Below are 72,089 nucleotides of genomic sequence, written 5' to 3' on the forward strand. Positions count from 1 at the left end.
TTAAGATATGATCATACATGTGGCCTCTAAAGTGTAAACTAGCTATTCTTTTGATTTGACTCCGTGACCTAGTTTTTGACCCGACAGAACCCAGATTTGAACTTGACCTAAAGATCATCATGTTTAACATTCTGAAGTTTCATGAAGATACAGTCATAAATGTGGCCTCTGGACTGTTAAAAGGCTTTTCCTTTGATTTAACCTAGTGACTAAGATTAATATTTTGATAATATTATGGTCATACATGTGGTCTCTAAAGTGTTAACTAGCTATTCTTTTGATTTGACTCCGGGACCTAGGTTTTCACCCGACATAACCCAGATTTGTACTTGACCTAAAGATCATCATGTTTAACATTCTGAAGTTTCATGAAGATACAGTCATAAATGTGGCCTCTGGACTGTTAAAAGGCTTTTCCTTTGATTTAACCTAGTGACTAAGATTAATATTTTGATAATATTATGGTCATACATGTGGTCTCTAAAGTGTTAACTAGCTATTCTTTTGATTTGACTCCGGGACCTAGTTTTTCACCCGACATAACCCAGATTTGAACTTGACCTAAAGATCATCATGTTTAACATTCTGAAGTTTCATGAAGATACAGTCATAAATGTGGCCTCTGGACTGTTAAAAGGCTTTTCTTTTATTTAACCTAGTGACCAAGATTAATATTTTGACCACGTTTCATTAAGTTATGGTCATAAATGTGGCCTATACAGTGTAAACTAGCTTTTCCTTTGATTTGACCAGGTGACTCTACATGATCCAGATTCAAACTGGATCTTAAAATTATCAATATTAGCATTCTGACCAAGTTTCATGAAGATATAGTCATAAATGTGGCCTCTACAGTGTTAAAAAGCTTTTTCTTTGATTTGACCTGGTGACCTAGTTTTTAACCCCAGATAACCCAATACCAAACTCGTCCAAGATTTTATTAAGGGTAACATTGTGACCAAGTTTCATTAAGATTGGGCCCAAAGTGTGACCTCTAGAGTGGCAACAAGCTTTTCCTTTGATTTGACCTGGTGACCTAGTTTTTAACCCCAGATGACCCAATATCGAACTCGTCCAAGATTTTATTGAGGGTATTGTTCTGACCAAGTTTTATTAAGATTGGGCCAAAAATGTGACCTCTAGTGTGTTAACAGTCAAATTGTTGACGACGGATAACGGACGGACGGACGACGACAGACGACGGGCACAGGGTGATCACAAAAGCTCACAGATGAGCTAAAATACATTTAATAAATTCAAAGTGAATGATATAAAATATATTTTACAGTACTTAGGGTGCCTCAGGCACTGACAGCATTGCGATAATATATTAAATAATGTAGTTTCAGGCGCATAAATAGCATTTATATTGAAACCAAGTTTTCCTTAGTTTTTAGCTTCCGCCTCGCTATGCACCGTGTATTAACCAGTTAACAGAAAAGAAAATATTATCATTTATTATGGTTTGGACCAGTAGCTGTATCCGATGATATATTGTAAGCGTCTGTTCTGTAAGTCTTCTCGCACATTGAATTTGAAATTTTCGGGCATATTCATATACAACCCAACAAAAACTGTCATTGAACTAATAAGTCACAACCACCGTATACTTCCAGGCAGGTAAACAAATAACCAATTTCTCAATTAGTGCACATGTCTGAAGCAGTCAATTTTCTCAAGCTATCCGATTCCAACGACACTTTTAACAAGCGCTGTACCCTTTCCATGAATTAAAACAAATGCAGTATTTGTAAAATGTCAACAAATATCTTGCCTCTTTCCCACGCCTTGCTAATTTATTCTTAATCTGCGGTCGTGATGTCAACCAACAAGTTGATTTAGCAGTGAATTTGGCCGTTTCGTCATGAAAGCACTTCCATTGTCAAATATTTGCATTTTAACTAATAATAAGAAGCAAACCGAGTAGGCGTGACATAGCTGTAAAGAATACAATGTATTTGGAAATAAAATATGTACCGAAAATGGGTTGGGAGTAAAAATATTCACTTTTTATTGTGAGAGACAGCTCTGTGGTGAAGGAGATAGTCAAGCCGCCAAGGAGATAGCTCTATTGCATTAACAGTTTTGAGCGGTGTTGAATGTATCAGGATAGTAGTAATGTCCCGTTACGAAATACAATTCAGTTATTACATGTTTATATTTATACAGCATTTGTATAATACATATTGCATACATTTTCATATATTTATTTTGCTTTTTTTGCATTTAGTGCCGTCTTAACCAGAATTTCTGGATTCAGCACCAGTACTTATTTGTTCTCAGTAAATAACTATCAAGTCCTCCTTCAGACACACTGTGAAATATTCAGGGTTTCAAACTCAAAGCCCAGGATCAATAGATATGCGCTTTTACTATTGACCTAAGCGAGCTGGCTATTATTTCGGCATGTGCTAATTTTTCTATAAATTAATAAATTCAGTTAGAGAAAATGTAATACGTAAAATTATCATGTGAGTTGCTTGTATTTTTAAGACGCCAACTTTAGTGGAAGCGGCTCTGAAACTTGTTTATACCACGTATTACACTTGTAAAATCATATCTGAATGAAATGATACCGTAATTATTATCCGTTGAGGACAAGACCAGTTTGTTTGTTTGTACGTACCGTTAAATAAAATGTACTTTAATATCAGAGTCTCTGTGACTTCATAATATACGAGCACGTTCAAATGCACTCTTACGAATCTAAAATCCGAAAGTTGTAAAATGTCATGCTGATTTACCAGCAAATTAAATTTATAGGACAACGTTAGCAAATCATCATGCATTTAGTGTTTTAACAAAGTACGCATTAAATTAGCAACAACAATTAAACATACGATAACTGACAAAATTACTACAGTGATCGAATTTTAAATTTAAGAACTTTCTTTATAATTGAAATTATTATTTTCTCGGCTGTTTTCATTTCCATCAATCTATCTTTTAGCTGAACCAATCAGACGCGTTTGTCGAAAGGGACTGAACTTCAGATTTTGTGATATCCATATTGGATCCTATTCGTCTTATATCCTATACAGAATGTATAAAGACATCTTTTGCCATACATTAGTTCAGCCTTCAAAAAGCGTTACACAAAGAACATCGGGACTTTATTGGATTCATGTGTGTTTAACTGCTATAAAAAAAAAGTTACTTTCATTTTCACAAAATAAATTGTTTCCGCTAGCAAGACAACTCATAGAGCGCACATCTTAGGTCACTAGATTCAAGATCGAAACCACACTTGAGGTCGAACGTAAAGTATCTTAATGGCATGTTCGCTAGATACTGTCTAAAGCATTTGAAAGTTTTTGATCAAACTAAGATCTGTGATGCAAAATTCACAGTGCACACTTTGAAGTCACACTTGTAGATTAATGGCAAACGGCTTAAAGTCAAAGATCAAAATAACACTTAGAGGTCAAAATCAAATAGTTTCCATTGTGTCCGCTCCTTCTTTCCTTTACCATTGAAAAGATTTATATAACCTAGGTCACTAGGTACATAGTCAAGGTCATGATCTGAACATTTTATCGTCGCCATGGGATATTCACCGCCTTTAATGAATACTCTCAGGTAATGAATATCAAATATGTATAAAAGTGTGATAGTAACAATGAAATTCCAGAGACTATTACACAGCCTATTCACAGTACATGTAGCGGGATAAGAAATCTTGAAAACACTCCTCGTCGTAATACAGACTGCACTGAGCAACTTAAAACCCAGTTATATACTTTTGAAACAGTCAATCTTCCTTTACAAATGTATATGCTAATGACACTCTGAGTTAGTTTAAAACCTTTTCTATCATTAAGTATCTTTCAAAGGGCTATCTGAAGTCGTGTTTGTCAGAACAACATTGGCAGCGATCTACGCATCATTTTGAACAATTATGTTATGTAAACAAATTTAAGGGTCTAAAGAAAGTCCATTCTTGTGGAGCAAATGGCCATATTATTTTACTAAGATGTAAAAGGAAACAGGAAAGGTTCACACATTTCAATAAAAAACTGCAAATGATCAAATTTTGGGTTTTACTATTGGATGAGTTGAGATTAATGTATAGAATTCGGTCAAAATTTTCCCTCTTTGGTAGGAAATGGCTTTTTTTGCACTAAAAGTTACAAGGGTATGTTGTAGTACATTATAGTAGTTGAAATTTTATTGTACAGATAATAATCAAGATCTGACATAAAATGTTTGTGTTAGAATCATTGAAAGAAGAAACACTTTTCTTTATATTATTCGAATCCATATTTTAGATAGGGTATGGTATGAATGTATTAAGTATTTATAAGATATCTTAAATATATGTCAACGGCGGCTGGTTAGAAAATTTACACATATAGCATATTTCCATTAATTTACGGGTTTATTTTCTTTCCAGTATAACGCTGGGTCATAACTAGTACTTTATTTTTTGTCTTTCTGTTGTATGCGAAATATTTGTAAAGAATAAAACAGATAAAGATGATCAGCGTTGAAATACACTGAATTATTAGGTAACTAAGCAAATGAGTAGGTTAACATTTTCGGGATTTTTTTGAGTGACATGTAAGACGTAATTGTTTACTCTTGTTGATAAGAGACAAAACCTGTCCCCAGTTTTCAAATAAATCTAATATGTACAGTTCATTTATCTCCTCGTTGCAGTAGGCGTTATACATTTAAAAACTTCAAAGATCTTTAAAGTTTGACAATATGCCAAGACATGTTATTGTGATAACATAGTGCTGCGTTAAATTATTAATATAATCCCATTATATTTCGAAATAAGTTGCACAGCACGGCCCTTTTCTAAAAGTGATAAATTCACAAAATCACAGCAAGACAAGTTTAACGATTTCATTAATTATTTCTATAAAAGTTAACAAATAAATGCATTTGTCTTTTTGCTGTTTTCTTTTTACATGAAAATGATTAATGTTTTTTTTTTTTGGCGGGTGGGGGAGCGGCTAACGCCGTTTTTCAATAGTATTTCAGTCATGTAACGGCGGGCAGTTAACCTAACCAGTGTTCCTGGATTCTGGATTCTGTACCAGAACAAACCTGTTCTCAGCAAGTAACTGCCAACTTCCCCACATGAATCAGAGGTGGAGGACTAATGATTTCAGACACAAAGTCGTTTATCAAATAGTCACGAAGAACATACGACCGGCCCGAGGATCGAACTTACGACCCCGCGATCCGTAGAAAAACGCTCTTACCTACTGAGCTAAGCGGGCGGGTAATCAATGTCCTTAGATTATTAAAACGGTGTATTGTACTGTCGGTACATTTTTCCCTTGTTTAACTTACAGCTGGCACAAAATCACAGTTATTCGCCCTTGGTTGACCACAATAAGGAAGTGGTTACACAGAAAATAGTTTCTTTGTTTGATGGTGAATATTGGTGATTTTTTGAGTGAAAGACCTGCAACAAATGGAATAATTTAATAGAGGAGATATGAAATAGTAGGTACATGTACAACTTGACAGAATGAGAATATCAGAATATGCATAACATGATTTTTTGATAGGGCCTGTTTTGCCTGTTTGCGGCCATCTAGAGAGTATTCTTCAAACGCATGTGATTTCGTTCAAAATGGTGGAAAAAAGAGCCGGTCAACCCCATGTTTATTGTGGCTGAAATGCTTTCTCTTAAATAGTTCTGTTGCGTTCATGTATTTTAGGGGGTTGGAATGCATGCAGTATTGCAATAGTGTCCAGTACTATATAGAAAATATAGTAAAAATAACTGTGGTCAAAGCAATCGATTATTCACCTACAGACAAGTATCTGATCAGCAGGAGTTCGTACAAAAAGTACTTAACTGCAGCCTGATTATTTAAATGTAGGACGTCCCAACATATTTTAATATAGAACGGTGTCAAGAGAGCGAATTCTTTATAAACAAAAACAGTATGAATAAATCCATACCACACCTGGTCCATTAAAAGTATGAATGAAAACATGAAAGTAGACATGTTATAAAATCTACGATTCTTGCATGATCAGTGACATATACAATCAAACATCTTTGGTGTTTCAAAAGGAAATAAAAAATAACATCTTTTTGCATACATTTACAACTTGGATCATTCTACCAACAATGTAACATTTTGATATGCCTCATTGTCATATTATAATACATTAAATTATTACAAACAGTACTTTGATATTGTATCATTTTGGAGCTAATAACAAATATTTAGCATTTATTTTTTCTTGATGTAAAGCTATTTCTTTTAGATAATTGTGGTGGTAGGAAACTTATTTTGAAATATTACACGAGTATATCAGTTACATGTAATGCAGCAATATAGTGGATTGCAAGTTAGAATGTACCCGGCGGATGTATGAAAAAGGGTTAAGCAGTTTTTGATAAACTACATTTCATACTAAATACACCAAATTTCCGCGTATAACATTCATTACATGTATACGAATGATTTCTTACATTCAACATAATTATATAATTGTAAGTCTATATGTAATACAGGCAAGTTCTTCTAGTGGAAACAATCAGTATTGATAATCTGCCTGGTATTTATAGATAAGTTTTGGGGAAATCAAACAGAAGGCTTCAAGCAGCAAATGCACTTTTGTTAAAATTTCTAGTTTGCTATCATTATAATATGTGCTGTATCTCGGAAATCGGTGTACAATATCTACATACTGTACTATTAAAATAACAAGAACTTAAACAATTTCTAAAACATAACGGTCTTAGATAGTAAGTAGTGATATGAGTTTCCTTGACAATAACACAGTAGTACAATTTTTATATGTTGTTGTGTAGTTTATAACATTACAGGACTTTCTTTTTAAATTTAATTTCAAATTTAAGAACATGTAGTAAATATTGCAAAAACTGAAATTATATAATTCTGCTGAAGTTCATTGCGTTTCTTGCATTTGAGCATTATACTGAAGGTGGAATTATTTTTGTTTTATATACATATAGACAAATGTTTAAAAAATGAACATTTACTGTTTACGTTGTCGCAAAGAGAAAGTAAATTCCCAAATTGAAATTATGTCTGTTAACATGAAACATATCGGTTGTTATTATTTCAAGAATATTTAGTATTATATGAATATTTACATTGCAAGTGAATAAAATTGTTCTTACCTGTTTTATGCGAACTATTCGACTTGTTTAGAAAAAATATGCTCTTATCTATGAATTGGCCGTACATTGAACATTGGAAAATGACGTGATAGAACTAGAGATCGATATTTATAAGTGACGATAAGATAACATTTGTCAACATAATTACAGATACAGTACTACCGCTGTGACAGGACATATAGAAGAATAAAAGATAATAGGTAAGAGTAGATAAATAGTGTCACCAATATCGCATAATATTTCGATAAGTTTTCATCGTTTTCAGCCATTATGACACTTTGTTTGAAAAACGAGTCAACAAGAGTTCTTTCACGCATTTACTTTTGATTTTGTTAATGATGAAAAATACAGAAATATATTATATAATGAGTACACCTCCTTACATAACTTTGCGTGTTTTTGCAATTCATTTGCTCTTACATGTTTTGATCCTTAAAACTTTAATGTTCTCCAAGTTCCCTTGAAAAATTGCATCATTTTATTTTTCATTTCATTAAACAGTTAGTTACACGAAGTCTCGTTACTACATAATTTCTCGGTAATTATTATACTCGCCAAGAGCTAGGTGACATTCTTCGTCGGACATAGGATATTGTTTTGCAAGTATATATTTGTATGTCATCTGATTGTACCGAAAATATGTGAAAGATACCGTGTGCTCTCTGGGGCACAACTCATGCGATCCCTGGGGCGCAACACTAGACCGCAAAGGAATGAGTATAAAAAGGTAAAGGTAAAGGTCTTATTTATTAAAGTGTCACCCCTATTGAAAGGGCCAGCCAATTTGGCTTATGAGACACCTTTATTGTGTGTCATACCACTATTCCAGGGCCAGGCGGATAGAAGTCGGTAACCATTCAATGATTCATTTAACTAGCTCGCGGCTCACGAACCGGCTTTTTCAGAACGAGTCCCATGACAAACATCCCCCGGACGAATGCTGCCCACGGGGCTCGAACCTCCGGCCTCCCGATCCCGAGGCGGACGCCTTAACCACTAGGCCACGACGACCGGTATATATTTCTCGATCAATATTTGTATATTAATATAATATCTTATAAAACAATACATATTTTGTAAGCTTTGCTTAGAACAATTTAAAGTTATCGACGTGAATGTATTTTCAACATTGCGCAGCCAAATAATGTGTCATTAAAGACGCCACGCAACTAACCCTTAAATGGGAAATATAATAGGTGGTCAATTGCAATTTAAAGGGTTTTGTTTTGATAAATGAGTATATAACAATTCGATATATATTAAACGCATCATAATCTAAGTGTACTGTGGTCGACACGTATTCAAAGAATATGTGATTTATTTTTCGGCGTGCTGTATTAAGCACGATTTTATGACCTCATATGACCTTAAGCCGCCTGAATAATGTACCAATCGGATTGCTTGGTAAGGTATTCTCGGTATTTTCAGCCATAATGAGAGATTTTTTAAGAGTGGCGCTGATTGGAGGAAAGGCTGAAAATGCTTCACTCTGAGTCATGTGTGACACTAAGTGAAATGACAACGCGTTCGTCATTTATAACCTCTATAAGTACAACACCATCGAGTTGTATGCGTACCACTTGAACAGGTGTGCGTAACCAAATATTCATCTGCTCATCCGGACATATTTCTGTTTTGTTAAGTTTTCTTGTTAAGTTATTTCTGTTTTGTTATGTTTCCTTTCCTTAAGTTCTGTTTTTACAAAAAGGTTATTTGTTTTATACAGTCATTAACTCTTACCCTGCATTACAGCAACAATTTCTTATCAGTGCAAATCATTACTAAACTGCAACAACATGTCCGATACTGTTAAATTTTAGACTCTAAATTTTAAATTAATCTTTCCGGTGAAAACAGTACTGTACATATTCTGAACGATAGACAAATTTGATAATAAGTTGAAGTAGGGTAAGGGTTCATGTTGCTTCCCACAATTCCAGAAATAAAGTATAGAACGTATTTCAATATTGTTTGCTTACTGTTACCATCTTTTAAGCACCAAAGGCTCAAAATGAGCTTTTGTGATTGTTTGGTGTCCGTCGTGTGTCCCTCCATAATTTCTAAACACAGTCTTCTCCAGAACTACTGTCCTCATTTATACAAAACTTCACAGAGGCCCCTTTCAACATTGCCAAAAGATTTAAAATACAGGTTTCTGCCCATATATAACTTGTGCTTCAGTTACATCACGCCGACCATCCTTTTTAAAGATATGTCTTGTTTATTTTAGCGTTACCTTATTGTTTCTGTTACGGCTCAATGAATTCACGTCCGACTGTTCTCGTTATGTTTTCCAAAAGACAATAACCCTATCTGACTTTATGTACGGACGAACCAAGCGTGCTATAAGTAAAGCTATGTCGTGGTAACGACTTACTATGTCGTGGGAAGGAGATAGTAAGTCGTTCCCACGACATAGCTTACTCGCTCCCACGTGTTACTAAGTCGTTCCCTCAACATAACTAGCATGCCATTCTCTTTTTATTGCACTATTCTTCTTTTATTACACTAGTTTTTTTATTGCGCTACTCCTTTTTTTTTAATGCAATACTTTTTTTTCTAAACTTGCACTTCTGTTTTATTTATGTCGTTCCCACGACTTAGTAACCAGTTACAACGACATACATAGTCGTTCCCTCGAGTTAGTATCTCGTGGGAACGACATAAAAAAAGAGAAGTGCAATTAAAAAAAAACGAGTAGTGCATGTCACCTCTGTGCTACCGTAGTGTTAACATTTACCTAATTATTTTAAAGTATATCCTGTAGATCTTTAAAATATTCAAGGTCTCCAGTCGCGCGAAGCATGTGGCGACACACCATATATAAAATACGCAGTCTGACATGACTTATTTTACTTGCCAGTCTACGCATAGAATAAAAAGTGGTCGCAATTTATCTACTAGCATCTGTAGTTTATCTGTCCGTCTATACCTAATTTTCCATACTAGCTTGAAGTCGCGAGTTCTGATTACACTTATTCAATTAAATCTGTTAAAGTTATTGATGCCGTCGTAAATTGTGACTTTGGAGCTATGTTTTAGCCATGTCCTTGATTTAATATAATATATGTTGCTCCAACACTCAGTGTTGTGAGAGGGTTACATAAAACACTTTGACCCCTACACCTATGGACTGTTCTCATAATCATCAACAAAATCTTCAACTGCACATACTGGATAGTAGCCAAAACAGTACAATTTATCATTTTGTAATTTTTTGTGCTAACCTTGAATTTATTGCGATTTTATCTTTAAAGACTTTTATTTTAAACTTCATTCTTAAGGACACGGCACGGTTAAGATATTTGATTGTAATACACTGCATTTGCATATTAAAAAAATCCTCAATGTACATGTGAAGATTATCTATTATGTCTACGTGTCAGGTGATTGAAACAATAGATGTTTTGTATGTCATAGTATGTCATGAAACATTTTCCACCTGTCAAATTTTGACATTAATTTTCACGATCGGCCAAATTCTTCATATGCATTGTTTTTGTAAGTATCTTGGTAAGGCATTGTAGTATGTATTGTTACAATAAATTCCATAACAATAGTTATGAGGAAACTTGTTTTTTCAGCTCATTTAAGAAAACAGACTAAACAGGTGTTACAAAACAGAACAAATGAGGAAAGATCTTTTATTGTTATATAAAGATTACAAAACATAACTTGTGAAAAAATGTGTATGTTTTCGATATCCTAAGGCGTCCACAGAAAATAATTAGTTTCTTAAAATATTTCTTTATTCAGTAAATTATTAAGATGTAATTTTAGAGGACAATTCGATTCATTGTACCATCATTATATACGAAAAACAGAAATGGTAAATTTTTATAAAGTTCTATTCAGATGTAATACAATTTGTAAAAACAAATTCATTTTGTTCATAAATTTTGTAAAATAACATTCATTTTGTTCATACATTTTGTAAAATAGCATTTATTTTGTTTTCACTGAGCTTCGAGAGAAGTACCAAATCAAGTTGGCTTTTTTTTATTAGTTAGTCAGTTAGTAAAGTAACATATTTCAAAAAAGTATTTTCTAGCTCAGGATTAATCGTTGAGGATGTGGATGGCTTGTGTATACACGAAGGTAAAGCAAATCAAATATCGGTTTGAATCAAACATTTTATTTTCTGTTTCAAATGTACACTTGGCATGCGTATGATTAATAACACTGTTCACTGTTGTTTGTATTGTGTACGATAAAATGAAACTTTACTATTTTAAAAAAGATTCAAACTTCACAAAAAAGTATTTTAAAATACTCATTTCAAGTTCGTTGTCAATTCTACAATAAAATGAACAATTAACATTACCAAAGAACAGAAGATTTTAAAGTGGAAAAGTATAGTTTCTGTCACATTTTCTCAATAATGCCCGTTATTTCTCTTTCGTAAGTTTTATATCAAATTGTTTTGTTTTTTTTTTTTTGTTGGTTTTTTTTTTTTTTTTTTTTTTTTTTTTTTTGTTTCTTTTTTTCACATTTTCACATGATAAAGTTAAAAGCCATAGTGGATCTTTTCAGTGATAAAAAAATAAACATTTTAGGCTTCCAATTGGAAGCACCTTTGATTTAGAACAAAGAAAAATCATTCTAATGCCTCTCAATACCAATGGCTTACATTACATTTTATGTATTGAATTTACTGGATTTTCAATTACTGAGTTTACGTGATTTGTCGAAAGTCAAACATGCAAGTATGTTGACTTTTATTGAAATGTGTTTCTTTTCTTTCATTTTTACTCATAACAAATTAAAGATCTTCATAAATGATATAAATATTTCCTCAAAAATAGATAAGCAAATGTTCTTCCGCGTTCTCTGCATAGGATTTGTGAATTTATCTGCGTAAGGAGCGCTTAGAAAGAAATTGATCAATTCTTATAGTCGCTTTAATAAACACTTTAATAATGAACAGGCTTTTCTTTATATTATTACTAGAGTGTTCTATCGTACATTATTTCTGATTTCGATATTCGCAATAACGAAAATGGATAATAAGTTATCCTAGTCATTTTTCTAGGATTCCAGGAATACATGATCATCTTTCAAAGAATTTCAGTATCATATCTTTATTATTAGACCAGTCGTAGTACGTTTCCGTAATTTCACAAATCGTCAAAGTGTAGAGTTTTCGTGGTAACAAGATTTACATCTACCGCCTTCAGTTAGCGTAACATTAACCCAGTAAATAATTTCAAAGAATAGTCGGATCTCTTGTCATAACATATACCATTCTCTTTTCCGGTTTTCATTGTTTTTAGCTCACCTGTCACATAATGACAAGGTGAACTTTTGTGATCACCCTTCGTCCGTCGTCAGTCCGTCCGTGCGTCAACAATTTCTTGTCTGCACGATAGTGGTTTCATTTATTTATTTGTTTTAATCAAACTTGCATACAACTTGTATCACCATAAGATCAGTCTCCTTTCTTGAACCGGCCGGATCCCATTATGGCCCCTGATAGAGCCAGAATTAGCTATTTTGACCTTGTCTGCACAATAGCAGTTTCATTTATAATTTGAATTTAATCAAACTTGCACAAAACTTGTGTCACTATAAGATCTTGGTTCCTTTGTTGAACTGCCAGATTCCATAATGGATTTTAGCTTACGGCCCCTGAAAGGGCCAAAATTAGCTATCTTGACCTTGTCTGCACAATAGCAGCTTCATTTATGATTTTATTTCAACCAAACTTGCACACAACTTGTATCACCACAAGGTCTTTGAACCTGTCTTGAACTGGCCAGAATTTATCATGGGTTCCAGAGTTATGTCCCCTCAAATGTCCAAAATTGCTATTTTGGCTTTTGCAGCCATATAGAGACTTCATTTATGGTTTGATTTGATACAAACTTCCAAAATATCTTCAACAACAATACATCTTGGATTCCATGACGAATTACTTCCCTTTTATGTTAATATAAATAGATTATTTAGTAACCTTTTTATTATTGGCCGTAGGGAAAAATCGAGGCCACTTTTCTGCGGTACAACATGGTCCAATCTGTAGGTGAATTTTGACATATCTGTACCTTTAAGAAAATTTCAGTTATATCTTCTCATGATTCTTTTGATTGATCTTGATTATGATATTTTGACCTTCTTGTCTTTAAGTGCAATGATAACAGATGAGCGATATAGGGCCATTATGGCCCTCTTGTCTTAATTTTGTTGCAGCATATGAAATACAATGTGGACTAGGTATACATATTTCACAAGTAGGTATAAGGAAGTTTCCAGAATCCAGACATTATTATATATGAATCGCAATGCATCTCACATTATAAATATGTCACTTTCAATTGATATAATACTTCAGTTCGGTTTCTTTTCTAAATTCAGTGTGCTTTTGGATATTACTGCAGACCTTCCAGACCAGGTACTTATACCGGAGAATGTTTCCTATGTAAGTAATTTATTACTAACAATGATGCCTACCACTAATTTAAGCTGTTTACGGGGAAATTGAGTCCTATAAAACACCCATAGGCAAACAGACTTTCCTAAGATTACTTAATACATCATTTACATTAAAACAATAATTACACCATGACGTATAATAAATGGGTCTCTATCAGTATATTTTCTCAATTAAAAAGTAATTATAACAGCCTAGAAAAATATTTAGGCGATATGGTTTTTTATAATAGCATTACTTGTCTTTGTGTAAGATCGAACTTTCGTTCACCGAATGAGCAATATGCAATATTTACAAAATGTTAATGCTGGTATTCACGAACAATTTTCTTTTCTTAAAAAGCATCTGTTTTACTTTTTTTTAGTGACGTTAACTAAATTGTATCCGCTTTAACAATGGTTACCAGTGAATGATACATTCTGTACCTTTGTTATGAAGTTAACAGATATATTCTGTACTTTTATGTTTCAATATTTGACCTAAAAAGGTGTTAAAAATGTAATTATTACAAAAATTTATAACTGTTCCGATTTATTGCAGTACATGGTTCTGATTGTCGGGATCTCCTGAATGCAGGAATTAAAATAAGTGGTGTCTACAAAGTGGGAAATTGGTCGCATGGTACATGTATTAATGTAGTAGATGTTTATTGCGACATGGACACTGATGGCGGCGGTGGCTGGACAGTTAGTATTCCTTTATTAAGCGGGTTTACAGAATTATAAAATTCATAAAATTTAGTCTGGTTAAATTGTAGCTTACAAGTTAAATTCAAATAAATTTTTTGTTTTTTACGACTCGTCTCAAAGCCGAATTTCATACCTATTTTAGCTCAATTAAGGGCAGTAAAAAAGACAAGAAAACAGATCGTCGACAGCAAAATACTACCAAAACATTTTTTAAACAGTAGGGATACTGAAATTATTACATTTATTACGAGCAAAATTTGTATAAACAAATGAATTCTGATTGGCCAGAATGCCCCAGCTAAAATAAAATACCTCATGATTTTTAACAGTTACTAAAATATGCGTACATAATTGATATATTTATGCTTTTATCGCCCCATTCTATCACTTTTCCTTGCATTTACGCTTTCCTGCATATGCTGCCTTTTTCCTTTTACCATGAGAAAGTTATCGTGTCCACCATAACTTTGTCCGCCTTTGTCCGACTGTTTTTTTTTCTACTTGTGTATGTGTGTGTGTGTGTGTCTGTGCGTGTTTGTCATGGGCGGTGCCCCACAGTGTTGATTTTCTTACTTGTCTATTTATGTGTATGTTAGTTGTGTGTGTATGTGCGTGTGTGCTTGCGTGGACTTGGGGTGGAATAGCGCTACATTTGACCGCATGCACACCAACAACCTCATTACAATTTGGACACTCGCTACGTTTTTTCTGTAGCGACTTTTAGAAATCTGGCAAAATATTTCTTTTCATCAACACTTTCATTAAAAGTCAAATTCAGCTCTTGTGTGAATTGCTGGTGTGTGTCGATAATTTTTGCGCACAGATTTTGGGTCATTTTTAAACCAAACACACTTTTCCATTTCCGGTATGACGCATGCGCAGTAGACCCGTAATAAAAAAGCATGGCGGCGATTGTTGTTAGAGCCCAAGGTCAGGTCAGTACACATTGTAACAATTACTACAACATATTATAACAGAGAAAAATCACTGTGAAAATATCAAAAAAAATATGTTTATAAGGGCAGATCTACATGCACAGTGTTTGAATCCGCAGTACACTACAACATGTTTTACATGTTGTTTTTTTTTCAAGGAACACAACGACTTAAAACATTAATGATTAAGTATATTTAATACAAAAAAAAAAACGCACGGTATACCGGATTGATAACATTTTCATTAGAAAGCTCTGATGATAACGAAAAAGAAACATGTTAAACGATTCTGTTACTGCTTTAGAAACAACATCACACTGAGCAAAGAATATTTTATTACAAGTAAGTTGAAGCAACAGTGAAGGAGTATAGTGTTCAGCAACCTGTGATGACAACGACATAGTACAAAAGTCGGTGCAATCAAATGCAAAATGATACATCTTGGCAGACATGTTTAACCTAATGGACGCGACCATCAGAAAATAAAAATAGTGTCAGTTAAGTTATGGTAGCCAGAACTAATAGTAGCCAGCTCCAGCTACCAAGACTAACGGTCTAGTTTACGCCGGCTCTATATCGCAACATATTCAACCAGCGCCTATATCGACATGGTAGCCAAACTACGTCACAGGAAATAGCTGCAACTGGGGCAAAACGTGTACTTCCATGAAGTAACGAATTGCTCGGTTTTGCACAAAATGTTTGAATCCCCATACACTGGAGCAGTAATCTAAAATCGGAACAACACAACTGTAATAGAGTTTATCATAAGAGTTAAATGCAAAATCTTTATATCCATGTATCTTATTGATAATTCCACCGAGAGCTCTACTTCCGCCTTTACTTTACTTTACTTTACCGATTCAACATGGAATCTGAATTCTGTTTTAGACGCGCGACCTTTGCGGAAGTGCATGCACTTTGATTTGTTAGTATCTATTAACACGCGCCATTTTTTGCACCACTGATGGGGGGTATCTAACATTCGTTGTAACTTTGTCTCGCTGTCAGCAACCAGAACGATATCATCCGCGTAGAGCAGAAGAGATACTTGTGTGTTTTCTACAGTAATTCTAAGATGTGTTAGTATTTATTAACACGCGCCATTTTTTGCACCACTGATGGAGGGTATCTAACATTCGTTGTAACTTTTTCTCGCTGTCAGCAACCAGAACGATATCATCCGCGTAAAGAAGAAGAGAGACATGTGTGTTTCCTACAGTAATTCTAAGGTCAAGGTCATTAATTTCTTGAACGAGGTCATTAATAAATGTTGCAAAAATAGTTGGAGACAAATTATTTCCTTGAGCAACACCAGTTGGTTAACTTTCCGTTGACTTTTACGGCTGCCACAGTGAACTCATACATTGCTTTAATATTTTGATATATTTTACCGTCTATTCCAATGGATAACAATTTATATAGCATCATATCTCTGTCCACAAAGTCAAATGCCTTTCTTAGATCGATGTATGCCGTAAACACATTATCATTGTTTCGAACAATACTATTTGAAGCATAAACATGATATTCACATGTCCGATCCAGTGGCGACTAATAGAGTCTTAACACTTAGTTTTGCAGTAACTCTGTGATTCCAGCAGGTATGCAAATTTTGATTCCATACCTCATGTTTTTATTCCGATGTAAATGAGATGTGGAACCAAAATTTGTAGTCCTGTTCGGTGCCATATATCCTATACTGTGTTGGTGCGCCGTAAAACCCAAATAAATAAATAAATAAGATCCTTGCGAAAGCCGTTCTGCTCGTCAGCAAGTATGTCGTTTTCATTAAGGAATGATGTGAGTCTTTTGTTAATAAAAGTACTCTAGACTTTACTAATACATGATAAAAGACTTATTCCGCGGTAATTTAGTGGCATTCGGCGGTCTGAGTTACTGTCCTTTAATATTGGATATATTACAGCCTTTCTCCATTCAGAAGGGATAACGTTAGTATCACATATAAGCTGAAACAGGTTGTGCAGTACAACGATTACGGGAGCATTTTTCAGCACCACATATGGTATGTTGTCAATACCGCATTCTGATTTCGATTTTGTTGCCATGACAACACTTGCAATTTCCTCGATAGTTATATTTCTATTAAGTGTGTTATCAGATTCATATAGGGGGTCCGATATAGTCATTTCTAGTATGTGCTTGCGTATCTTAGCTTGACAATAATATTCGCTGATTAATTCTTCGCTACTTTCCCCATTGTACAAGTTTTCAAAATCGCGTCGCCATGTTTCATAAACAAGTATCTATATAATTCACGACACCTCAGACACCTAAGAAAGTTGACATTCTCTGGACGTAACTGTAGTTTAACACGATCATTGCGTTACATAAAATATGAAAAATGCTGGAATATCATAAGAGAGATGCATAATTTGACCATTTGCGCTACAGGTCCGCTACGTTTAACAAACTAAAAATGTTTTATTTATTGTTGTAAACAAGATAAGCGAGTAACTTCAGGCATTTACATAAATTTACAACCTAAACTGTTTACCCAACTTGAAAAAAAAGATAACCTTTGTCGGCACAAACGTGATAAATTCATAAGTTAGTCAACTAATAAGTCAAAGAAAGACAATCTTAGGTGTTAACAAATAATTGATCCTCAGGGTCCAATTGTTCGAAACTTTAACAGGCTGTTAAACTAATCGCCTGTTAAAATTTGATTCAAAATACTAGTCTTGGTGGGAAAGACTTGTGCGATGTTATAGTGTTCATAATCATTAACTCATACATTTGTTTTTCTAAGTTTTCTAAAATGTTGAATTATAACACTAAAAGTTTATCGACAGTTAGATAAATCGCCTGTAAAAGTGACAGTTCCTGTGATACGCAGGCTCCATAACCTCAGATCCCCTTCCTAAATTCCAGTTTGTTTAGTTCTGCCCATTGTTTTCTCGTTTGGGGCAAACTCTTTATTTTATCTGGGGACCAAACGCCGCTCTTCATGGAATTACACGCCTCAACACGTGTATCATTTAAGGTTCCATGTTCACCGCCGTTTGAATACATCTGCGGATGTCTCTAAATTGCTTTTTGTACTTTTAGCATGTGTAAATGTTGAGTTCTGCTAAACCCGGGGCTAGAGGGCGTGGACGGTAGCATGCATTTCCACTACCGTCCATGAACAGGCTCAATCAAACAGAGCCTGCAACATTTTCGTTTTTGTCGTGTTGAGCGACCTGTGAAGTTTCCACTTTTCTCTATTTTAGTATCACAGCAGCGTTGTTTGTGCCGTGTGGCGGCCGTAAAAAGTCTCCTCGTACATTCAATCAGGGCTGTTATATTTCGATCTTCTAAGATCGTTCAGCACGACTTTTATGCCGTGTTATTAGTACTGTTTAGTTTCTCAACATGACCATTTCGGCCTGGGTGGTTCCAATACTCTCGCTTTCATAGCCTTGAGCATGGTTTAATCACCCCTTGGATATGGTGCCTGCTTTTTAATTTTGTCTTTTGACAGTTCCTGTGATACGCAGGCCCCATAACCTCAGATCCCCTTCCTAAATTCCAGTTTGTTTAGTTCTGCCCATTGTTTTCTCGTTTGGGGCAAACCCTTTACTTTATTTGGGGACCAAACGCCGCTCTTCATGGAATTACACGCCTCAACACGTGTATCATTTAAGGTTCCATGTTCACCGCCGTTTGAATACATCTGCGGGTGTCTCTAAATTGCTTTTTGTACTTTTAGCGTGTGTAAATGTTGAGTTCTGCTCAACCCGGGGCTAGAGGGCGTGGACGGTAGCATGCATTTCCACTACCGTCTATGAACAGGCTCAATGAAACCGAGCCTGCAACATTTTCGTTTTTGTCGTGTTGAGCGACCTGTGAAGTTTCCACCTTTCTCTATTTTGAACAACTGGGCCCAAGTTTTCGATATAGTTATCCTATATCGTAACGTTATTATTGTATGTCCACAATGCTGAGTCCCCACGTTCTGCCAGGGAAACAGTCCTATGCATGTAAATATCATTTGTAGACGTGTTGTCAGTCAAACTAGTTATTCTAAGCAAAATCCGCCGGATTTCAAATGTCGCTTCTCGGAGGAAAAAGCCTTGTTTGAGTGGTGCATTTTACAATGCTGTATTTTTATGAAAGATATCATTTTAAAATATGTATCATTTTTTATATGAAAAAAAAAATTAAAACTTAAATACCAGCCTAGGCAAAATCAGAACGACATTTGTATGAGGGATATGGAAACAGAAGGTATCCACTTGAATGCAGTAACTGTTTAGATGATAACGATGTTCTGTAGACTTAACGCGAAACAATTACCTGAGTGCCGGATATTCAACCCATACCTACAACCAGTGATTAGTTCCTCTTTGTATGCCGTACTCTTCAGATAACCTAAAGGAATAAAAAAATAAACGAATGTGTTTAAGTGACTGGTACTAATTTACAAAGTAGCATATTTTCATTCATGAGTCATCTTGCACGTCGGGTGCACGTAAACGCAACCAGGCAAAATGGTACCATACCCTGTTTTATTAACTGAATCTGTTCCTGAGATGGAAGGAAATTGCAGCTCCGCTTACGTTCTCTATCAATGGCGTATGCATAAATATCTAAAGGTCTAGAAAATATAAAAGCACTGAGGCCAAGTAAAAAAGACTTTTACAGACTGTGTCTGTTTATTTTTATGTATAATATGACGTTTTACTAAATATACATTGAGACAGGGTCGGGCGTTTAGGACAACAGATTGATGTTCAAACTCAATTCAGATGTATGGGAGCCGAATAGACTCCCCTATAAATAATATCAAAATAAATGTCCCAGTAAAGTGTTCATATAATAGTATGTTATGTTTTTCAAGTTGGAAAACTTACTTTCTTTATATCATAATGGAAATGTTAATAATTATATTCCAGCCATTTGGTTCAAAGTTATATGCGATACTTCTATTTTAGCCTGCAAAAAGGATGTCAAAAACTACAATTAGTAATGTTGTTATAATGATATAATTTTCTCCTTGTAAACTATTTCTCCCATCATCATTACGAGAAGTGTTTCGAGTGGTGGAAATGTTCTTCAATATTACAAGATGATATTGTGTTATGGTTACAACAAATTATGTTAACTAGATCGTTGCACGTAATAACGAGAAGGTAATTGAGACAAAATTGCATCGATTTCAAATTATGACATTTGTAAATACGCATTCCATATATAAAAATAAATTATATTGAAATTCATTATAACAACATACAAACCTGTGTTAAAGACCAACTCTAAACAGAGACCACCTGGCTCTAAAGACAACATGTTTTGTTTCCCATTTTAACATTTGCAGTGTATTTTAACCTTTGCATAAAGACCACCTCTCAATAAAGACCACATTTTGGCTCTGCCAAGGACGGTCTTTATAGACAGGTTTGACTGTATTACAAACTTAATGCCTCTATTTTACAAGAACAGAAGCGATTCCTAGGACACAAGCAACTTGCGTTCTCTCGCGTAATTATACCAACGTTTATCAATGCAATGTTATTCAATATACTGAAATATAATAAATGTTGGAAGGTTGATAATATGGTATTTGGAGATTATATTTTTCATATTAATAGAATAATATAAAGTTTTGCAATTCAAATGTCAACAAGAGTGCCAGAATATCACAATATAGGTCCGTCATTGCAAATTTCTTTACACTAGCTCCTGTATTTGCATATTGATGTTTTTTGGCCAATTAAAAAAAGACCTAGGGACCTGGTTCTTGCGCATGTCACTCCGTTTCATGATGGTGAAAATTTGTTTTGTGTCAAGTTTCATTCAGATCCCTCTACGCATGAGGAAGAAATGCTCCGGACAAAGTCTGTGGACGCCGGGAGGTGGGAGTGGGGGCGTTCTTAAATTACATCGCGTCTTTCAGACGTGCGTATGAAAAACATAGGTTTTCTTTACGTTTTTCTCATCTACACTTATTCATTGAATTGGAGCTTGCTTATCAGGTGCTGGATTAAATTTATTTGTCTAAGGAAGTAAATGTTGTTTTCTTGAAATTTATACTATTTCAATTATGTCATTATGATATTTCTAACGTCACTTCTGCAAGATCTGGTTCTTGAGACACCGCGTGTCTAAAGGTATACCGGATGGATCTGTCAGTTAAATGGATACTTAAACTTCAGATCATCTGTCAATGTTATCTTGTTTTCGACCGCACAAAAGCAACTGCTTATATGACACCTCCAAGGGTTGAAACTTTGCAATATTGCTCGAGTATTTACTTTGCAAGGTATTTTACGACCATGGTATCCAATGAATCACTTCATACCTATTTTGATGTATTTATTCAGGTTATATTATTGATTTGCTGATAACAGATAGGATCTTACCAGACAGGTACAGATCTTTTCGGTTTTTTTTTAAATAAAGTTAATAAATAGTCTTAATTTGCTTATTTTCTTTTACCATGCTTCAAACATACAAATATCATCACAGTTAATGATAACTATGATAAATGTGACATATTTAGGACGCTCGCTACAGTTTCGTAATTTTTTTCTCAATAATAGAATTTAGACATTTTTCAAAATTTCTGTAATCTTAAAATATATTTCAGTAAAGTACAATAATCAGCATAAATTTGATTATCTAAGCATTTTTATAACGGAAAACAATATATTTATTTGAAACATGCTCAGAGAAATCAAAAGAACATGATTTTGTACAGAAAGGAATACTTGTTCAGCAGACCCAATGGCTATTTGTGCATATTTTTGTCAGTTTTAAGTTGGTACTTCTGCTATTTTATCGAGTTTCACATAATAGAATTTAATCAAACTCTGCACATACCTTTGGTTATGTCTACCTAATCTAAAACAAAAAGGAAATTGATAGGTCACCATATTAGATTTCGTTTAAATCAAATTACGACGAGGTGGGGTATGGCGGGCATTTATACAACGCAGGTTGGTACGAAATACTCTTTCAGTGTTTGATCAAATGACTTAGAAATATATATATAAAATTATCAAACGGCAGATGTCTTAATAAGCGGATTTTAAGGTGTTTCTGAAGCTTTTTGATGGCATAGAACGATGAAAGTTTCCGCCTTTTTTAACAAAACCTATAGTTTACTAATGTACGGTAAGGGATTAGAAACAGCTGGGACTCAATGCGGAGTTTGAGCGCTGGTATAAATAACAGACTCCACTATATGTCGGATTGAAGCAATTTGAACTACAAGTACTTTAAATGTATATATTTTGTAACCATGGTGATACTTACCCTAACCTTTAGTCAGTATATTATACATTTTGTACATTAAATGCATGCGAACATACAATAATTTGCGACTTTTTGCCGTACGCGACATTAGATAATCACTTCCGGGCATGCGCAGAAGACCGCACCAACTCTGCAGTGAGCTACATCGATTAGAAACACAACCAAATTGGCACGGTGTTGGGGTAAATATCGACCCGTACGGAAAAACTGTAGCGAGTGCCTTTAAGCAAAATTTTTCAAACAAATGTATTTTGCATTACATTTTCCTATACAAACATATTAATAAAGGAACGCTGCTTATAACTACAGGATAACATTAAATGAGTAAAAGCTGGCAATATTAGCTTTTGAATTAGCTGACTATTTGATTTGTGTTTTTGCAGTTTTCGTAGCATAATACCAATATTTGTAAATACTTATTAGAAAAATAAGATACAGAAGATATTACAGGAATCTCTCTTTTCATATTGAGTTATTAAACGAGTTGAATGAAATAATGACATGCGAGGCTCTGTCATATTCTTTTTATCACATGTTAGCTTTTCCTACTTAAACATAAGTATTTCTTCTTTCATTATCTATTAAGACCAAGTCAATTCGACCAACGTTTTCTATACTGCAGACGAAGTCAAAGTTGTAGCTTTGTTAAAGTGTGATACCAAATTTATGTAATGGCTTTATTTCACTACCACGACACGATATCAAACATGCGGTAAATTATTAGATGCGTCTTATTTGAATTATAAAGCATCAGTTAATTTTTAAAGCATGTTACTTTTACAGTTGACTCTAAAAATGTCAGTACAGTAAATCCGAAGGGAAATGCGTTCAAATCAATACTCAATAGTGTGAACTTTCTTTATCATACTTTTCTGAGAATACTAGGTGGTGGATATTATTTTTGAATAAGCGTTTAACAAAACTGAAAATTCATAAATGAGGTATTTATAGCATGTATTTTGTCCTATCATAAATATTTGTCAAAACGTATGATAACAGGATTAAGTTAGAAGTCCGTTGTAACCTGACAAATTCAGATTTCACTTTTATACCGTTAATCGGGTTAACTTATTGCAGCAGTTATGTGCGTAAAAAACTAAGGTATTTTCTCATCAAATATGTCGGTATTTGCTCAAACCAATTCCGTTTGATTATATATTTTGTAAAACATTCGCATGTCATCTATCGACATGTTTTATTGCAAAATATCTTGTTATCAGTTCTTTGGGTACCCGGAAGTTTCACGTTATTTTACTTTTAAGATTATAAAATATTTTAAACTAATATCCTAAAAACAACTTGTAACATAAGTATGCATATCTGATAGTCCGTTATGTAGTAAATGTAGTAAGGTTGTAAATCAAAGTTTGCTCAAGTTATGGATTTGTACGAAACATTAACATCTGATCATCATTTACATGTACAATTATGTGCTAAATAAATGTTAGATTTAAACTTGAGCTATGCTAGTGATAGGACAGTAGTAAATAGATTTGCTATATGTTCTATAAAAATACTGAGCAATCTTCTGAGAGATATCACACATAATTAGGCCAATTAAAAGAATAACCAACCTTATGCTCATAACTGATCTTTCAAGCACAAAAACATCAAGAAAAGTAGGGGTCAGAGATTTTTTTGTATAACAGGAAAAATATGGGTATTACCACAATATAAATGCTACTAGAATTACAAGTATAGATCCAAAATGAAATGAAAACAGCATGGAAATATGAGGAATGTTTCTCTTTACGCCATAATCTAACTAGCCCAGAAGTGCTCTCTGATTTAGCTGTAAAGTGCTTTGAAGCCTGCTTGTAGGCATTGCAATTAAAATACAAACTTCAAGTAGGAACTATCTCTTTTAGATGTATATATGTAGCTAACTGCATCAAAGTACATAGGCTGAAAACAAAAATATCATTTTTTGAAATAAAAAAAAAATATTTTAGCTGAAAAAAAATGATCCGGGTAAAATATTTGGAAAAAATGGAGACAATTCCGCTAAGAATTGAAAAGAAAACTATGTAAAGATCAAATAAGTTAATGCCCTGGGGAAAGTGTGACTTTTCTGTGGTGAAATTTGTCAACAAACAGACGATTTTTTTTAAAAGTTAAAACCCACAGAATTTCACAAGGTAAAATATGTTGAAAATTAGAAAATTAGATATGCTATATTTGAAAAGAATATTTACAGCACTATGGATAAATCCTGCTGGATTGTCGTCCCTCGTACATATTTACATTCAGAGTCTCGCATCTAAAATTTGTTTAACTAATTTATTTAGTACATGTATATTGTAAAGATTAAAAACTGTCTAGAAAAAACGTTTTCTTCTATCTATTTCGGAACGAGTGAATGTTAATCAAGCATACGGAAGCATATGTCAGTTCGATTTCGGATTTCAAAGTTTTGAACCTTTTCAGCTACAAACCTGTGTAAGTTTTCATGAATATATCATTTTGATCTCGCAGATCAATCAAAAGTTCAGCAACAAACAGTAGTCTCGGTAAGCATAGTTTATATAAGTGAAGCTGACCTGTTAATGTCATCAGGATCTAGGTTGGTCGGCAAAAGGGAGAGCATATCTGTATCAATATGTAAGTTAACTTGACCTATAGTTCGTGAATTTCTACCTAATTCGATAGCGAAGCTTTTGCTAGCATTCATTTAGATCTAAAGCTGTATGTATATCGGCAATTTATATCTAACATTTTCTGCAGATTACCGGAATGTGGTGTATCAAAGATAAGGATGTTGTAACCTGTTTTGTGACCAAGAACGGTTGTGCAAAGACCACTTTTGTTCTAAAGTGTTCACGACCTCCTCCCTAAATACGCTATACGTCAAGTCGAGATAAATCGTCCTTTACGAACTCTTTGTTAAAAAAATAGAAATTAGCGCTATCTTTAACAAAATACATCTTGCCATATCAGAATGGTGACCACATTTTACCTTGAATGCCTAAACGATTTAACTTGAACAAAATAGCATCTACCTAAACAGTGTCAAATGTCTGTCATGTATCGAGCATTGCGACATAGCCTCTGCATTTAAGTCATAGATTATAATACATACTTCTTGCAAGTTAAAGGAAGCTGTTATGTATGTTTGGGTAAGCACTTTGCTGTTTATTTTGAAGTAGACTTTTGGAACTCGTAACTCTGCAGTTGCTTGGGTCGGTTCTCATAAATGGGAAATGTCATGCGCCTTTTCGACACTAAAAGTACCATTTTTCGACTGGTACTGGACATTGAAGCATATGTTGTGAGAGTGTTCCATGTAACACCTCCTACCCGTATGGAATGTTCTCGTACAACATAAAATATAAAGTGCTTACCACCTTTTGCAACTGCATATACTGGATAGTAGCCAAAACTGATAATACTTTGTCAATATTTGCTTTTCTTTCGAAAATTTATCTTTTTGTATTTTTTATGCTTACGCTTGTACATACTGAGATGTTATCTCTCAAGTGTTTTCTTGTACACTTCAATGTTAGATAGATTTACTGCGTTTAAAAAGAAATCCGTAACTCGTAAATATATTGGATGGCTTGCCAATCAATAGACAAAATTATAGCGGTGAGTAAGTAAAAATCTAATAAAAACCTCGATCTATAATTTCTTGCATCTATTTCATGGTACATGTTATATCTAATCTGCATACTGTAAACTTTTCTATATATTTCAGTGTTACAGAAAACGTTATCAAGTGAACACATGACAGACAACAGTCAGCAAGACCAGGTCGGCGGTAGACTTGCAGTGCCGATATGGAGACCCCTCTCTGTAAGTTATATGACTGAATGTAATATCAATATTAACAGAGATGGTGAAAAGGATAAGCAGTTTACTATTCATTCCTTCAGCTGACATTTTTAGAAATCTTGACCGAGTCCGGTAAATTGATACAGTTTAAATCAGAATTCGTTCAAATTATTGAGTAGAAAAAAAGAAGGAAAAAACAGTTTGACTCGGTTTAAAGTTAATTCTTTAACAAATAATCAAGGCATTTGTGTGGTTTGTCGTCTAATTTATCATGGTGTAGAATTCAGATACGCATGAAATGAACCCCGAGGGCGTTAACCCGAGAAGTTAAATATCTAAGCATCTGAACAATGAACCGTGGTAAATTAGACGACAAACCACAGAAAGGCCTTGATTACTTTAATTTTTACATGGTCATTGAAATGTTTTAGTAAATATATGCTGGGCTTTATTGATTTGAGTAGTAAATAACCGGACGTCATACGGCAATTTGACGTCAAAATTGACGTCATAATGCTCTTCTCTTGACGGTCCGTGCGTCAACCGTTCGTTGTTTTTTCGCAGAATATACAAAGCTTTACTTTCTTCTTGTTTAATTGGCAATCAAATCGAGCCATGTTAGAATATAAACTCTAATCTATTTTTGCAAATTGATTAAAACTTATTCAGCTTTCGGACTTTGTCTCGATCAAACGTTATTTGATAATGTCATTCATTTATTTCTCTTTCCTCTGTTTTAAACAGTTTCATGTCTCATATCTGTGGCGTGATATTCCAATGAGGCAGACGTCATGAAGAGTCCTCTTTAGGGAACAAAGAAGTAGCATTGTAACATGATTAGTTCTTAATAAAACATAATAGACTATTCAATAGAAAGAAATAAAAGAACTCGAAGTATCTTAAAGTAATTGTCCACTTAAAGTGAGTGGTCTCTAAATAGTCACTCGTGCATGCTTGACTGTATTAGATTTCATTTGGCGTCGTGGCAACACAAATTTGCGTTTATATTTGTTTATATTTACAAGATAACAAATAAATATTACATTTTGTGCTAGCATTTTTAAATTAATTCTTTTTCCTTCATTTCTGTAGTCGTATTGGAAGTTTTCTATATCAATCTTGACAGTGTTCTACAGTTCTAGTTTTAGCGCTGTCGTTTATCATAGTTTACGTTTTGCATTTTCAAAGTCAGTATTTCTTGTCATTTTTGTAGGCTATCTCAAGATATAACTCGATATGTTAATGTATTCACCGTAACCGCGTTAGTTATAATTCATATACCAGTATCGACATAAGTAAGTACAACCGAAGCAAACCTATAAGCTATTGTCAGCTAATCGATTTCAAAAGCATCGTTGTCTCAAAATTAAAATGGCCGCCGTGTTAAATTAACGTCATTATAGCGACAAATACGTTGTTGTGATGGGCGCATATACAACTTTTGATGACATGCGTAATATAACCAGGTCTTCTAATAATGTATCGCTGTGTTGTATGGCGAATGCCTCGACAGATGAATTTTGTAACTGTATATCGGCCGTTTAATGCTATTGATTTTAATTTAAATATTGTGCGATTTATACACAAAGTTTTTATATACATGCACAAACCTAATGATTTCAAGTGATCTGTGATTGAAGATAGTGCTTATCGATTCAATGTGGAGTCTCTGTGACCGGGTGATCAGGGTCGCAGGCTTCGAATCGCTAGTCCTTCACCGCTATTGGTTTGAAACTTAATTACGGATGTAAAGTTTTTTCATGTGAGAAAGCCAGTTGCCCGCTAGTGGCTGCAATTATACCCGGAGGGGTACCTAGATCTTCCTCCGCCATCAAACCATCAAGTGATAGAAAGTCGCAATGTGACTTTAAATTGTGTCGACATGACTTAAACCCCAACATTTGTGGCAAGAGACCACCCAATGCTATCTTTTTCTATAGAGCAGACGATGAAACACATCGGTCGAGTTCAGGTGCTAACAGCTAACAGCACTTTCTTCTCCCATGCAGCCAACGACAGAATACATCTGAGGTCAGGTGCTAACTATGGTTCTAGCCACTAAAAAAGTGGAAAAACTACAGGTCGCCGCCCAACATGACATAAACGAAACTGTTACAGGCTCGGTTTGATTGAGCCTGTTCATGGACGGTAGTGGAAATGCATGCTTTCGCCCACGCTCTCTAGCCCCGGGTTGAGCAGAACTTAACATTTACACATGTTTTAAGTACTAGAATATGATTTAGAGACATCCACAGATGTATTCATACGACGGTGTTCATGGAACATTCAATGATGCAGAGTGCAATTCCGTGAAAAGCGGCGTACGGTCCCCAGATAAAATAATGGCTTTGCCCTACACGAGAAAACAATGGGCAGAACTAAACAAACTGGAATTAAGAGGGGGATCTGTGGTACTGAAGCCTGCATATCACCGAAACTACAAAAATTCAAAAGTAAGCACCATATCCAAGGGATAATTAAACAATACCAATAGCTTTAAAAGCCGAAGTGTTCAAGCTGAAAAATTAAACAGTACACTAATAAAACATAAATGTCGTGCTGAACGAACAGCTCTGGTTGAAGGCACGGGAAGCCTTTTTACGGCCGCCACACGGCACAAACAACGCTGCTATGAGCATAAAATAAAAAGTGGAAAACCACAGGTCGCCCAACACCCATAAATGGAAATGTTGCAATCTTGGTCTGACTGAACCTGTTCATGGACGGTAGTTGAAATGCATGCTACTGTCCTCGTCCTCTAGTCCCGGGTTGGGCAGTACTCAACATTTACACATCTTATTTTACTAGAATATAATTTAGAGACATCCGCAGATGTATTCGATTCATACAGCGGTGCACAATGAACATTTAATGATGCACAGAGTGCGATTCCATGAAAAGCGCGCATGGTCCCCAGATAAAAATGGCTTTGTCCTAAACGAGAAAACAATGGCAAAAGTAAACAAACTAGATTTTAGAGAGGGAATATGTGGCTTTGGAGCCTGTATATCACAGAAACTACCAAAAGGAATGCGCACGTGCAGTTCTTTTGATAGTTCAAACTATTTATGTCGATAAAAGTATTCACAATGGCAATCAGTCATCCGTAAAAGTAATTCTTTGTTTACATTTTCAAATACATATCCCTGCTAGTCAATGCTGACTGATTGGCAGGCCGATCTGACTGGGTTAACGTGTGTTAACTTGCCTGCATGACTCAACACATCTCTGACTGACCGACCTGACACGGAACTGTCATCCTTGTCACGCTGACTGCAGACGTACCTTCTGTGTCCTCGTTAGAAATGTCGAGAGGTTCTATTCCAAATATCAATAACAGTAAATACCAGTTGGGAAATACTTCAAGATGTTTCCGCATTGTGTTTTGCTAATGGTTCTATTGGATATGGAACGATAAAATTCCTTACAGTATGCACTGTACCCTGTGATGAACCGTGGGACTGACTTGTTTAGTATTATCGTGTTTTGTAATTCACATATGTGTTGTGTCACTTGTCGGTTCAATGTGTTGCCTCACTATGTTCTTTTCTGTGTTTGATGTTGTCCTGTTTATATACTTATTCGCATCTAAGTTTTTATATAAACGTCTATCAATACATATAGCATGTAATATTTTGTTTCTGAAAAGCTTTTTTCTATGAACGTGTCTATGCCAATCGACACTCTGGCCTTGTTTTTAACAAGAAACGTTCTATATTGCAGCATGAAATGTCCATGATGGAAATAAATGAGGGAACTACTACTAACGCAAGGACCGAGAATGATCAACACGTCATTTACAGAAGAACTGACATGACTCCAAACGACTCAGATATCTCTCGTGTTTTCCCATGGTTTGAGCGGAAACAAATGTAAACAAACAAACATTATAGACTAAATACAAGCAGATGAAGTTACAAGATTGAATTAAATCCATCTAAAAAGACCCTTTGAATGCAATACTTCAAATCATTATACATGTAATATGAGAATAGTGTCATTATGTTTAATATTTTAGTAGCATTACAATTCCAGGAACGCGCTGAACAAAATATACTTTCTAATATCTTTCTGTTACTTATGTACATCGGGATATTAACGTTTCTGTCATCTGTGATATGTATACTAACAACGTCAAAGGGTAACAATTGATCGGTACTTATAATACTTAAGGTAACAGAAAAGCTAACCAGAAGCTATTAACAATAACAAAATTTTATTTATAAAAGAAACAGTTCAAATACCTCAAACAAAGTCCAATTTCGTATTTCTGTCCTGGTTAAATTTAAATCCAAACATTAATAACTCCAAATTATTCACAAATCAAAAGTGAATTCTGTTTGTCCAAAAATATAAATTCTCTCTTCACCAAATATTTTTTAAACCACAATGTTAATGCAAACCTTCAACTAGGCCAGTATTGTGGTAAAACATTCTGGACGTAACAAGTTGACATGATAATTCAAATCTACGTCAGTAAACATTGAGTTAAATCCTAAAGGAGAATATACATACCAATACCACTGAATAATATCTATTCCTTTATATTATCTTTAAAAACATTTTTCACATTATTAGTCCCCTACTGGTTGAAAACCAGTTTCGGGGACTATAGGAATGCGCTTTTCCGTCATTCCGTCTTTCCGTCATTCCGTCCGTCCGCAATTTCGTGTCCGGTCCATAACTCTTTTATCCATGAAGGGATTTTATTATTACTTGGCACAAATGTTCCCCATGAGGAGACGACGTGTCATGTGCAAAACCCGGACCCCTAGCTTAAAGGTCAAGGTCACAATTGGAGGTCAAAGGTCAACAGCTTTTTTCGTGTCCGGTCCATAACTCTTTCATCCATGAAGGGATTTTAATATTACTTGACACAAATGTTCCCCATGATGTGATGACGTGTCGTGCGCAAAACCTGCACCCCTAACTCAAAGGTTAAGGTCACAATTGGAGGTCAAAGGTCAACAGGGCTTTTTTCCTGTCCGGTCCATAACTCTCTCATCCATGAAGGGATTTTAATATCAATTGACAAAATTGTATGTCATAATAAGACGATTTGTCATGCACAACTTTCAGACCCCTAGCTCATAGGTCAAGGTCACACTTAGTAGTCAAATGTTAACATGGCATGAACAGGGTCTGTTTCATCTCCGGTCCATAACTCTGTCATTCATTAAGGGATTTCAATATTACTTGGCACAGATCTTCTCCATGATGAGACAACGTGTCATGCGCAAATCCCGGAGCCCTTGCTCAAAGGTCAAGGTCATACTTAGAGGTCAAAGGTCTAATTCAAGAAGGACTTCGTCTGGAGCATTTCTTCTTTATGCATGGAGGGATTTTATTGTAACTTAGCACAAATGTTCACCACCATAAGACAAATTGTCTTGCGCCAGAACCAGGTCGCTAGGTCTAAGGTCAAGGTCATACTTAGAGGTCAAAGGTCAAATTCAAGAATGACTTTGTCCTGAGCATTTCTTCTTCATGCATGGAGAGATTTTGATGTAACTTGGCACAAATGTTCACCACCATGAGGCATACTTTTTTTTAGAATTACGTCCCTTTGTTTTACTATAAATAGATTACATTGTAACTTTTTTATTACTGGCCGTAGGGAAAAATCGAGACCACTTTTCTGTGGTACAACATGCATGTTACATCCAATATTTAGGTGTATTTTGATCTATCTCTACCTGGTAAAGATTTTCTTGCGGACTTACATTTTATAGCTTTTTTTTTTTAGGATTAATTTCACTTTGTTTTTACTATAAATAACTTTTATGATAACTTTTTGTATAATCGGCCAAAAAAAATCCAAATGAAAACAACTGTACGTTTTTATATATGCAAATTTTAATCCAAGTGCTTTGTTATATTATATTTTATATATAGTACAATATTGTTTATACATCATTGACAAATATCAGTTCATTATGTTATACTGCAGTAGAGAAAATTAGGTGCCTTCCAGTAGGGGACTTTGTATTGCATGGCAATACTTCATTCACTTGTTTGTTACAAATTGTATGTCTTTAAAGTATGTTTAAAGATCTTGCAATACATTGCTTATTTTTACAAAATACATGTTCAAAACATATAAAAATCATGCATGACGACGTTAACAAAAGAAGTATCAGATTCTGTGTCATATGTCACTTGTTTGTACTTGTTGCCGATCAAAATGTTTACTAGTACCTAAACATTAAACTGCAGATTCAATAGACAATCTGTGTTTGAAGAACCACAATGCCTGATAAGTGTTGATGAGGCGGGATCATTAAATGTAGATGAAAAAATAGCCAAAGAAATCGAAATAATTGACGTTCCTGTTAGTATCGTGGCAATCACAGGGCTATACAGGACCGGAAAGTCATACCTTTTGAACAGAATTGCCGGTTGCCCGAAGGGTAATGTATACAGTAATCTGTTTATATTATTTAGAAAGCATCATAGTACTTTTGACCATATACTTTCCTTGAAATCTTAAATTAGTATGTATCTCGCTAATAATTAGAAACAGTTCTGTGCTATTGTGGATTATCTCAAAGCGTTCAACTCAGTTATTCGTACACACTTACTGCGTAAGATATTAAACTATAATATCGATGGAAAAAGTTTCAAACTTATTTTAAATATGTATGTAAAAGCTAAAAACAAGGATAAATATCAAACAGGGAATGCCACGTTCAGAAAAGGCAGCCTCCCGAAAACGAAACTCACAGCACGCAGCCAACACATACACTCACATACAAAACTAAGTCATGTGTGAAATCAAATAATACTTCATCAGATTTTCTGTGCTAGTCAGACCCTGTGTTAGATAAGATGAAAATATGTGACCTGTTCTTTTTTCAATAGTTTTAAATGATTTGAATGGCTTTATGTCTTATAAATATGCAGGTATGCAGCTGTTGTCTGAAATTGTTAACCAGATGTTAAATGATATATAATGACGTAGAGATCTTCTTTACACTATTCTAGCTATTATAATAATTATTATGTTGATGATACAGTCATCTTAGGAGAAAGTGCACTTAGTCTTCAGATAGATTTGAATGCTATGTAAGAATTTTGTAATTTATGGGGCCTTAAAGTAAATGCTTCGAAACTTAAAGTAGTTATGTTTTGGAAAAATAGGAGGTGTCTACGTAACCTTACGGTTTTTCGGTTTTAAGAAAACGTTTTAGGTATTGTCGACAACTTTCCTAATTTACGTGTTATTTTTTCTTTTAATGGGAAATTTCGTTAAACTAAAACTTATTTGACTGACCAAGCTGGTAAAGCCATGTTCTCTGTTATTAAAATGTCTAGAAAATTGCGCTTGCCTATTGATATGCAACTACACTTATTTGATAACATGGTCGCGCCTTTTATTTTATATAGTTGGGATGTATAGGGAATCAAAAACGTTGATATTATTGACATATTTCTAGAAGCAGAGCACGACAAACTATGTTATATGGCGAACTTGGTATTATACCACTTCCTAATAGTAATTAATGTAGATTTATAAATAATTGGTGTAAACTTCTGAATTCCAAAGAGGATAAAATTTGCAATATTATATATAAAACATTTTTTTTTTCTGTATGAAAGACTAAAAATCAAATTTTAGTTGATACTCCTTTGTTTGAGACAATTTGAATAATCTGGGTATGTCTAATTATTGGTTTGAACATAAAACTCGTTTTGCTCATTTAAAAGGATTGTTAATTCTAGGCATAACGACCAGTTTATACAAAACCAGGAAAATGTTGTTAATATTTCTAGTAAATGGTTCAATTACAGAATGTGTAAGCAGGAATTAGTATTTGAGAATATTTCAAAAGTCTGCCAATTTAGCTTGCTGTCGCACTACGTAAATTCAGGTGTATGTATCATAAATTACCTGTAGTAAAATGAAGATTTTATAATATTTCTAGAGAACAAAGAATCTGCCAATTATGTAACAATAATTTGTTAGGTGGCAGATTTCATTATCTCTTCAATTGAACTTATTTTAAAATGTTAGAAAAAATATTTAGATGACTATTACTTTAAACATCTAAATGCTATTAAATTTTCCAAACTTAAAATTTGTTAAAATTAGTTTTAAATAACTTTGTAAGTTTTGGAATTATTGACCAGTAATAACACTTGGCAATGTCCGAGTGATTGCATGTTCTCCTTGGGCGACTTGGCATTCGTTGGAGTGGCTTAATGCTCACATGCCTTTCAATTAAAACCGGAGGGTGCTGAAATCGTGTGTGGAGAGTGTGTAGTTCGCCGATTGTCATTGCGGATCCACTACCTTAATAACATTTCTCATCCTCCTCGCACGTTGTTAACCATAAATATATCTTGTTTAATATGTCATGTTGTTTGATATGTTTGTTTATGTAAGATGCCCCTAAGGGTCATGACTTTCAATGAAACTTCGTAAACATTACATGCCAAATCAAATTAAATCAATTATAAACAGAAACACTTTGAGCGAACTGTGGAGTTTCCACTGTTCTGTTTGATTTGTTTCAAGTAACATTGTTTGAAAGTATCCTGTTAAAATTAATTGCCTCAGATGTAAAAGAACTTGTTAAATATATTTAAGGGTTTTCGCTTGGAAATTCGGTCAAATCGCATACGAAGGGAATATGGGTATGGTGTTGCTTACATCCTACTATAGATCAACACATTCTCATGTTTCTAGATACGGAAGGTCTGGCAGATGTTGAAAAGGTAAATAAATGATTGTTGTAAGCACTGTAAGAGTTATATAATGTGCTTTATTGAACTTTGAAAACAGTTCAAGTTTTGTTTTCAGAAAAATAAAACAACATTGCAGTTTTATGCTATAAGTAATCATGATGTTTTATTCTGAATGCGCCATTATGAAAGTTTTTAAATAAGTTAACATTTGCGCTGAGTATGTGGTTAAAAGAATGGACCATTAAGCTAGTTCTGTTAAACAAAGTTTAAAATTTCAGGTTAAATACGGTGAACATGGTTGAATTTTGATAAATAAGTTACCCTTTTTCAGGCAGACAGTGATTACGACAACAGAATATTTAGCTTGGCTGTTTTGTTGAGTAGTACATTAATCTACAATTCAAAGGGTGTTTTCAATACCGATGATATACAGAAACTTACGTATCCTTTGAAACTAAACTAAATCGCAGTTACCCAAGTATATCCATAATCTTACCAACATATTAAAGAACAGTATGCATATTTTAAAATATTAAATCAAAAGAAGAAAAATCAAAATTTGCTTAAAACTGTTGGGTAGTAAATATACTCAATTTTCTACTCATTTAGAATTACGTTTTTCAGAAATAACAACGTAACAATTGCATAAAAAACACATACACATTTGATGAACAGTGTCATGATTGTTGTTACAACACATCAATTTATAACAATAAGTTTTCAGCTTAGTGTAATGCTGACTACTGACACCTAATTCGAACTATTTTAGGGAGTTTCTCATAAAGTGTACGAGCGGGTTTCATAATGTATAAAATGGTAAAATGGTAATGTCTCCAAAATATAGTTGTTCATTACTTTTTTAGCATTTTTCCTAGTTCCATGTTTGAGACCGTGCATGGAGGATAAAATAACGTATGCAAGAAACCCGAGACACGATTACGAGTATGCAATACTGCGACAGAGGTGAAGTAATACTAAGACAGCATCACGGTATTGATATGACAGCACGATAGTGATGACTGAAAGCACGATAGTGATGACGACGTGATATTGGACAGTAGTGGCAACACTGCAACATAATCGTATCATTTGACTGTCTTGGAACCGTTCGCTCCATCACCACTGTCTTATCACTTAAGCGTACTGTCGTGTCATTGACTTTGTGTCATCGTACTGTTGTGGTAATGCGTGTTCCTGATATAACAGTGATAGCACATTGGTCCTGACGGAAGTCCGGTTTGTTTAGCCTCTTTGCAGCATCAGCAACTAGACCCCCTACCGTACATACACACACCATTAGCCAATGCTTCTGTAAAAATACTTCTGTGGAGTAATCTTCTCTACAATTTTGTTGATATATCTTATGTTTTATGGTAGATCCCTAACGGATAGCTTCAAAAAGTCTGACATGCATCTATTTTGTTTAACATCATGACTGACTTTTAGCAGGCTAAAGTTGTGTTTTGCAATCAAGGAGCACAAAGGTACATGTAAATGATATCGATTTCAATAAGACAAAAGATGACGTAATATTGGGAATAAGACCATACGTTCTTAGTTGTAGTTTTTCCTCTTTTTTTTTTTTTTTTTTTTTTTTTTTAAGTAGAGGTATTGTTTTTTGAAAATGTCTAATGTACTATTTATACCTGTTAATATGAGAATGGCATTATATACCAGATATAGCAATTGAACTGATCACATATTATACCGGATTTCTGTAGGACCCTTTTCATGAAAAAAACGTTTAAATGCGCACCACATTTGGCGCCATTTCTCCATCTTTTAGTACAGACACAAAGTTATCGTACCTGACTAACAGCAACGGAAGCCCACTGAAAGAGAGAAATCCGATAGTTTACGCTTGTCCGGTTAACTAACCTGTTCTTTGTGAATAGACAGTCTTGTTCTTAGTGTGTGTGGTGTGTAGGACCGATTTACGCGGAGCGTCTTTCCTGGAAAGAACCCGTACTGGACTCTATCATAGAGTTTCTATGCTTTGATCGGGATTCGAACCTTGGACCTTCGGATTTGCAGTCAAGTTTGTTACTACTAGACCACAGGGTCACCTACAAGCTAAAACTTTAATAAAATTAGTATTGATCTTTCTTTCTCAACAGACACAGGTAAGAATTGTTTATCAGTGTATTTCCTTTCAGTGGGTTTCCATAGTTCTTCAGATTGTTGTATTTAAACATTTCTTCGGAGCATTGTTACAAGTCTTCAAACAACTTCATAGGAAAGACTGTGTCTAAGGCATCAGCTTTGTAACAGTCAACCCAAGTTTATTCCAACAAGTGATACATATAGTTTCGTTTGAAATTCAATTTTGATATACGTACAATCTTTATAAACAATACTCTCTGAATCCTTCACAGCACTAACTTATCTGTTGGCACAAATGGCTTTTAAACGTGTGTTCAGTATGATCCTCATGATGAACATTGTCATCTTGAGACCCCCTAAATTTACCTTCGTAAGTAAATGAAACGATCAGTAGAATGTCTCGAGATACATAGTTATGCATCGATTTCAAACAAAATTGGAGATTTCTGCATTTTGCTGATATTTCACTGTTCTGAACTTTGACACCTAAAATGCTTATAAATATTTCGAAATATTCACCGAATAAGTTATTTGTTTGCGTCAAAGTAAGCATGGACTCATCAATATGTGACACGGATGACATTCTACCACAGGTTGTCTTTTTTGACATTCTTGGAGAAGGTTGCATAATTTTGTATTTTGCAAGTTTAAAATACATTAATTGCAGAATGTTTTAGGTTGCAATATATTATATTAGCAAAATATAATGACATCTACCTGTCTCTACTTACAACCGTGAATCTTTTTTATCATGTTATGATTAACTACAGGTTTTGAACGAATAATAAAAAGAAAACATTCTTTTATTAAACATCAACTCTACTGGCAACATTTACGGGGTCCTAGATTTTGACACATAACAACAGTTTCATGATATTTGTAATATTCGTTTGCTTTAATTATAGTATATATAATAAAACATACACATTTAATAACATAAAGTTTGGAAAGAGATTATAAAGTCGTTTGATGACTGAGTAAAAATAAAATGATCCTTTTTGAATACGCGTTGTATAATTACTTATCAGCAACCTTTTATACAAAATAGTTTCTTTATTGATATATACAAACTGTCACATAATAAACTACGTTTAAAGAGTGATTAAAAAGCAGTTGTGTTTTTAGGACACATGTTATCAAATCTGAACCAGGAGCTGTGCATGAGTTAACTTTTCTGTGATGATTGCTAATTGCTAGTGTCTTGAATAGATTGTGCATCCTGTTCCCGTGACATATAAATCGTTCTATTGTATGTTTTTTTGTTGTTTTTTTTTTTTTGCAAAATAATTTAAATAGACTGGGAGCATTTCCCTATCGGGACAGAGTACCTCGATCGGGATAATATTAGAACAAAGGGTCAACATGATCAATCAGTTTATTCCGAACTTTGGTTGTTAAAACTAAAGATTTTGTAAACGAAAGCGAACAGATAAAACTTTTCGTGTGCATGATACTATGATATATAGCTGTTTTGAAATATTTAATGAATTAAATGTAGGTAATATATGCTTTTTGTTAAAGAGAAAGTAACACTCTAACGTAAGTTTTTCCTTTGTACTCGTATAAGCCCAATCGGATTAAGATTCCCTGATCAAGGTAATACACTCCGATCGAAAAATATGTCCAGCTTATTTTTTAACCTAGTATATTTAAATAATCACACCTCTGGACTTGGTCGGTATTTTAACATTTAGACGGATGGCGGCAAGTGATTTATCCGTGCAGGTACATCTTGGTCTGCACTGTTCGCTATTCAGTCAGTAAAATTTTCGTGAACGGCCTTTCAAATAATAAATAGTGCTGCCAAATTGAATGATGGACTAGTATATTTTATTAGAAATTTAGCAGTGTAAACGTTTACTATGGTATAAAATAATAAAAGACAAAAAGTTTCAATACTTTTCATATATTTTAAATAAATATGCATTATGACGAATATATCAAATTGTTCAAATACCAGAATAGATTATATTTTATAGCCACCTTTAAAATATGCGCAACATATTAGATCTAATAATTTGACAATCATTTTTTGAAAATTTATATATATAATTATATATCTCCCTATCAGAATACTTCAACTTGATCAGGGGTAGACAAAAATCGCTGTCTTCTTGTAACCAAAGTCTTAGCAGAACACAATGCAATGACTTAAAGTTAAGACTTGTTACATATATGAAAAAGTACTTGTGAAAAAAGGTTGGCATTCAAAAAGAACGTTTTATTTACAGATTTACTGCGCATTTTACGTTTAATATATTTAACACTTCCCGGAACTCACCATAACCTTTCTGTTTTTTGTTTTTATATTTACATTTACTGGCAGTTAAAAAACATATTAAATCTGGAGAAGTGTCTCTTTAAAGGCATATGAAAGTATGAATCTTCCATTTTATTGACATTATTTGATCCTTTACTGTAACTACAGCTATTATAAAAAAGCTTGTTTTTTTACAGAATACAAAATGTTTATTATTTGTCAAAAGGTAACTTTAATTTTATGTAAATGATAAAAAACTGTGACCCAAACAGTGATAGTACATGACTGCTAATCAATAGGTTTGTAATTCGATACCTCAATTCTCTGTAAAATGTTTTCTTTGACAGACACAGATTTATTGCTCAGCTGTCTGAAAATATCCAAGTATTTTCTGAGACCAGTCTAGATAAACAAGTAAACGAAACGCTAATGAGTTTCGTTTCTCCGGAATTCATTTTATGTCTCAGAGATTTCTTCCTTGAAATGGAGAAATCAGAGGATGAGTATTTTGAAGAGTGCTTAGCCAACAGTAAAAGTGAAGAAATTTCGGGATGCATTCAGCGATATTTTCCAAGAAGAAAATGCTTCACTATCGAACAACCTGCAATGGGCAAAACACATCTCCGTCAGTTAAATTCTTTAGAAGATTCACAGCTGAACGAAGATTTCACAGCTGATGTCCAAAAATTAAAAGAATACATTTACACATGTGAACCAAAATATATAATGGCAGACAGACCTGTTGATGGGTTAGGTAAAAATAATATACAATTAATATAATATTCTATTAAATGACTCCTTCTATGAATCGCCAGTCAATTTTTGTACACATGGCCGGGATAAGTCAACATATGTTTTCTGCACCAGCTCAAAAATTAAAACAAATCTGTTAGAATTAATTTCTAATGTCATGTAATAAATTACTTATATAATGACTTGTCGGTAAATAGACAAATAATATCGGTTTTTGGACCTCAGACAATAGTTTTAACTACTGACCAGCACGCTATTTAATAATTGTATACTATAATATTATTTTGTGAAGTTATATCTAAGTTACGAAAATTATTTGAGCGTATTTTAGAAAACGAATTTTCAGCTGATCTATTCAAGAATGCATGGAAGACTCTCTATGTACAGTACTAAAGGTCCAAGACAAAAGCTGTGATAAAACTGGTCCTTTTCGTGTAACTTTTGAGAATATTTATTCAAATACTGTCTGTTGTCCATTCGTTTAATCTTGCTATCTGTTTATTTGTTAGAATGATCAGGTTATATTTTTGCTTAAGGTAATACCAGCGAAGTCAACAGTTTTAATTTGTTTATCTATTTCGTTTATACAGTGTTTGTGACATTGATGAAAACATATGTGAACGCATTAAAGAAAGGAATTTCACTAAACATAGAAGAGGCAATCGAAAATGCATCACGTGAGCACAATGAAAAGGTGGCAAGCTATGTTTTACGGTGGTTAGATAATGAGTTAAGACTTATTACATTACCAATCCCTCGGAAAGAACACCTACAAAACACATTCTTTCAACTTCAAGACAAATTAATTCGAAAGTACAGAGAAAATGCCTATCCATGTGATCCTACTAGCTTTGAAGCACACCTTAAGGTAAGTAAACATAATTCATATCAATATTAAGGTTCTTACGCTATGCGAAAGTCTTATAAATTAAATAAACACTCACTCTATTAACTATTGTGCTAATACAGTGTAATTCTTTAAACCGTTTCAATGACAAGATTGTATTAGAAATAGCCATGTACGTTCTATGAATTCATACCTTATAAAATGAAACAATTTAAAAATGTTTTTAAAAGTGTACATTTTAGATAAATTAACACAAATGAAGAGACAAATCAAACGTACAAACAAAGAAACCTGTGTGGAACTGTCAACCAACAAAATGTAGACAATTTATAAGAAGGCAATAAACTTTAGTTCAGTCATAGTATATTTGCTCCGCTATATTTACATATCAATATATTTTAACAGAACATAACATAGCACAAAAAAAAATAGAAACGAAAAAACAAAAACGATAGGGCAACGATTTCTCTCAACATTATTTATTGTCTTTCAATATAGAACAAGAGCTAACAATAATCATGGACTCATTACATCTTAAAGGAATACGCAAACGCAGTCCAATAAGAAACTATGTCGAAACTTGTTAATTCCTGTTTTAGCTTATATTAATTCATATGCCGTATTATTTTCCCATAAGGATCCCCACATTATTTTCGCAAATTTAGCGGAGTTATGGAAAATTGTTAACATGGCTTATTGATAATATATTTCCCTACATCTTAGTAAAACGGAATGTATGTTGTTTGATTATGTAAGGAAGCAGGAGAAAAGTTCTTACTTTAAAGTCGTTTGTAAGGGTCATGAAATACCTTCTCAAAGTAATGTTAAGTATTTTGGTCTACGTATCTACAGGTTTTTAAATGGTGACCATATAGTAGACACAATAGTTAGTAAGGTCAATGCGCGGTTAAAATTTCTACACAGACACTATAGTAATTTCAGTTTTCAAACCAAGTGATTTTAGTGAAAATGAAATCAGAACTGCGATAAAATTTAGGACAATCATGAGGTTTTTAGCGCAGCTTAGCACAAAGTGCTCGGGTGGTCTATTGTGATCGCTCAACGTCCAGCGTCCATCCGTCCTCCTTCGTCTGTCCGTCTACACTTTCCTTTAAACAACATCTACTCCTAAACCACCAGACCAATTTTGACGAAACTTCAATTGGGTGTTCCTTTGATGGTCTTCTTTAAAAAATATTCAAAAAATTGAACTGAATACAGAATTTTATACATCTTCTTGTCGAAAGCCACAGTTTCAAGGGTTTTGATGTTTGATATGTAGCATTATATACAATGTAGCAAAATTGTTTAAATACCCGCTAGGGTCAGAGACGGCCCCGCCCTAAGTTCAAATGGTTTATATAGACTTATATAAGGAAACATTTTGCAAATCCCCTTGTATTCAGCCACACGGTCAAAGGCTTTGATATAAGGTATTTAGCATTGGAGAAGTAGTCATTTACCAAGATTGTTCAAATTATCCCCCTGGGATTAAAACTGGTTACGCCCCGGGGCACATGGTTTGAAAAGACTTGTATAGAGAAACAGTTTTAAAAAAACATACTTTACTTAACCCATATGGTCCAGAGCTTAGATATTTAGTATGTGGCTTTCTATAGTGGTTCTCTACCAAGAATGTTCAAATCATGACCCTAGGGCCAATATATGCCACTCCCGTAGGTCCTTTATTTTACATTGACTAATGTCGGATAAATCTTTCAGAATGTTCTCGTCCATAACCATAAGGTCCAGACCTTTGATATTTTGTATTTGGTTTGTCTAGTGGTCAACTAACGAGTTTGTTCAAATCATGACCCTGGGATAAAAATTCACCGCGCTCTGGGGTCAACATTTTTTACATTGGCTTATATAGGGGGAAGTTTAAAAAAATTTAAAAAAACTTTTCTGAAACGATAAGGCCAAGAGCTTAGACATTTAGTTTGTAGCAAGCTCTAGTTGTTATGTACCAAGATTGTTCAAATCATGACACTGGGGACAGTATAGGCTACGCCCGGGTGGTCCGTTGTTTAACGTTGACCTTTTTGTTTTTGAAGCAATGGGAAAGAGATTGAGACGTCAAGTATAATGTTTAATACAGATTTAATATTTATCTTGAATAGTCTTAATCGTGACCTACTGATCTTCCTTTTCTTTGTTAAAGTTAAGGTATTAGATCACTAATAGAGAACCTCCTTTTTGAAGAGTATTCAATTCATACCATAAACCTACTTTTACTGCAATTCTTAGGGGGCGTAGGTTCAAGCCCTACTGGGACCAAATTTTTTCCCCTTATTTTCCTTTTTTTCTAGTAAGTTTTTACTTCTTTCAAGACTTGTTATTGATTTCTTGTACAAAAATGGAAAAAGATGAAACTTATAAGCGATTTCTTGGTGTTCAAAGTGAAGTTACTACTTAAACAGAAGGGGTAGAGTTACACATCTTTAAAAATATTGAGTTACACGCGGTGAAAGTTCTCTATTTTGCTTTCACTCTAAGACTATATATTGTGGAAGAAATTTAATTAGTTTTACGTCTGCCCTAAGGTTATTTTTAAATGGAGTAAGCGAAATTCAAAACAGAAACACAACATTCGACCTTATTTTTTCAATGTTGAGGTGTGTTTTCTGTCTCAGTAAATCCGTTTACTTGAGGCACCATAGAAAAAAATTATACTGACATTTTTATTTTGTTTTTTATAATTGTTTGTCAATAGTCTGATGTTTCTTTTATTAAAATTAATGGTAAAATGAGTTCTCTGCAAACGTTTTGGATTGTGGCTATCACTTTAAAATTTGTCTCTACTTGAGCTTGAGGAGATACCATAAGTTATACAAAAGTATAAAAAACGGCACGGTAAAAGTTGTTTAAAAATTTCAGAATATACTAAGCAAAGGCCATTTTGTAAACATTACTATTAGTGATCTAATACCTTAAGTACTTAATTTGAACCACTTGACACTGTATAATTTTAACAGATTTCAGAAGAAGTTATCTTGAGTAATCTTTACCATGATCCGCTCACCTATTTTTGTTTTGTATTTAAAGCTTTAGGAAAGAAATTTGCTCAAGCAAGCAAGTTACTTATGTAAGCGATATAGGGCCACCGTGGCCCTCTTGTTTTAGATAACATTATGTTTATCACTTATACACGAAACTTTTACACGAAACCTTAACCTGTAAGTTAGTCATGCTTACAAATTTTAATTGTAAATACACAATTATAAATTCAATCTTCTTATCGGGACTCAATTGGAAATAAGTTATTTTACTTTAATGGGTCATCCCGGTCGTTAAGATCATATTTTTTTCTATGTCATAAACTATGAAATATACTTGACTAAATCAATTTTCATGTATTAATCAGCAAATCTTAATCAAAGCATTTTAAACATATTGATTATTGTTTACATGTATTCTTACTGTATAAGTAATATATGTGACGTCGTCTTTGAAAAACGGTCCAGATGCGGCATGACGTAATATCGAGAAACGACGTTTAAAGTTGCGCCAAGTTTACGCGCGTAGCTTTCTTACACATGTTTTAATTAGCAAACGTTTGACCGTTAAAGTACGACTGCTTGTTACATGATTGATAACAGCCTACTAGAGAAAGAATATTTAGACATCAGACCTGTAAAAAAATAGTGGTATTACGCCTGAGGCAAAATATTTCGTTCAAAATCAGTTGTTTCCCCTTCAATATGTTTCCGGTTTCGGATTTTATCAGGGAAGCGTGTGAAGTTTACTTTCGTTTATCTACCTTTTGTTCAACGATGAAGGGATCTGAGACTTGTAATACTGTTTAGTGATTTGGTAAGTACCGTTTATAAACAGTTGTTAATGTAGATTCTCTAACATATTTGAAACTTTCACTGAAATAAGTCTGTCTTTTACCCGGAAGTGAATCCAAAACATAAACATAAAGAGGGAAATTTATGAAATTTATCTTGTGGCCACTAAACACAGATGATTTCACTAAGCCTGTGTATTTAATATAAAATGGCCAGTTGGGTTATCACAAAGATAATTGAAGGCAGGCAGCTTCTTACTCAAGGTGACCAGGATTCATCAAATTATTTCTTTGTTCATAGACTAGTAAGCATTATTTATGGAGAAAAAAAAACAACAATAAAAAGTCAATATACATGTAGCTATGATAATTAATAAATTTGATGCAGACTTATAGATGCCTGCCTATGTCACATGATTTCTCGAAAAGTCCCCTCTCACAGAAGTAGCCAAGTTATTTTAAAAGGAAATATGTAGATGTCCGGTAACCGGAAGCCTACCCTGCATTCTAGCTGTCCGGCAACAAGACAACTAGCCTCTCCGCTAATATTTTTCTAGCTGTTCGGCGATCTTTTTACATATGAATACTGTAATGAATAAATTTATTGTATCATATTTTTTGGCAAAAGTTTGAATATTCACCTGTAAGGCTTATACAATATTTTAAAATTGATTACCGGACGCCTAGAAATCCCCTATAGGTTAGGATAGGCTAGGCGTCCTGCTACCGGTCGGCTAGAACACTGGCTAGGTTTCTGGTTACCGGATGTCTAGACACTTCCGTTTATAAAATGGTAACTGTTTTTGCTGTGGGTCTCATAAGTCATGTTATTTCTGTCTGGTGACTACTCTCTTTCCATTATTGTTGATTCAGAATGTTTTGTAACAGGATGATTGTATATGAATAGTGGGAATTTATGCCATATAATGAAAATCTTTTTATTTTTGAAATTTTTTAGCCTTGCTGTGTGTAAAACAATTTATGATCCTTTAAGAAATAGATTCATAGTATAATAACTTTTAAAGTATTTTGTGGTAAGTTAATGAAACCTTTAAAATCACATTATTAATTTAGTAGTCAGTTTTGATTTTTAGTGATGTTTACGGTACATGTAATGTATCTTCTTTCAGATAATATTCCTTGTTCCTTTGATGGTTGAATCATTCCACTACAGCTGGTTCATATACCCTACAACAGCCAGGAAATTGGTCTGTTTACTTTAAGATCTCAAGAAAATGTAACATATTTTAGATGTGCTTTGAGGAATCAGGTAAGTAACATGCAGCTAAAGGCTCTTATTATAATTTTAATGCAATATATTATTTATTTATACCTCTGTCTAGGTTTTGTTGGAGTCAATACAAAATAAGTCTACTTCTACACTAATGATTTGTACAATGTATGTACATGTACTATGACTTAGTATTGAATGGCTTAAACTGACAAAACTGGCATTATTGAAATTTAATTTCAACAATCTGGTTTTGAGGAGGATCAGTTGGTGTAAAGTCTTCATTACATTGGCTATTAGCCTGGGATAAGTTTGTGGCACTCAATAAGTACATGGATAATTTGAATGCTTAACACTACATGTACATGTGTATAAGTTGATTTCTCATTAAGTTGTAGAATAGTTCTAAATAATAGGAATTTTAATTAATTATTTGAAGTAAATCAATTAATTGTAATTTAGTTTAATTGTAATATGATTATTTTCAGATTTAATTAACCCATTCTTGACATAGACATTGTTATGTGATTGAATTTTTTTACCAGTTTTATTGCACCAAGAATATGGATTAGAATGAAGACTGTAAAGGTTCCTGAGATACATGAAGATAACAGATATTTTTACCAAAGACTTTTAAATCTTTTTTCAGGAAGGCAAGTGTTTCCTCTTGTTTATGAAAGCAACTCAGTTGCTTAAGGGGCAGACAACTTGTGAGCATGGTACATCACTACTGTATTGGTATTCCATTTTGACAGTGCTGCTAGCTAGAATAGAAATAACATCTTGCTGTGGTATGGTCTGTGGAGAGTTTTACTAGGTAACAACCATTTTTGATAGCTGTTAAAACAGTGTATACTTTTAACCCTTAGGCTGCATGAGGCAGATATGTCTGCCTTTGCAACCAGTGCAGATCAAGATCAACCTGCACATCTGTGCAGTCTGATCATGATCTGCAGTGTTTGATACTTAGTCAGCAAATTTTCTATTAGAACCCCCTATAAGCTATAAATGGTACTGTCTTTATTTAAAGATGGAGTAGTCCATTTTACAAATTTAGCAGGTTAAGGGTTAACACAATAAATGCAAAAAATGTGTTTTAGAACATCCTATTTGCAGTAACCAAAATCTACAAACAAAGTACATTTTATATACTGACAGCACACTGTTATCAGTCTGTTTGTCAATAATTTAGAGCATTGGTTGTAAAAGTCATCTATTATCAAATAGTGACAACCCTGCTTTTATTAAATAAAGCAACTCCCAGGTTAATTGTTTAAAATAAAATGTTTTACTTATTTGTTACAGGATATCACAGATCGATTGAATATTCAACAATGATCACAGACCATGCAAAGTTTGAATCTGACTTGCACTTTTGAATTTAGAAGAATCTGTGGAGGAGGGTGAATTCTGAGACCTTTAATAATACATGATATTGATGACACAGTGTGTCAGTCATCAAAGAAATGTCATAACAACACAGTTGGTCAACAATGATTTAAATCCTGTCACATTCTTCCAGTGGAGAAATATCTTATCACAATATTTTAAACTTTTGAAGAAGATAACCAAGTATCACCACTTTATCATGTCTGCAGAAACACCTGGGTGTTAGTCTTAAAAGTGACAGTCCAGTTAACTTACTAAAATCTACTCCCCCTTGCCAAACGAATATTATTGACATGGAATGACACAAGCCTGACAATGGTACCTGTATGAATACATAAGAGAATAGTATTTGTCTGAAAAGTCAAAGGATTCTGTTTGTCCCAAACCACTTGAACTGAAATTGGATTGACGAGGATTTTTCTGAGAACTGAATAAAAGGAAGTGAATATAAAAGATAGAAATTGTTGTTGAATTCAAACGTTTTAATATACAACACTTTAGCCTGTTTTGCTGTTCAAATAGATGTGTTTAGCTGTTAAGGTTAAACATCAAGTAAAGGTTGTAGTTTCAGTTACCTACAAAGTATTGGCTGGAAATAAATATTTGCTTTTCACCAGAGCTTGTGTAGCAGTGTAAACTTCATCAAAAGTTAAGCTGTTGTGTTAATTATTAAAGTATTTTTAGAAAAAGGAATTTAGTTTGTATGTTGCCATGGTAACATAATTCAAATTATATTTTATTGAAATTATGGATTTGTATTTCAATAAGGGATCTACAGTATATAATATAATGATAAAAGAATGTTCACTTTCTTCAGTATTGTCAGTTATAACTAGCCAGTGAAAAAAACAGATTATGAGGAAAGGGATGACTGAAATGTTTATTCTTACGATAACTACTTTTGTTACAGAACATGACTGTTTTAAAGTTTTATGTGAAATTTTCAGATTTCTTTCCTGAATATTTGTACTTTCAAATATTTAACTTATTAGAAATACTTTTTAAAATAAGCTCTTGTTTTTAAGTATTATTGTAGGAATAGGGAATTTAAAACGTATGTTGCCATGGTAACACAATTTTCTTAGAAAATATGAAAAAATTTTAATTAGCTGTACTTTCTAGTATTCAAGATAAGCATAAACAATAAAAAAAATCAATATTAATATATGTTTCATTTATTTCAAAATAGCCATTTATTACCAGCAGGTAAAAGGCAAGTTATGAAGAAACAATGACAGAAATGTCTTATTCTTATAGTTATTACTCATGTTACAAACACTGTCATAAAACAAAATATTTTAAATTTTTAACATGGAATTTTGAGATAATATTTTTGAATACATACCACTTTATAATATTCAAGTTATCTGAAACACTTTTTCAAATTTAGCTCGTTTTTAAAGTATTATTGTAGAAAACAGAATCAAATGCATATGTTGCCATGGTAGCATAATTTAATAATGTTTTTATAGAAAATGTGAAGGACTTTAGCCGGCTAGATGTTTGAACTTTAAGTGAATATCTAAATATTCTTTGTAAAAGAAGATTCATTTATTTAAAAATAGCCAGTGATTACCAATAAGTGAAAACACAAACTGAAGAAACAAGGACTGAAATAGTTTATTCTTGTGGTTATTTCCCGTGTTACGAAATCTGTCATAAAACCAAACATTTTATATCTTTTCACATAAAATTTTCAAATTTTACTTTTGAATACATAAACCTCTAAATATTCAACTTATTAGAAACATTATTTTAAATTAAGCTTTTATTTTTCAGTACTATTGTCGAAAAAGCAATTTATTGCATATGTTGCCATGGTAACGCAATTTGAATAATGTTTTCATAGAAAATATGAAAGATTTAAATTAGCTGTATTTTTCTGTTTTAAGTAAGCATCACAAAAATAAAATTTCATAGTAATAGAAGGTTCTTTTTTTCCAAGGTAGTCATTTACTACCAGCATGTAAAAGACAAGTTATGAAGAAGCAATGACAAATCTATCTTATTCTTGTGGTTATTACCCATGTTACAAAAACTGTCATAAAACCAAACATTCTTAATATTTTCATGGGAAATTTTCAGTTTATTTTTGTAAATGCATATGCCTTAAAATAGTTTGCTTTTTAAAATCCTTATTTCAAGCGAACATGTTTTTTTTTTAAGTTTTATCATAGAAAAGGGATTTTAATATATTTGTTGCCATGGTAACACAATTTTAGAAATATTTTTATAGAAATTGTTGTAGATTTTAATTGATTATCATTTTGTGTATTAAGAAGGGATCTTACTTATATCATGCAATTGTAACAAAAGATATATTTATTTCAGAATTGTTAGCCATTACCAGTATGTGAGAAATAAACTAGAAAGAAAGGATAACTGAAATGTACTGTTTTCATTTTTAATATCTATGTTACAAAATCTGTCATAAAATTGACAATTTTGAAGATTTTCGTCTGAAATTTTCAGGATTTATTTCTGAATGAATATACTTTCTAAATATGCAAAAACCTGAAAATGTCAAAATTCCTCATCTGGACCCATTTTCTCAGTCATGGTCACATATAATGTTTTATGATCTTATGCCTGAATAAATTTTAATTGAATTGAATAGCATTGATATTGGCACACTCTCATTTATGAGACACAGCTTCCTCAATGATGGTATATTTCATTTTGTTTAAATATACGAAAATGTAGAAGAATGTACTTTTATGTCAGAATGTTACTGCCTTTGATGTGTCTCTATCAAATGCCTCTTTGTTCGCAAGTTACTTTTGTCCGTACCCGAGTGTGTGTCGTAAAATGTAATTTTGTAGAAATGAAACAAAAAAACAGGTTTTTGGACTTAAGACCAAAACATGACGTTGGGCCGTATGAAATTTGCATGCATACGTGTTTACGTTTGAAATTATAGGAACAAATGGAAGAAAAATGGGAAAATCTACGGGTAGAAAACTCAGCTTGTATCGCGAAACAATGTCATGACTGTTTGGCTAAATTAGACAAAGACATAATGGGAGACGAAACTACTTACAGTGGAGAGGGCATGTATGAGCGTTATAAAGAAAATTTCCACTACTTGGAAAAGAACTACTACGAGCAGATGAAAAAGTTTGACAGGGATGAGGTACGCGTTGAGTCATAATTATCGATTACACAGGCAATAATCCTGTGTCTATGAACATGCAGTTCGGTATATTGGTAATTGAAAAATTAGAAAAGAATGACGGTTTATTTCATTTCTTAAATAAAATAAATAGAATATATACAGGCTGATTATTTATTGTGAATGAAAAGTTTCGCTGCAAGTGTACTCTTTCACGACTATTTGTACAAAATAATTTATGTGGTTCTTAAGTCTTAACTTAAAATATAACAAAATGAAAAAAAGAACAGACTTACTTGTACTAACCGTTCTTTGATAAAGTCGTGCATTCTTTCTGGTATTTAATAATTAGAAAGTAAAGTCAGTTTTGGTATTGTTTAGAATATGATTAAAAGTGTCTTTGTCTTTGCACCTCTAACAAACAAACGGATGCAACCAAGTCTTGGATTTGCGTTAAACACTTATGACATATCTTAACATTTTACGGAACAAACGAATGCGCAATTATGAGGAATAAAACATCTAACTAAAAGTATAACAGCTGGATTATTTACTTGTGGTGTCATGTTTATTTAATTTAAATCAAGCTGATAGATCCACTGGAAGAATTCAAAGAATTCAAGACGACGTTAAAAGCAGAATTATACCGGAAAGACTTAGAACGTGCAAAGATGCAGCAGAAAGGTATCGTATGTGAATATCATATCAATATCAACTATTGTATTAATAACTATTTTTAGCCTAATTACTTTGATACTGCTCGTTATTGGCTTGTTCTGGGTGAGGTTATGTAGAGACCGTACCATAGCTTTTCGCATTCATCGATTTTTCAAAAAAGTGGTTTTTAAAAGAGCACCGGGTACGATTAAAATGTAAACAACGGACTCTGTCTATAAATTATTTGAATGAATGAATGATCGTCGATCTTAGTCATAATACTGATTGACAGTGCATGCTAATGACTCTATGTGTTGCAGAAAGGTATTTAGTTTGTAACTGTAATTTCCTATCAATTGATATCCTCTCGAAACTGGTAAAGTAATTGTTTATATTTGGACAAAGCCCACTGTCTTTGCCATTCGCCAGCTGCTAAAAAGGCAAATATATAAAATTCAGCGTTAGTTATATTTTACTGGTACTACCAGTTAGTAAGTTCATACTCTAAAAAACACCTCAGAGAAATTTGGGCAGTTTTGACCGATTAAAACGTTTGCAGCATTAGATTATATTTTTTCTTTACACGAAAATTGCCGTAAGGTAACAAAGCGAATACGCCGATAATCCGGAGTACGCCGATAATGATGTTATTGTCCCAAAATTGTTCCAGTTCACGTCATGTAATCGGTGCAGTTAAACTTCCTAGCTATAGCTACTGCTGTTATAGGGAAGTGGTAGAGTGTCTGCCTTAGGTGTGAGAGGTCGTGGGTTCGAGTCCCGGTTAGATCTTAACAATTTTCATTCTGCTACAGCATCTTTTTGCTGTTAAAGGACTGTTACAGTTGTTCTATATTTTTAGCACACAGTATCATGGACCATTATTTAGAAATCCAGATCACAGTTGAATGTTAAATCAAATGCACCCAAGTAGAAATTTTAGCTATATTATGCCCCTTTGATGTTTCTGCTCTCCAGGTTCAAGAAGAGTTAAATTTCCCTGATCACAAAATTGTCTTTTACATGAAAATATTAAATGCTCGTAACTCGACGTTTCTGGTTAAAATATTGTCAGTATATCTATTTTTGAGAAACATATGGACATTTGTCTTCATTTCAAAGCTTTTTAACTTCATACCTATGATTTGAAAAACTTAGGTACTGTCTCTAGGTTATGTACCGTAATCTTAATTGGAAACTTGCGTACGACTACGTATTATGTATGCAAACTGTCGGCATTCTCTCCCGGCTTGTACGAAAATTTGTGTGCTTGTGAAAGCTACATTCAAATTTCAAGGGATAGTATACATTCGCAATATTTCTGTCTGTGTATCTGCATAATAATATTTGGCAATATATCCTAGTGAAAATCGTTTACACCATTTTTTGCTTATCTTTTCAACAAAATATCAAAAGCAATAAACTCTTATCTGAATATATGAAATCCCTCCCTTTGATAACATTATATCAGTATTTCTTTATACAGAAATGGACGAGCAGTGAACTTGCAAATCTTACTCTGACTTTTTCACTCTAATGTTAACTATGTTTAACATCAGTAATCAATAACTTTACATTCTGCAATAAACATTGTCATGTCTAATGTCTCTCCAAGTCAGAAGACCATTAGCAACAAAAACAAAACGAAGTAGGATTGATAAACAATGTTGATTTGTCATTATAAAGGACATAATATGCGGCGACGATTAGTCAAATACTTATTATAAATATAATTGACGGAGCCTATTCGAACATTATTGATTGCAGGCCTTTTGTCTCTTGATAATAATTGGAGGAGTAACGTTCCAATACGTTTTTGTCCGTCGATATAGGGCGGGCCATTTTTTCTGGATACTCTTATATTTTCCAGAACTTTTAAGAAAATAAAATAGAACAGACTACAAGCTGGAGAATAGGCCGTTTAAATAATTTGTTTGTGACAACTAAATACATCATATACCGCCTGAAATTTCAAAATTACAATATACGTTATCCAATTCTAACTAGCTGCTTTAAATGCATCTACAGCATCTGAATTGCTTGTTGTATATATATATATATATATGAACGTCTTACCTTTAATAAAATACCAACATTATAGTTGGATAATTTTGCAGGTACTCGTTGTTTGGTTTCGTAGTTTGTGTTTACATATGAGGAGGAAGTTCATGACTTTCATCAAGAAGCTAGATTATTTCTGTTTATGTTTACAGAACAGATGGAAACAATGTTGGCACAAAGACTGCAGGAAAAATATAAAGAAATGGAGCAGGAAAAGAATTTATTTGTGGAGCAAGAGAGAAAAAGATTGTTAGACAGCTTAATGAAGCAGCAGGAAGTTAACACAGCACTCATGGCGAAAACGCTTCAAGTCATTGGTGAAAAATCAAGCAAGAATAAGTGTAATATATCTTAGGAGATAAGACGGAATGAAACACTCGAGTAGCTCTAATAGAAGATTGTAATATAGTTCTGTGTTTCCGGAAAATCTACCTTTACTTTTTATCGTTTATTTAAGTCGACATTATTAGAAATTTTATTGATTTCTCCATATCTTATCGAAGTCATTGGTTTTGAGTCCTATAGTAATTTTTTTTCTTAAGTTTAGAACAACGTTGTTATTAAAGAAACAACAATTAAAGAGCAATGCTCGGTTCATCTTTTTTTCAAAAGTCCCTTACATGCTATTATTTTCTGTAAAATAAGCACATGTTAAGGTAAATTGCTATATATGTATATGTTATGCATAAGGTAAAACTACAAACTGGATGTCTTACGAACAGGCAAATTCTTCACTAGCTTAAAGGTGTTTCAACTTTATAAATTCTTCCTTGGTAATCAGTAATCCAGTACTGATAACATACTTGTAGTACTGATAAACATGTAGATTAACTTGATTATAGTCGGTGTTATATTGTGAAACGGAAGTTCATTATTTATGACAAATATCTAGTTCATTGCATTTCACAATTTATATTTTATTCTATACTGATACATTGTTATCAACAATAACTATGATAGAAATAAATGCTTTTATCAATGTCGAGCACATAATTATATTGATTATCAGTTATTTTGCATTTTTACTAATGTTCGATCATCTACACCATATATATATCACTTTAGTGTTAGTTAGTATTGAATCAAATTCGTACATTAAATAATTTGATATCACTAAAAAGCCTTTTTCCAACAAGTTTTAAAAGTCAAAATAAATTTTTGATTTGATGAGCCTTGACAAACATCTAGTGTATACATGAAAGGTTCCTTCATATAAACGAGGCTCTAATAATTGCTGTAAACTTTCACCTCATTTTCTGCTAAAATATTATGTATGATAAGCATGGAATTGAATACTTTTCTTAGAATCTTTAAAATACCAGATAATAGCACTAACAAAGGACTTAAATACTGGTACTCATTGTCGCAGTTGTATTATTCTATTGATAACTAAAGATGTATCAAATGATAATAATATTTTGATTGTGATAAGGATTTTATACAATATTTTTATGTAACTGTACTGATAGTTACTGTAGCGTTTTTATATCTGCACGAAAATAATACGACCAGAATTTCAGTTGCTTATTGTCTGTAAAAGACCAGCTTTGTAAAAGTGAATGTGTAAGAGACCACAAACTGGCATAATGCAAAATATGCACATGTGTCTTACAACTGTAAATTGACGTCCAAGACTTTAAAATCTATGTTGTTATAAAATTACATAGTATTAATAGTATACACTTGCAAGTTAGAAATAAACAAAAACTGAAGTTTTGTACGAACGCCTCTTAACTTAGATTTAAAAAGCTATAATAGCAACTATAGAAGATTCAGCGAAAATACATCAGTACAATATGAGCCGCACCATGCGAAAACAACATAGTGCGTTTGCTATCAACATTGATCCGGACCAACTCATCCGTGCAGTCTGCTCAGGATCCATGCTGTTCGCTAACGGTTTCTCTAATTGCAGTAGGCTTTGAAAAAAAAACAGCATGACCAGACTGCGCGGATGCACTATGACTCAATGATCCTCCGCACTATGTTGGTTTTCTCATGGCGCGTATCAAATATGCTATAAACAAAGTTAACTAAAGAGACTAAATGTTTGCCACTCTTATCTTAAGTTTCAGACTTCAAACGTTTTTTGAACAAATTTGTAAATACGCATTTTATTACACTTTTGTCATAGTTATTTTGATGTATTCCGTCTGCAAAAACTAGCAAGAGTTAACCATTCTTCCTTGTATCATTATAAAACTTAAAAACTGACATACAGATGGACAGTTATTTTCAATCATTTCTGTATCTTATAGTTCAGAAATGTATAGTACATTTTTGATTGAGTATAATCTTTAACTTTGCTGAGGATTTTTATTGTAAACAGTAAAGTCAGCCGTAGTTATGTGTACTCTTTTTCTGCAGGAAAGACGGAGGTGATATCTCTGCCGATTGAATACGCTGTATGCAACTCTAATCTTCAGATTTTTTAAAAAGGCTGTCTTCAACTTTAATGGTTTTATAAACAGTATGTGATTGTACATCTGTTTGTTAATATCAGTCTTTTTATTATCACTTTTGTAAATAGGAAGCGTCACAAAATAAATGGATATTCCGGACTTATTTGATGTTATGATTTATTTCTATTTACAATAGTTCCCTTATGATTGATGTCAGCCACGAACCGCTCACTGAGAACTACTTTATATCAGAATGTAATCCGAAAGGGGACTATGGAAATAAAACAAAAAGGTGCCTAAACATCAGTAGTTCCAGAGTTGATTGTAACTGTCCGTTCTAAATGGGATTAATATTTTGTAACATTAAAACTGTCGTAAAATGACAGAACTTACTACATGTTCAGTAATATTAATATTTGGATAAATGCTTATTGTTAAATTTCAACAGATTGCACAAGTTAGTACTGCTTCGATCGTTACTACTGTTACACTCAATAATCTTCATATCTTCATTAATCCTCACCCAAATTAAGAATCTGTAGGATCTTGTTCAAGTTCGATTTTGTGCTATAGTTATCCGTGCTTTCTAAAACCCAAAATCATTTGTATACACTAGCGCCTTCTTTTTTCTTAATAATATTTAGAAAATATCTCAGTAAACTTTGATTGTGTGCCAAATCGAACAAGATGGCACAGAGAGCTATTTGTCCCTACTAAAGCAAGTGAGATTTTAACATAATATCAGTTTCCTTTCCCCACTAATCATTATCATACTTATTCTAAGATAGAAACATTACCATTGAACCTTTGATTTAGGTCTTGTTATATTTTCAGGTTTAAGTTATTAGGAATTATCAAGTCCATTAATTTGTATTTGTAGTATCGCATTCTGCTTAAGCCAGTGCTAAGGGTGCGTGATAAGTGTTGGTCTATTTCGTTTTAGCTCATGGAAAGATTTGCGCAGATACGTTTTGGATGGTTACTCTATATACTTTTATGGGTTTACTCATATATTTTATCACATCAGGAGTCTTTAGGACCCATGAAACAGCTAAAACGTTTTCCCGTATATGTTCTTGTCCTTTGTGATCATTGAGTCAATTCAATTGTATTTGCATAATAATAGAACTCCTTTTAAGCCGACGTTAGGGGCTTGGTGGGTGTTGCTGATATCATTATCTCTCTGGCACAGACTCGTTTAAACCGCGTTAGAGGTTGCGTTCTATGCTTATTATCTATGAGATACATTCTATATTAGACTTTGTTGCATGAAGATTTTCACTAAAATAACCGAGAGCATAAGTAAGTAACTTTAACTGAGAGCTCTCTTGTTATATGGATATCCATGGCGTAGGGATATCTATAGGGAAGACACGTTATATTTAAAAACATTGACATAAAATTTTCATATTTTCTAGTTGTAACACAACAATGGTGTTATTGTACTTTTGATGATTTGTGTTTGTTAAAATCAAACTAGCATTATTCAATAGTCAAATGCGTTCACTTGTCCCCAACTTTTTAATAGCATGTATTTCGTTTAAGGTCAAAACAATGATATAGTGTCAATCAAACCTATCTTGCAATATCTTCATTTTTATCGTATTTTGCGACGTTTGTGTTTCCGCTTTTCTATTAAGTTACATGTATCACAGTTACTGTAGCGGCGTTTGAAAGTGTCTCCCTATACATTTAATGTCGTTCTGATCAGGTCGTTTAGCCTGACATTTATGTTCCGTTATAGGTACTGTTTAGTTTTTCATCTTTTACCTTTTCGACCGATTTCAGTACTCCCTCTTTTATTTAAATTGATTTGGGCATTGTTCAGCCGCACTTTGAATATAGTACTTGTTGCTTTTTCTACTTTTTTTTTTTGACAGTTCCGCGATATGCAGGGTTTGCAACCTTGGATCCCTTCGCTAAATTGAGATTGTTAAATTCGCTCGTTGTTTTCTTGTTTAGATTTAGTCCATTCTATCATTTGAGTATCATGGAAAGACTCTTTCTGTGGATGCCTCTAAATTATATTTTGGGACGTGTAAGGTAAGCAAATGTTTAGTTCTGCTCAGCCCGAGACAGAGGCTGTGGACGGTATCATGCTTTTTCATTACCGTCCACGGAAGACTGAATCATACTGAGCCAGCAATATGTGCGATTTGTTTCGTACTGGGCGTCCTATGGGTTTCATTTTGTTCTATTTTAGACATTATTGCAATTCCTAGTATGACATTAGCAATATTATTGTGTATGCTTTATTTCAAAAATATACTTAAAGCAACATCTTAATGTTTGTACTAACAAAACTAAATCGTAGTAACCTTCGCTAGTGGATAGTACGTCTACGCGTCACACGACGTCAAAAGTGTGAAAATAATGCATAATACTGAAATACTGTAAATTTATTCTATGACTTTTTTCAGGAGTTAAGTCACCAAAGGTGGCATATGAAAATTCGTTTTCTCATAATGTGAAATATATTGTAGAATTTCACTTTGTATTTATTTAAAAACATTCACTATTGAACATGCGACAACCTTTATTAATTAGAACGCAACATTTCAATGAATCCCACTTGAACGTTTTACAATTATAAGAAAACCACATATCCATTAAAACAACATAATACCGGTCAAAGCGGATAAAATTATTTGTATCAAACGAATATGTTAACATTCATGCAACCATGTAATTGTAATTGTATTTAATTAAGAAAACCTTTCTATTGTGCGTTTTAATCGACCTGGCGGGGCGGGGTTTCGCGACGGTCCATTGCATTACTGTACAGGATATGTACAACCTGATATCGGCAACCTGTTTCTTATTCAGTGGCCATCTACCTTACATTGTAATCAATACATTGTTGACTTTTGGTCATTGGTTACGATATTACACAATTTTATTGCTCTACTTATTTTGCATGTTTTATGAGATTATCATTACTTGCATACGTCAGAGATTAACTCCGCCCCGCCAGGTCGAATGAAACGCACAATTACTGTTTGGCAATGGTCGTAATACCTTCTCGTCCGTTAAGATCATGGAGTATATGCAGATCAATTATGAACGAATTCTGCTAAAGACGGAATTAGGGGGTATAAAGGGTGCTATACAGTCATAACTTCTCGCGAAAAGCCTCTTATAAACTGAAGCTGCTTTTAATTTAGTTGGTTACATTCTATGCATCCAACGTATCATGTATTAGGTTATGTTCAGGTTGAGCAAGTGAAGGATTCCACAGATTTCTGATGCTGGTAGAAAGTATGCTTGACTTGTCAAAACGTTTTTCGGAAAATGTTCTCGCATTCTTGACGACACACCTCTTAACCTTTAAGTTTGCAATAAAGACCTAAGTAACAATTTCCGTTCCGCAGAAGACATGCTACGAATAGTCGAATATGTTCCTTGTGGTCTGTTGTCATAAAATGCTGTCAAGTTGTTATGTAATTGTTTTGGTATTTTACATAACAGACGAATAGATTACTTATTTGATTAATAGGCTAACACACTGACTAAAATGACCACATGTACCACAAATGAAATATAAATGTCACAGCAGCCGGTGCGACGCTCTTATGCGGGACCACTAAAACGCGGCCCTATTTCTAGAGTTATGGCCCCTGAAATAGTCAAAAATGCACATTTTCACCTTGTGACACGCCTAGCTCAAAATGTATTTGATATAAATTGATGAGTGTTTATCATGATATGAACTTGTGCACCTACTATTTTTTATCTGGGTCTGCCCCCTATTTCCAGAGTTATGGCCCCTGAAATAGTAAAAAAATTCACACCCTGTGTCCTACAGACACATTCTAGTTTTATTAAATACAGACTTTGTTGATAAATTTTAACAAAACTTTTTTTCTCTTTAATAAGACTTTATACATGTGTGCCATGGAAAAATCAATGCAGAAAATTTAATGTTAATTTGAACAATAGGTTTCCTCAAAATATACTGCCTCAGGCAAAACCTTTTGTTAAATACTTTGAGCTTTCAGGGTTAATTTGGTTTGTCTACATGTCATGTTCAAGGTCCATGCTTTTTCCATGACACACATGTATAAAGTGGGAATTTTTTTGTTAAAATTTATCAATCAATGCTGTATTTAATAAAATTAAGACAGTAATAGACAATCTGAGGTCATTGCTTAACAACTCCACAATTTTTGTAGTGTTGCTTCGAATATTTATTTACCCCACCCACTTTTTCCCAGTTTGAGGGTGTACCACTCTTCCAATATTAATCAGAGTATACTGATATACTGTCATTTTAATGTTTATTTAGTTTATAATATCTGCTGAAAATAACACCTTAATATCTCAACTAATGAAAAATGTTTTAGCTTTTTGGTAAAGTTCGTCCATTGAAAATCAGTAAATTTGATTAGACCACTTTGTGGCTCTGTGATGAAAAAAGTATTCAGTACAATTTAAAATGAAACATATTGTATGAATGCCCATTGCATAGTTATTTTATCATGAAAGTTTCAGGTAAAAGGTTTGAACCATTTTAAAAAAAATGTCAGATTACCCCACCCACTTTAAATGTGAATATATATAAAAGTAGGTCAAAACTGGTAACAGTAACACTTGTTAATGAAACTTAATACATGTAGGTATATTACCACAAAGTATAAATAAAATCAAAAAACATTTTGCGCAGACACCTAACTGGGACCCCCCCCACCCCCCCCCCCCCCCCCCCCCCCTTTGTCCGAAAATCTTCAAATTTAGTGAAAGAAGACTTACAGAACACACACTTTTGATATATTGTCGTATACAGCTACTGGTTAGTCAAAACCATTCTTAACTTGTGATATTATTTTCGTTCTTGTTAACTGGTTAATACACGGTGAATAACGGCGAGGCAGAAGCTGAAAACTAAGTAACTGCTTTCAATATGAATTTTATCCGTGCACCCAAAACTACTCTTATTTAAGTTATTATCACAATGGATGACAGTGCATGAGGCATTTTAGGGGAAAATATATTTAATAAAGTCCCAACTGGAGTACTGAAAAATATATTTGATATCATTCACCTTGAACTTATAAGATTTTTTTCACTTAAATCTCAGTATTTCATCCGAAATCATAAAATGAAATCGTATATAGTATTACGAGTACAAAATTTATAAATATTGAGACAAAATTAAGGTTCATGTAAGTTCATGATCCCTTATTTGAAATTGGTTTTCTTTTCCAATAGGCAGTCTAGCAGACTGAACAAATGTGAGCAAATGCTTCACACTGGCTTCAAACACTAGAATTGGAGGCAATTTGTTATACGTAGGGTACTATAAAAGTTTATATTTTAAAAGGAACACTCTTTTTTGCAGATTTTTTTCAATACGGGTAACGCCAAGGTTTTCAACGGAAAATTTAGGGTATTGGATAAAATGTGTTAGTAGGATCTAGAATAGTCACTTAAATTGATAAGCATTTATTGTTCTGAATGGTATATTTAGAAATTAGCCTGACATTCCCTAGAAAAACCACATTGTGTTTCAGTATTTTGCTTGAAGCTACACTGGAAGTAATGCTCAAATAAACATGAACTGTAAATTCCTATCGTTAATGCTAAAAATTACTGTCAAAACCCACAACAAAAATATCATTTGCAGGCGCTGAAATGAAAATTCAGAAACATGTAAGCATTCGTTTATTTTTTTTCTATGCACAGATGCACGGATGAATTCGGAAAAAGTGGATTGTGACATAACAAAATATGGGCTATGTAACTATAAGGATGCAATTATTCATTTAACTTTCGTAAATCGTAAATTATTACTATTATTTTTATGCTCCTCGAAGGGCGCGCATAGTTGCTACTTTAACTGCATTTTACTGAAATGTCACGTAGATATAGAGGCCATTGAGAGTCAAAGAACCATAACTCTACCTTACCTAGCTTTTGAGTTATCTCCATTTATTATACAAAATAAGGCTTATCCGGAGCATTGCTTGAAAAGTATTAATGACATTTCATCGAAACTTCACAAAACGATAGAGACCATTGACGGAATTTTAGTGTTACAAGTAACCGTAAATCTGCATAGTTTTTTAATCCTCTCCCTTTTTATACAAATAAGGTTTGTTCTGAGCATTACTTTCACAAGGTTGTAACGGCATTTCATTGACACTTGTCAAAAATGATAGAGGCCATTGTTGGGAATTGTAGTGTCAATGAAACATAACTCTACCTTACCTAGTTTTTGAATTATCTCCCTCAAGCACATGCATCGGGGAGCATCGTTCGATTTTAACGATTCCTTGTTGCGAGTAAAAAAAAAGCCATTCAGAAAATATGAACATGCCCACTTAATGTCGATGACGTAAACCAAGTTTCGAAGTACTGATATAGTCGTTACATTTCAAGGTCCACAATATCGTTGTCGTAGATGAGGTATTTTAATATCCATAAAATGGCTGATACTCCAGAAAAACAGTTAACGGACAATATACGCATTTTTACTTTATGATATTTATGCATATCAAGTTTATTTTGAATGGAAACTGTACAAGCGTTGAATACATAACGTTTTGATATAGTGTCCACAAGTTTAATGAACAAGTAATTGTGACCGACAGTTCAAATACTAAATAACTCCAAGTCGTCAACAGCCGTTAAAAATAATAATCGGTGGTTTTACGGGGATTTGGGCACGTATTTGTGCCAATGAATCAGCTGGTATATATGTATAGTTTTATAATTGTGTGAACAACATATAAGTCTTTAAGGCTTCGTAGATCTTCCGCTAGAAAGTTTTGATATTTTAAGCCCTCATCGTATATTTTGGTGTGTTTTGATAGAAATCAGAAAAAGAAATCTTTGAAAATGAAATTTCAACAGTGTTTGGACCGTTTGAACCATTTCTTCTTACATCCAAAAACCTAAAAATTATTTTAAGGAAGTACTATTGACTCAAATCTTAAAAGTTCCAAGTTGTTCATGTGTTTGAAAGCATTTATAAAACGGTACTGTTATTGTTAAATTGTATTGCAATATTCTTGGATAAGAGTATAGGTGTATGTGAAGGCCAAATCCTGAATTGTAATAGAATTTTTACATTGCAAATATTCTCGTCAATTACTCTTGGTTAGGAAATGAAGAAAGAGCGTTACAAAACTGTTTCATTTAGAATTCATGTTGCAATAATGAACATATTGTGTTGTTAAGTACAAAGATAATAATGCTTAAATATGAAATGAAAGTGTAAAGGGAAAGATGTACAATTTCCGGAGACAATTCTGCTTTTAACTTAATAAACTTTTCATCTTAATGGCAGTTTTTAGTTATTTGCTTAAGTACTGCTCTAATGGTGATATTAATTTTCCTGTGCTTGGCTGAATTATTGAACACAATGATTCTCGAAACAAAACTTATTTTACTCCATGTTTGGTAAGCAATTGTCGTTTCTAGTAAAAGGATGATTTAGTCGATTTATTTAGTCGATAGAACTGCAGTAACTGTTCCATTTAAATTGTAACTTTTAAATCAGTTTGAATCTGGTAGTTTGCGAGAATAAAATGTTAAAGTTTACAGATGCTGTCAGCAACAGGTCGAAACGGATTAATGTAATGCCAGTAATATCACTATTTGTTTAACCTTAAATACAGTGGTAATGCATGTGGACAGTGTGCATATTATACTTGCAATTCTAAACGATTTTTGAATTAATAGCGAATATTTAAACATTCGTTTAAGCTGTAGTGCCATAATGAAAATATTACCTACCTGTAGCGTTCCAGATGCTTTTGCTGTACGGCTTAACTTTCAGAGAACAAGGACGTTTGATGGAAAGATTTGTCAAGGTGTAGATATTACGTTTTCTGAAGAGAATGTCAAAGACAGAAATGTTTGCCTAAGAAGATATGTGGATAACTTTAGGTGTATGAGCATATTTTACGTACAGCAAAATGGAAGATGCACGGGGTGCACTGTAAGCTACGACACTGCGAGTTACCTAGCAGGGCAAAGTTCTGGTTCTGTTTACTATGGACTTAATAGTAATTGACTTTAATCGAGGATTAATTTCATACTTCTGCCTTTTAAGTTATTTGTAAACAAAGTGTCATTGTAGCATATTCTTTATAGAAGGAATATGAAGACACGTGCAAAACATTTTACCTTTGTTAATTGTTTTTCTGTCTTTTCAGACTGTGAGGAAGGTTGATTTCAAATCGGAAAGTCATGTTATATCATCACTGCGGCCACATACCAAACAGAGGGAATAGTATGTTCAAATTTTAACCTTTTATAAACGAATCATTTCTTATTGTCAAAAGCATTTTCGATAAACTGTAAATAATTACCATTTCAATCAAATGCAGTAATGAATATACTCCTACCAACATTAAGATTATTATATAAACTAAAGTCAACGACTTTCCAGTAACGGACCTTTTGTCCTTCTGTTGCACATAGACTTTCCAACCCACTAAAACTGGCGAATGCGACCTTAATACACTTTTGATTGTGATACATGTATGAATTGAATCCGATGTTGAAACGAACAATCTCATCAATATTATAACATTTCGTCCAATAATTTCAGTCAATGTATGCTCATCCAGTTATAACAGACAACGTAGAAGAAAACACAAATCTGAAGTCAAAGTTGTCATCGATAGCGTTTTCAAGTATGTAGAGAATAATCCATGTTAACAACACCTTTCACGCGATTATTCTGTTTTAAAGATATCTCTCCATTTTATCTTTCCTAGCTGTTTTGCTCTAGAAAGGTTCACTGTAATGCTGACTCAAGTAGAAATCAAGCTGTATTGATATCAAAAGTAGACTCACTGGAAGTATTAGGCACAGTAAACACAGTAAGCGCCACATAGCGAAAAACAAGCCATGAATAAAATAGAAATAGAAACGATGGTGGAAATATTTAGCAGAATACCCATCAACAAGATACATTTAATTGTATTAAATAACATACAAAGTGTGTGTGTGCTTGGAAGTGGGGGGTTAAAGAAATGAGTGGGATCGGGAAGCGTAAAAAGAATAAAGAGGGGAAGTAATATAACCAGCATACAAAACAAAGTACAAAACATATAAAACGGTACCAATAAAAACACGCTTAGTTTTGGGACACAGTCAAAGAATTCAGTTAGCTATGCAAAAGATTAATTTTAACTAGTTACACTAGAATTTCAGTCTAGACTCGCGGTTGCCTCCAAATGCTTTATCTGATTATATAGGCAACTGTAAGTGGTAATTCAAGTGGAAAAAGATATGAGTCAATGTACATATCACTTCTACTTCTATTCATTTTATACGGATGTGCTCCAGTGTGTTCGGCGGCAATGGATATTGCATGTCCGTAATCTAAATCAACTTTGAATTCTTGAAAGGGGTCTGGTGCATTATTTTTCACTAACGTGCAGTTAAGTATTGGTTTCTCTAACTTAATGGACGGATCCAAAACTGTCAATCATTAATGTTTACATAAAACAGACCGTCCAATCGGGACTGTCAACTACGATTGACATGCGTTTTGTTTGTGATTCTGCTTGTGAGCACTTGACCTTGGTATGATTAGAATGAAAGTAGAGGGAGGAGTAAGATGAAAATTATCTACTAAAACTGGAACTTTCCATTTTTATATGTTGCAGAACACTAAGTTTTCTCATTTCACAAAATACTTAATATTATAATTCCTAAGTTTTTATTGCAAATGCTTACATCTAAGTATTATTAACTAGAGTGTGTTCCGTTCATTTTAAACATTTTATATTTAAAAAAATCATTAATTTCAAAAGGCTTGAAGGGCATTTACATCCTGGCTGACAAACATTGAAAATGAATCCCCGTCGTACCATAAGAACATTTACATCCTAACGGCAATGAAAATATCTTGGTTGTATTAGACATGTTGACGGAGATCGGAGAGCGGACATCGGAAAGCGGAGTAAACATAGGGTTTTTCTCAAAGATATTTATTTTAATATTATAAATAAAGCTATTGTAGGAACATTACAATAGCCATTTTTAAGTTTACATACTCGACATATCGGACCCTTCAATCTGTCTGGTGCTACTACTGAGGTGTGTATGTGTGTGTGTGCGTGGTGGGGGGGAGGTTATGGCGTGTCTGTGTGTTTCGGGATTGTTCGAACACACAGGTGAATTATACTCCGGTAAGGATCCATGTGGGTAACTGTTCTTCAGGGATCTCATAACGAGTTCAGGATAGTTTTAAATAATATGTTTATAATTCTATTGAATAATATATCGGAGGTTGATTGCGAAAGGGTAATAACCTCCAAATAAAATTAAAAAATGAGATACAAAAACTTTTCGCACTCAAGGCTCTGTGTATTTTAAGACTGTTAAATCAAATTTCAAAATTATTACATTTTTCACATTTTAAACCGAGCCTGCAACATTTTCGTTTTTGTGGAGTTTCCACTTTTTCTATTTCAAACTGCTTATTTTAATTGAACATAATTAAGACATGTCATTGTTTACGACTTTATTCATTTATTGAAGTTTATTTGTCTACACATAAAGCAAAGATAATTTTATATTTCTTTATACACGAGTGGCTGTCTGAATCTTATTTTATTGAAGAATGTAGCAGTTAAGCCGGTTTGTATGTCAACGAGTGGCTAAATATGGTGTCATTACTGGGTTTCGATTACGATAAGTCTTATCACCCTTCACGGAAACCACGGTCGACATATTTCATGACTTGTCCCATCAGTTGCGCATACATACATTTAAATTTTGAAAGTTACCATAAGTTTACCATTCATGATGAGAATGCCACTGCAAATAATGTGTTGGTGTTGGTGTTAGCTTCTGTATTTGTATTTGTATTTGTTCTTTAACACTACAACTACTAACATTTAATCACACAGAAAGAAAGTTGTAAGAAGGATATGGTGTGAGCCACCACACAAATAGAAAAAGAAAGTGTAAATGTACAGGTTTTGCTTTCAGCATTGTGCAGAATATTCACAATTTTAAAATAGTTCTTTAGATTCATAACTTACTTAAAAAAACTGAAAACAATGCTTTGAAAATACACCACCAAACATGGTTCGGCTAATATATTCCGAGTCATATCTGAAAACAGATGAGTCTTCAGTCTCCAATAGCAGACGAAAAAAAAAACCCAGTAGAATCGCATTTATATAACTTACATAGTGACACGTACGCGGACGCCGACGCATGACAGCAAGACATATTTTTCAAATCGTCTAGACGTGATATGACATATTCAGTATGAATGATTTTAGAATGAATTGGTGATATCCCCCTCTAAACTTCCGATGTCAAATGTTCGAATAGATAATAGACAAATTACGTTATTCTTTCAGAAAAGCTGCTATCAAAGTGTCTTTTATTCAGCCTAACGACTGCGTCCGTATGTCAGAAAGATATTTTGATGCATATAAAACCACACTTAGCATCTTTCGTATGATCAGAAAGATATTTTGATGCATGCAAAACCACACTTAGCATCTTCCAATCGACTTCTTGACATTAAGAGCCTTTCTGTACATCGGCCTTTTCAGGTATGTAGCCGTTCTGCAGATTGGCTTTACAAGAGATGTAGCTGTTCTGCAGATCGGTCTTGTGAGGGATGTAGTTGTTCTGCAGATCGGCCTTGTGAGGGATCGAGTTGTTCTGCAGATCGGCCTTGTGAGGGATACAGTTGCTCTGCAGATCGGCCTTGTGAGGGATCGAGTTGTTCTACAGATCGGCCTTGTGAGGGATGTAGCCGTTCTGCAGATCGGCCTTGCGAGGGATATAATTGTTCTGCAGATCGGCCTTGTGTGAGATTTAGCCGTTCTGCAGATCGGCCTTGTGAGGGATGTAGTTGTTCTGCAGATCGGCCTTGTGAGGGATTTAGCCGTTCTGCAGATCGGCCTTGTGAGGGATGTAGTCGTTCTGCAGATCGGCCTTGTGAGAGATGTAATTTTTCTGCAGATCGGCCTTGTAACTTATATAGCATTTTTGTAGATCAACCTTGTGAGGGATGTTGTCCTGCAGATCGGTCTCGTGACGGATATAGCCGCCCTGTAGATCGACCACATGCTGCAGCCACAAATTCGAATTTGCCATTTGCGGGTACAAACTGCAATGATTTGCAACCAAAAATGATGATGAACTTGCACAACCAGAGCAGACTCACAACGAGCAGAAGCGAAGACAGAATTAAAAAGTCACTCTCTAAACCCATTAGGGAAAATCATACTATATATCACTTTATTGTATAAATGAAATTAACCTGAGAACCTGAAATTTACTCCATGTTTGGTAAGCAATTGTCGTTTCTAGTAAAAGGATGATTTAGTCGATAGAACTGCAGTAACTGTTCCATTTAAATTGTAACTTTTAAATCAGTTTGAATTTGGTAGTTTGCGAGAATAAAATGTTAAAGTTTACAGATGCTGTCAGCAACAGGTCGAAACGGATTAATGTAATGCCAGTAATATCACTATTTGTTTAACCTTAAATACAGTGGTAATGCATGTGGACAGTGTGCATATTATACTTGCAATTCTAAACGATTTTTGAATTAATAGCGAATATTTAAACATTCGTTTAAGCTGTAGTGCCATAATGAAAATATTACCTACCTGTAGCGTTCCAGATGCTTTTGCTGTACGGCTTAACTTTCAGAGAACAAGGACGTTTGATGGAAAGATTTGTCAAGGTGTAGATATTACGTTTTCTGAAGAGAATGTCAAAGACAGAAATGTTTGCCTAAGAAGATATGTGGATAACTTTAGGTGTATGAGCATATTTTACGTACAGCAAAATGGAAGATGCACGGGGTGCACTGTAAGCTACGACACTGCGAGTTACCTAGCAGGGCAAAGTTCTGGTTCTGTTTACTATGGACTTAATAGTAATTGACTTTAATCGAGGATTAATTTCATACTTCTGCCTTTTAAGTTATTTGTAAACAAAGTGTCATTGTAGCATATTCTTTATAGAAGGAATATGAAGACACGTGCAAAACATTTTACCTTTGTTAATTGTTTTTCTGTCTTTTCAGACTGTGAGGAAGGTTGATTTCAAATCGGAAAGTCATGTTATATCATCACTGCGGCCACATACCAAACAGAGGGAATAGTATGTTCAAATTTTAACCTTTTATAAACGAATCATTTCTTATTGTCAAAAGCATTTTCGATAAACTGTAAATAATTACCATTTCAATCAAATGCAGTAATGAATATACTCCTACCAACATTAAGATTATTATATAAACTAAAGTCAACGACTTTCCAGTAACGGACCTTTTGTCCTTCTGTTGCACATAGACTTTCCAACCCACTAAAACTGGCGAATGCGACCTTAATACACTTTTGATTGTGATACATGTATGAATTGAATCCGATGTTGAAACGAACAATCTCATCAATATTATAACATTTCGTCCAATAATTTCAGTCAATGTATGCTCATCCAGTTATAACAGACAACGTAGAAGAAAACACAAATCTGAAGTCAAAGTTGTCATCGATAGCGTTTTCAAGTATGTAGAGAATAATCCATGTTAACAACACCTTTCACGCGATTATTCTGTTTTAAAGATATCTCTCCATTTTATCTTTCCTAGCTGTTTTGCTCTAGAAAGGTTCACTGTAATGCTGACTCAAGTAGAAATCAAGCTGTATTGATATCAAAAGTAGACTCACTGGAAGTATTAGGCACAGTAAACACAGTAAGCGCCACATAGCGAAAAACAAGCCATGAATAAAATAGAAATAGAAACGATGGTGGAAATATTTAGCAGAATACCCATCAACAAGATACATTTAATTGTATTAAATAACATACAAAGTGTGTGTGTGCTTGGAAGTGGGCGGGGTTAAAGAAATGAGTGGGATCGGGAAGCGTAAAAAGAATAAAGAGGGGAAGTAATATAACCAGCATACAAAACAAAGTACAAAACATATAAAACGGTACCAATAAAAACACGCTTAGTTTTGGGACACAGTCAAAGAATTCAGTTAGCTATGCAAAAGATTAATTTTAACTAGTTACACTAGAATTTCAGTCTAGACTCGCGGTTGCCTCCAAATGCTTTATCTGATTATATAGGCAACTGTAAGTGGTAATTCAAGTGGAAAAAGATATGAGTCAATGTACATATCACTTCTACTTCTATTCATTTTATACGGATGTGCTCCAGTGTGTTCGGCGGCAATGGATATTGCATGTCCGTAATCTAAATCAACTTTGAATTCTTGAAAGGGGTCTGGTGCATTATTTTTCACTAACGTGCAGTTAAGTATTGGTTTCTCTAACTTAATGGACGGATCCAAAACTGTCAATCATTAATGTTTACATAAAACAGACCGTCCAATCGGGACTGTCAACTACGATTGACATGCGTTTTGTTTGTGATTCTGCTTGTGAGCACTTGACCTTGGTATGATTAGAATGAAAGTAGAGGGAGGAGTAAGATGAAAATTATCTACTAAAACTGGAACTTTCCATTTTTATATGTTGCAGAACACTAAGTTTTCTCATTTCACAAAATACTTAATATTATAATTCCTAAGTTTTTATTGCAAATGCTTACATCTAAGTATTATTAACTAGAGTGTGTTCCGTTCATTTTAAACATTTTATATTTAAAAAAATCATTAATTTCAAAAGGCTTGAAGGGCATTTACATCCTGGCTGACAAACATTGAAAATGAATCCCCGTCGTACCATAAGAACATTTACATCCTAACGGCAATGAAAATATCTTGGTTGTATTAGACATGTTGACGGAGATCGGAGAGCGGACATCGGAAAGCGGAGTAAACATAGGGTTTTTCTCAAAGATATTTATTTTAATATTATAAATAAAGCTATTGTAGGAACATTACAATAGCCATTTTTAAGTTTACATACTCGACATATCGGACCCTTCAATCTGTCTGGTGCTACTACTGAGGTGTGTATGTGTGTGTGTGCGTGGTGGGGGGGAGGTTATGGCGTGTCTGTGTGTTTCGGGATTGTTCGAACACACAGGTGAATTATACTCCGGGTAAGGATCCATGTGGGTAACTGTTCTTCAGGGATCTCATAACGAGTTCAGGATAGTTTTAAATAATATGTTTATAATTCTATTGAATAATATATCGGAGGTTGATTGCGAAAGGGTAATAACCTCCAAATAAAATTAAAAAATGAGATACAAAAACTTTTCGCACTCAAGGCTCTGTGTATTTTAAGACTGTTAAATCAAATTTCAAAATTATTACATTTTTCACATTTTAAACCGAGCCTGCAACATTTTCGTTTTTGAGGAGTTTCCACTTTTTCTATTTCAAACTGCTTATTTTAATTGAACATAATTAAGACATGTCATTGTTTACGACTTTATTCATTTATTGAAGTTTATTTGTCTACACATAAAGCAAAGATAATTTTATATTTCTTTATACACGAGTGGCTGTCTGAATCTTATTTTATTGAAGAATGTAGCAGTTAAGCCGGTTTGTATGTCAACGAGTGGCTAAATATGGTGTCATTACTGGGTTTCGATTACGATAAGTCTTATCACCCTTCACGGAAACCACGGTCGACATATTTCATGACTTGTCCCATCAGTTGCGCATACATACATTTAAATTTTGAAAGTTACCATAAGTTTACCATTCATGATGAGAATGCCACTGCAAATAATGTGTTGGTGTTGGTGTTAGCTTCTGTATTTGTATTGTATTTGTTCTTTAACACTACAACTACTAACATTTAATCACACAGAAAGAAAGTTGTAAGAAGGATATGGTGTGAGCCACCACACAAATAGAAAAAGAAAGTGTAAATGTACAGGTTTTGCTTTCAGCATTGTGCAGAATATTCACAATTTTAAAATAGTTCTTTAGATTCATAACTTACTTAAAAAACTGAAAACAATGCTTTGAAAATACACCACCAAACATGGTTCGGCTAATATATTCCGAGTCATATCTGAAAACAGATGAGTCTTCAGTCTCCAATAGCAGACGAAAAAAAAAAACCCAGTAGAATCGCATTTATATAACTTACATAGTGACACGTACGCGGACGCCGACGCATGACAGCAAGACATATTTTTCAAATCGTCTAGACGTGATATGACATATTCAGTATGAATGATTTTAGAATGAATTGGTGATATCCCCCTCTAAACTTCCGATGTCAAATGTTCGAATAGATAATAGACAAATTACGTTATTCTTTCAGAAAAGCTGCTATCAAAGTGTCTTTTATTCAGCCTAACGACTGCGTCCGTATGTCAGAAAGATATTTTGATGCATATAAAACCACACTTAGCATCTTTCGTATGATCAGAAAGATATTTTGATGCATGCAAAACCACACTTAGCATCTTCCAATCGACTTCTTGACATTAAGAGCCTTTCTGTACATCGGCCTTTTCAGGTATGTAGCCGTTCTGCAGATTGGCTTTACAAGAGATGTAGCTGTTCTGCAGATCGGTCTTGTGAGGGATGTAGTTGTTCTGCAGATCGGCCTTGTGAGGGATCGAGTTGTTCTGCAGATCGGCCTTGTGAGGGATACAGTTGCTCTGCAGATCGGCCTTGTGAGGGATCGAGTTGTTCTACAGATCGGCCTTGTG

The 72,089-nt window shown here is 33.8% G+C and overlaps 1 protein-coding gene and 1 long non-coding RNA gene across 2 annotated transcripts; both read left to right on the top strand.

Moving 5' to 3' along the window:
* The first annotated feature begins 21,466 nt into the window (after positions 1-21,466).
* Positions 21,467-55,661, top strand: LOC123534058 (guanylate-binding protein 1-like). Its single transcript, XM_053520134.1, has 11 exons — positions 21,467-21,549; positions 26,132-26,229; positions 29,932-30,080; positions 32,425-32,618; positions 34,799-34,926; positions 35,228-35,337; positions 39,613-40,013; positions 40,603-40,880; positions 50,190-50,402; positions 50,969-51,065; positions 53,249-55,661. Exons 2-11 carry the CDS (start codon positions 26,161-26,163, stop codon positions 53,449-53,451), a joined length of 1,842 nt encoding a protein of 613 aa, XP_053376109.1. The 5' UTR covers positions 21,467-21,549; positions 26,132-26,160; the 3' UTR covers positions 53,452-55,661.
* LOC128547400 (uncharacterized) lies at positions 43,831-49,651 on the top strand. Its single transcript, XR_008366503.1, has 4 exons — positions 43,831-44,672; positions 45,780-45,919; positions 46,530-46,697; positions 47,186-49,651. It is a non-coding gene; the product is annotated as an uncharacterized LOC128547400 (long non-coding RNA).
* Positions 55,662-72,089: the final 16,428 nt, after the last annotated feature.

This window comes from Mercenaria mercenaria, chromosome 12 (assembly GCF_021730395.1).
Source record: "Mercenaria mercenaria strain notata chromosome 12, MADL_Memer_1, whole genome shotgun sequence".
In the NCBI taxonomy this organism is placed as follows: domain Eukaryota; kingdom Metazoa; phylum Mollusca; class Bivalvia; order Venerida; family Veneridae; genus Mercenaria; species Mercenaria mercenaria.

Excerpts from the sequence above, each read along its gene's own strand:
- LOC123534058 (XM_053520134.1), top strand. The coding sequence starts at position 26,161 with ATGACAGACAACAGTCAGCAAGACCAGGTCGGCGGTAGACTTGCAGTG. Across the intron at positions 30,081-32,424 it reads TGGTTTGAGCGGAAACAAAT|ATTCAATAGACAATCTGTGT; the intron begins GTAAACAAACAA and ends ATTAAACTGCAG. Across the intron at positions 32,619-34,798 it reads AATTGCCGGTTGCCCGAAGG|GGTTTTCGCTTGGAAATTCG; the intron begins GTAATGTATACA and ends AATATATTTAAG.